This window comes from Erinaceus europaeus, chromosome 4 (genome assembly GCF_950295315.1).
Source record: "Erinaceus europaeus chromosome 4, mEriEur2.1, whole genome shotgun sequence".
In the NCBI taxonomy this organism is placed as follows: Eukaryota; Metazoa; Chordata; class Mammalia; order Eulipotyphla; family Erinaceidae; genus Erinaceus; species Erinaceus europaeus.
In genome coordinates, this window is record NC_080165.1 from 15,152,851 (window position 1) to 15,224,939 (window position 72,089).

The following is a 72,089-nucleotide window of genomic DNA, read 5'->3' on the forward strand; positions in this document are numbered from 1 at the left end:
TTTATTTAAAGGTCATCTAATGTGACCTCCTATAGCAGCCTCTACCGCAGGATCTTGAGACCAATTTTAGCTAAAATATGTATTTTAAACAGACTCAAATTGCTTAGAGAGTTAACGCATATTCGTGACAATGATTTTAACGTTTATAGTGCCAGATTGATGCCAGATCTGTTGTGGATTAATTTCCACAAGATAGTTTACAGGGCACCTTTGGGGGCCCTTCAAAGGTGTCCTGTATATAAAATTTATATAATTTAGTTTTGGGAATGAATAGTCTCATTGAACATTTAGACTTTTACCTAAATAGTAAGTTACCTTAACAAATTAATTTTTACCTTGTCTGGTAAAAGTGTAGCTGTAGGGTTACACTTTTGACCGTTAAGTTAGTGTTACCAAACTTGAGACATACCCATAAACATTTAGTTATAACAAACTGGAGGAAAAAGAACTTTTGTTATAAAAACACATTATTTAAAAACAAATTTAAATCTGTCATTAGTCACACAGTTTAAGCCTAAACACATATATACCAAAACTATATATAAAAATCAAAAGAGGGAGAAAGAAAAAAATTTTTGGAATGATTCTGGACGTCTCCAGAAACTTTGGCTGCGTCCAGCATTTTTATATAAAGCCAATTACCTTTTAGAGTACTCCGAGCAGATGGGTCATGCAAAAAAAAATTTTTTTTTGTCATTCAACACACTCACTCACAAAAACAACTGGCCAGTTATAACATAAGACACTGTGAGCCAGATTTTGTAGGTTCTGCTATGTCATATTACGGGTCCTGGGATGTATCCTGCATCTGGTCCTCTTGTAGTATTTCTTGTTCTTCAGGAATAACAGTGCCATCCTGCGGGTATTGCCGGACATGGCGGGCAGGAACCCAGACAGGTTTAGAGAAATTTTGAGGGAAAATGCATGCAAAACCCCTTCCCATGATCAATAATGGGTCAGGCCCTTTCCAAATTTTATCGAGTGGGTCTCTCCATTTGACCTTAATAGATGGGAGGGTAGATGGTGTTTGCCAGTGAAGAATAATAGGGGGTAAGGCCTAGTTATTGTAAATATTAAAGAGATTTAATGTAGTTAAGGCTTTTGCTAGCTGGATATTGGGGGGATATGTTCCTCCTTTATCTTTATTTAGTTGAGCCTTCAGAGTTTGATGGGCCCTCTCGACAATGCCTTGTCCCTGTGGATTGTAGGAAATGCCCGTGGTATGAGTAATATTCCAGAGGGAACAAAAATCTTTAAATTGTTTGCTTGTAAACATAGGTGAATTGTCTGTTTTCAAAAATAATGGGACCCCCATAACGGCAAAACAAGAGAGCAGATGGCTTACAAGCTTTTTAGCACTTTCTCCTGTCTGAGCTGTAGCCCACATAAATTTAGAAAAGGTATCAATTGAGACAAACACATATTTTTGTTTGCCAAAGTTTGGTATGTGGGTGACATCAATTTGCCAAAGAGCATTAGCTTTTAAACCTCGGGGGTTAACCCCAAGGGTCTGGATAGCAGGTGTCTTTATGATACTTGCACAAGAAGAGCATGTAGCGAGGATATGTTTTAACTGTGGTACAGGAACATCAGGGAATTGAGCTCGAAGGCCTTTAAGATTAACATGGGTTAGAGAATGAAAATTAGCAGGATCAGAGACAGAGACTGGGAAAGTTCCTGTGGAGGCAAGGCGGTCAACTGCGGCATTCCCTTTGGACAGGGAACCAGGAAGAGGGCTGTGGGAACGAAGGTGTTGAATATACAGTGGTTGGGTTCGAGAACAGAGCATAGAGGCGATTTGAATCAAGAGAGGGGAAAGTGGGTTGTCATCAATTTTCACATAAGAACGAGCAAGCCATGGAAGTAAGTTAACAGTATACACACTGTCAGAAAAAAGGTTGAAGGATTCTGGTACAGCTTTTAATGCAAGGAAAACAGCATAAAGTTCTTTGTACTGAGGGGAATTCTCAGGAAGCTCAGTAAAGAGAGATTTAGGAGATTGTCTGGGTAATATATAAGGGCAGCAGCTCCCCTTTTTCCACCATCAGTAAAGATTGTAGGAGCAGAGGGAATGGGATCCCGAGAGAAAAGTTTAGGTGCTAGTAGAGGCAAAAGAGGTAAAGAAGCTATCAATTTATTAGAAGGAAAATGGTTATCTATTTGTCCTGGAAACCCCATGAAGCTTATTGCAAAGTGGGAATGATGGCGTATAAGCCACTCTGTATCTGTGAGAGAAAAGGGCAGAATGATTAAATCCGGTTCTTTCCCTAAGACCTGCACAGATCTATTTCTCCCTTGGAGAACCATGAATGCTAACACATCTATCTCAGTGAGGAGTCTTGGAGCTCCTCCTACTGGCGTGTGAAGCCATTCGAGAACCACATGGTCTTGCCACAGTGCCCCTACTACTGTGGGAGTGGAGTTGAAGATTAGAAGGTTTACCGGAGAGGAGGGGGAGAATCGAACAAGGTGCATGTCCTGTAGGGCCTGGTTAACCCTTTCCAGTGCCAAGAAGGCCTCAGGAGTTAACTTACGTTTTGAAAAGGGCTGTTTGTTTCCTTTCAACAGGTCAAACAGTGGTTGGAGGCAGCTTGTGCGTAGATAGAGATACTGCCTAAGCCAATTTAAATTTCCTAGAAAACTTTGTAAAGAAGCAAGAGTAAGGTTAGAAGGGAAGGTAACATTAGGTTTTAAGGGACGAATTTGCGTTAGAGAAATCTCTGAACCTAGGAAGTATATTGGAGGGATTAGCTGTATCTTCTCAGGGGCTACATTAAGGCCGCTTTTCTTTAATGCAGGAATGAGAAAATCACGTAAGGCATAGAGATCTGTATCTGATTTTCCCCATATTAAAATATCATCTGTATAATGAAAAATATTAAGGCCCTTATGAATATATGGGACAAGGGCAGATTTAACAGCCTCCTGACAAATAGTAGGACTATTGGCCATACGCTGGGGCAGCACCCATTCAAATCTATCAGCAGGGCTGGCGTTATTAATAGATGGAACAGAGAAGGCAAAACGTTTACAATCTTGCGGATGCAAGGGGATAGAGAAAAAACAATCTTGTATATCAATAGCTATGATTGGAATTCCTGTGGGAATTGCAGAAGCAAGAGGCAAACCCCTTTGGCGGGAGCCCCAGACCTGCATGGTTTTATTTACTGCATGGAGATCTTGAAGGAGGCACCATTTTCCTGAGCGCTTTTTAATCACAAAGACAGGAGTATTCCATGGGCTTCGAGAATGACGAATGTATCCCAAGGACAACTGCTCTCGGACAGGCTCTTCTAAAATTTTTAGCTTATCCCTAGGTAAAGGCCACTGTTCCACCCAGACAGGCTCATTAGAAAGCCAGCTTAAGCGGCTGTTTGGCTACGAACAGTGGCATTTAGTATTGGGGGTGCTGAATAGACCTGGTATCACAGGAACGAGTTTTACGCTCTGCAGAGGCGTCTGTGAATATCCTAACATCAAGACATTCCAGAAGATCCCTGCCCAGTAAGTTGGTGCTAATATTAGCTACCAAAGGGCGGAAGTGTCCGGTAGAACCTTCTGGGTCTTCCCACATGAGCGAGTCTCGTGTGCAAAATGCTCTGGTCATCCCTCCTATTCCATGTATACTGGGTCTAGGGATAAGTTCCCAATCTTGGGGAACCTCTTCTTGCCTTAAAATCATCTTTTCTGCCCCTGTGTCAATCAAAAATTTAAAAGGAATATTGCCAATCTTTACTGTCATAGAAGGGTGGCCCCATTCTAAAACAGGAGTGGTCCACAAAATCTCAGGCCCTGAATTTGTACCATTCAGGGGTGAACCATCTTTATGAAATTGGGACCAACAATCTCTCTTCCAGTGAAACCCCTTACGACATTTTGGACAAATAGTACGTGGTCTCTGGCTCCCTGACTGAAAGCAGGGTTGCTCTGGCTGGAGGCATGGTTTCCCTGACTGGAGGTGTGGTCGCAACCAATGTCCTTGGTGACCGCACTGAAAGCAGGCCCCGTTTTGCTTACGTGGGGCAACTGCATAGACCTGTGTTGTAGCGGGTGCCCCATAATTGCCTGATGTAAGTTCCTGTGTCGCTAGAATCCAATTATCTGGGTGTAGGTGTTTAAGATTAAGGCATACCTAACGGAATTGTGGTGTCATGCCTTCCCAGACAATAGAGCGCAGGAGTAGTGTGCGGACGTCAGGATTATAAACCTTTCTCTCTAAGCTTCTCTTCACCCTTGAGATGAAGCTCGCCAATGATTCATCAGAGCCTTGGTGAAAAGAGTTAGTGGGAGCTGACGAATCGACATCGGTAGGGTCACCCTTTCCCATGCTTGTGTTGCACAGATGCGTACCTGTTCAAAATAACCAGTTGGAAACCTGGCTTCTGCCTGCTGAGCTCCAGATTCATAAACTCCTGCTTCAAACAAAGCATCAGAATTCCATTCTACCTGTTTGTTACTATTTTCCTGTGATTGTCTAGAGCATTCATCGTGGAAGCATGCCTGCCACTGAAGATAGAGTGGGTCTGGGAGTGCAGCACGAGCCAGATCTTTCCAGTCTTGTGGTGTACTGAGATGCTGGTAAAAGCTCCTTAAAACGGACTTGGTCCATGTAGAATGCATTCCGTCCTCCCTGACCGCTTGCCTGAGTGTTCCAAGAACTATAGAGGAATATGGCTGCCACAGCTGAGGGTTTTGTTTAGAAGGGGCCAAGTTTACCGGGAATGTGTGGATTTGGTCCGATGGCATGGGAGAGGGAGCTACAGAAGTGGAAAGTGCCGTAGAAACTGCTGTAGTGACCGCAGGGGAGACTAAATGCATATCTATGGGGATGGAGTTCCCGGGGTGGACTGCACATGGTTCAGGAATGCAGAAACCTCAGGCGGAGCTGAAACCGGGGCGGAAGGGGGCGGGGTCAGAGGAGGAGCATCCGAACACGTGTGGGTGTCTGTGGGAACGGAATTCTTGGGTTTAGCCGCTGATCGCTTAGGATGTCTAAGTCTTAAGCACATGTGATTTAACTCTCGTACCTAAGCCTCAAGGTCACTTATCCTTATGGCATACCACGTTTTACATATCTTGAAAGTGGCGACCACAGTTAAAAAAATCCAAGGGGCAGCAAAAATTAAGCCATTTATGACAGCGCGAATCTGTCCCAGGTCAAGAGATAATGACTGGGACACCTCCTCATAAAACGAAAAATTTCCCATGGTGGAGGGAAACGCAGGGCCACAGAAGTGGGCGGATGCCACTTACCTGTGTCTGGGCGGTTTTGGGGACCTCAGGCCGGGCGTGGTGTGGGTACGGAACACAATGTGCACCAGATGTTGTTGCGGTGGTCTGGTGTTGGGCTGCACCGCGGAGAAGAGAGTGGACATCCAGAGCAAAGGGGTACACAAATCTTTATTATAGGATGGGGGGGTTGGTTCAGACCACGTGGAGCCAGCCGGCAATGGCTGTCCCCACTACCTGACCACGGGGGGAGAGCAGGGAGCGAGATCTCAGAGAGGGAGAGCTGAGAGCCCAGAGGGGGGGGGTGAGGGGGCTTTTTATTGGGCGACAACCAGGAGTGACGTGTAGGGCCAGGATTGGTTGAAGGGGGCACTGCTAGGATTTCACGGGGCATAGTAAAACCTGGGGGCGGAGACTGCATCAGAATAACTCCTCAGCAACATATTTATGGTGGACTGACTCTTTCTAGGAGACCTTTCAGAACTTCTTTCAAGGTGGGCTTGGTGATAGTTGAGTTCTTCAACTGTTGCTTGTCTGAGAAGGTTTTTATTCCTCCATCCAGTCTGAATGACAGTCTAGCAGGATACAGTATTGTTGGCTAAAAGCCTTTTTCATTTAGTACTCTATAGATACCTTTCCATTCTCTTCGTGGCTGTAGTGTTTGTGTGGAGAAGTCTGCTGCTAATCTTATGGGTTTTCTCCTGTAGGTGACTCTTTTTCTCTTGTAATCTTCAGGATCCTGTCTTTGTCCTTATTCCTTTCCATTCTAAATATGATGTATCTTGGTGTCTTTAAGTCTGGGTTAATTCTGTTTGGGAACCTCTGGGCTTCCTTTTTGGAGATTAGAATGTAGTGATTAGAAACTGTTACTTCTTAGACTGTTACACTGAAACTGTTACTTGATAGAGACTTTTACATTGAAACCAACAGTTCCTTGTTACAGCCGTTAAAGCCATTAAACTGAAAACAAATGCTCTTGTTCTGTGTACTATAAAAACCCAAGAGCAACAATGTTGCAGGGTCCTCAGCAGCAGACTCTCCCCTTATGTGGAAGGGTGTCGGAGGCCCAACCTTAAGCTTGCTAATAAAGGCTCTTGCTATTGCATGTGATGCTGGTCTTACTTGTGTGAGATCAGGACTCAGACTTCTGGGCACAACACTTTAACCTCTATGTCTTTGATGTTGTCTAGACTAGAGAAGTTTTCAGCTATTATGACCTGAAGAATGTTTTCTTCCTCTCCCTCTATTTCTTCCTCTGGTAATCCAATAATGTGTACATTGTTTCTTTTGAAGTAATCCTGCCAGTCCCTGTTTGGGTGCCAGATGCTGGGGTAGCTTCGCAGGCAGGAGACAGACAACCAGGGACTCATGGCTGAGTTGGGAAGCAGTGCAATGTTTATTGAGAAAAGAATCTGCATTTATAGTTTCCAGGAAATAAGTGGTAGGGTGGAAAACACGATGTGACGGGGGGGGGGCGTAGTGAAAAGAGAGTGCAAACGAGTGGGGATTAAATGGTGGAAAACAGGGTGTGACTAGGAGAGGGAGTGGAGCGAACCATTGGGGATTAAACCAGTGCCCTGCAGACAGGGTGGGTCTCAGACAAAACGATGATTATGTAAATAGACCAACATCATTCCATAGGTCTCTGATGTTGTTTTAAGTATCTCTTAATCTCTTTTTGAGATCTCTTACTTCTTTTTTAGTTGTCTCTAATTTGTGCTCGATCTTGCTAATTCTGTCTTCAGCCTCATAGATTCCATTCTCTCTCCCCTCTACTGTTTTCTGGAGTTCATCTATTTTGTTACCCTATTCTGATACTGTTTTAGCTTGTTCAGCTAGTTGTGTTCTTAGCTCAGCTATTTCAGCTTTCAGCTCTCTAATAACCTTGAGATAATTAGTGTTTTCTTCTAGAGTCTCATTGGTTGCTTCTGTATTTATGATGACAATTCTTTCAGACTCTCTACTCACTCCTGTGATTATTTCCTTAGCCAGTGTTTTGATGTTGACCTCATTATTTTGTGTCTCACCCTTTGGGGGGCTTTTAGCTGGACTCTTGTCCTGATTCATTTCTCCAATATTTCTTCTTGTTGGCTTATCCATTTTATATATTATGTTATGAGTTCCCTCTCTCAGTACTTTTCAAATTACTGATCACTATTGCCTGGATTGACTTGTGTCTAAGGAAGGTAATTAAAGGGTTCACAGTTGTGGAAGTTAGCAGTTTTTTCAATAGTATTTTAGTCCCTGAGTTGGAGCTCAGTGGCTTAAAAGCCTCTTTTGTGCTTTTTCTTCCCTGTAGGCTATGGGAGCCTGAGGGCTTTTAAACTATAAGTAGGCTTCTTAGCTTAATCACTGACTGCTGCCCAAGAGATAGAGCAGGGTGTGGCAGAGATAATCCAGTGGTTATGCAAAGAGACTTTCACAGCCCCATTGCTATGCTACCGAGGTATAGGTCTTTTCCTGAGTTTCTTGGTTAGATCTCTATCCCCTGGTGTCAGCCCAAGGCCTCCCTGACCCTGCTTCCAATTCTGAGGGCAGTAGCAATGGAGACTCAGAGTTGCACTTGGTGAGTCTCAGGGGAGTCCTCACCTCCCTTCAGCCCCTTGTTGATGGAATAGACTGGAAATGGTGTCTCAACTGATAAACTGCAGGGCTGTTACCAGTCACTTAATCTCTCCCTAGGCTCTTCTCTGTCCACCAGCCACATGTGTTTGTACTCACCAGTGATTTGGTGGGTTCCTGAAGTCATTCTAGTCCTGTCTTGTTTAGGTCCCGGGTGGTCTCCTTTGGTATTCCTTGTTCATTTGGGAGACGACTTTACTAGTTTTTGGCTGATCCCTGCGTCACTAGGGAAAGAGACAGGCTGGGAGTATGGATCAACCTGCCAACGCCCATGTTCAGTGGGGAAGCAATTACAGAAGCCAGACCTTCCACCTTCTGTATGCCATAATGATCCTACATTCATACTCCCAGAGGGATAAAGAATAGGGAAGTGGGAGTCGGGTTGTAGTGCAGTGAGTTAAGCACACTTGGCTCAAAGCATGAGGACCAACACAAGGATCCTGGTTCAAGCATGAAGCTTCCCACCTGCAGGCGCTTTTCTTCACAGGCAGTGAAACAGCTGTGCAAGTGTCTATTTTTCACTCCCCCTCTCTGTCTACCCCTTCTCTCTCCATTTCTCTTTGTCCATCTAACAACAACATCAAGAACAACAACAATAATAACTACAACAGCAATAAAAAACAAGGGCACAAAAAGGAAAATAAATAAATAAATTTTATAAATTAAGAAAATAAAAATAAAGAATAGGGAATCTATCAAGGGACAGGATTCGATACAGAGCTCTGGGGATGGGAATTATGTGGAATTGTTGACTAGATTGTCCAATTTTGACTAGATTGTCCATACTTATCATGTAGAAGACCTTTCTTCTAGGGCACTGCCATATTCAGGGTGGAAATCGACTTCTTTGTGTGTTCTGCTTTTGTCAATGTTTTTATAGGCAGGTGGTTTTCTATTCCAGGTTTCACCCAGACTGGCCTCACCCATGGAAGCCTGAGGATTTTGGAGGTGCTCTCAGGGAGCATACAGGCAGTGGAATGCTGTTCAGATAGTTGTAGATGCTGTCCAATATGGTTATCTTTATCAGACCATATGAAAAGTGAGCCCAAATACATTGATTATAGTACAAGCTGTCCCTACAGGACAGGTAAGCAACCAAGTGAGTAGAAGGGCAAGAAAGATGAAATGAGTCAAATTGAGTGGAACATCTCCTAATCTTCCTCTTCAGGTGGAATATTCTGATCTCATGTCTTTGGGGCTGATACTTGCTTGATTTATGAAGCTGGACATTCTGTTGGTGGAGTCCAGTCATTCTCCATGGTGCTATATTCACGTTCTCTAGCATGATCTCTGTGTACTGGTAGTTGCTACCCAGGAAAGATATGTACAAAATTTGCTGTGGCTTTTTTGCAAAGCTAGATTGAAAAACCTTGCTGGATGTTAGGCAGTGATGCAGCTGGTTCAACGCATATGGCGCAAAGTGTAGGACTGGCTTAAGAATCCCGGTTAGAGCCCCCGGCTCTCCATCTGCAGGGGAGTCGCTTCACAGGCATGAAGCAGGGCTGCAGGTGTCTATCTTTCTCTCCCTCTCTCTGCCTTACCCTCCTCTCTCCAGTTCTCTCTGTCCTATCCAACAATGAGTACATAAATAACAACAACAATAATAACTACAATAAAACAACAAGGGCAACAAAAGGGAAAATAAATAAACAGACAAAGAAATAAATAAATAGATTGCTGCACCAAGAAAACTGGTAGAGAATGCAGGAAATGATACCAAGAGCCATTTGAGTGACCTCTCATACCCATAATTTGCACATAAAACACAATAAAGAATGACGAAGTGGTGTAAGTAGCAAAAAAAAAAAAAAAAAAAAAGAACCAAGAAAAATAAACAGAACAGGAAGGAAGAACAAATTGGGTTTGAATGTCTATAGGCTCAGCCTTTGGAATGGTCTCCATAAAATGAGTATCTTGCTTAGTTTTCTCTTTGTTTCCTCCAGTGTTTTCTTGGAATCTAATGGTTTAGTGACTTAGGCAGATTCCTTAGGATCTGAGGAAGGTTTCTTACTATGAAGCTTCACAGGATTTCTAGTTTTCTCTAGTTCTTACTACTTTTTCACAGAAGAGAGGAGAGCAGCACTGCCAAGCAACAAGACAATCTTTGGAGCCAATTGAATGGCTTCTCAATGACAGCAGCAAAAACTGAGAACCACATGTGACTTTTGCACATCTTATAAGTCACATCTATGAGAAAAAAAGTCAAGTTTGCTCACAGGCTGGTCTGGGTGAGAAGCATACAAAGAGGTGTACACCTCTTTGTACACCTCTCCTGTACAAAGAGGTGTCAATGGAAAGCCATTCCCAACACATGAACAGCCAGATTTTCCTGCTGAAGAGATTTTCCACTTTGATTCTACTCAAGTACCAACTGGGTGAGCTGCCTTCATTGTTGTGACACAAATGAATGTAGTGGATGTCCCCCAAGTCATCTCTGGTTGTTAGGAGGAACGTGTTGGTGATTCCTCGCTAGGGACTTGAAAAATGGGCATGGCTCAAGCAATGGACATCGCTGGTACTTTGTGTCCCCAGAAGTTGGACAAAGACATTGGCTCTGGCCCCGGAGCCATAGCGGCTTCCTTTAAATACAGTAACCAGGTAGCATGTCTTGTCATAGGGGTCATTATCAGTGAGGATTTATCACATGTTGCCAAAGAAATTCATCTGATTTATCTCGGTGCAGAGCCCAGACAACTAGTCCTATGTATGTGATCATAATAAAGAGTATGGCATACAGTGTCTTCAGGTTTCCTGCAATGTTCTTGACCTCTAAGAGGAGATCCACAGAGTTCAAGGCACTACTGGCCTTAGCCTCTGAGTAGCATGAGTACTGCCTGAGGTTAGACAACATGGGGGTGCCGTTTTGGCTGCTCAGTGTCTTTGGTTTTGCAGATGCAGTGCACTCTCTGCCAGCTGGTCGTCTCCCCAAGGGTGCAGCTGTGCTCATTCCACTCACTCTGGATCCCATACATGTCCAAGCACTGAACTCTGAACACAGAAATTCTCACCAGCTTGTCATTAGGGCTCTAAACAAACTGGGGAGCCTGCAGAACCACAAATATCACACAGTCTGTTGACTGCACCCTCTCTGCTATGACCTGTAGCAGGGATGGTGACAGGCAAACCACTCGGGCTGCCTTCACGGTACAGTTTGGGTCAAACAAGTCACTCTGGTTCTGCCATGGGAGGGATGTCGTGGGGGACCAAATAGGCGGCAACAAGATTAGCTGCTGAGACCTTGTCACCAGCATACACAGAGACCCTGAACAGCAGTTTCACTTCTGTGATGATATGCAACAGCACCTCCTTCTGCTCACTGCAGTCCATTTCAAACTTAAAGGCCCCTGTGCCTGTCTTCAAGGTATCATCATCCCACTCTGACTCACTGATGAGTGATATTCATATCACCACACAGTGATATTAAAAACTTCAGAGCTTAGGATTTCCTAGCCAGGAAAACTTCTACAACTTACAGTGTGATCTCTACTTTATCACCATTAACTAATTCATCTGATGTTCAGAACCCCACCACTTCTATGGAAGTGTGTTCTAGATAACTTAATCAAGGAAAAGGGTCTTCTGCAAACTCAGTGAGTGTCATAGAGATGGAAGCATTTACAGGAAGACCAGGAGCCCTGCCCATGTGCACCACAGCATGGAAATCATTCCAGTCATACTCCTCCTGGTAACCTGCATCTAACTGGTCTTGTTTTTGAAGCAAATTAGAGAGTGTGTAATTTGGTCCCATGATGAGATTGTGAAACTGCTGCAGCACAGTCTCTGTGGCAACATGGGCAGTAGGAGCCTGCACTATGGTGTTCAAAGTCACCTGAGAAAAAGCTCCAAAAGAGTCATAGACCTGAAAATACATCTTCAAAGAATAATTTTTAGACATATTTCCAGTAGGAATAAAGAGGTAGATGTAAGTTCAGTCCCAAAATATGAAATCCCCCCCATTGTGTTTTCTTTTAAAGAACTAATATTAGGTAACCCATGGGAATCTGAAACTATCACTTTGTATGTAAGGGGCATATTGTTATCCTGAATATCACCACACTTGACAACAAATTCAGTACCAAGTACAGTTCCTGCAGCTGAATTAATTTTGCATTCTCTAACTCTAGATGCTTCATTGATGATAAAGGAGTATTTCACACTATCGACCATTCTGGGGCAGAGCCAAGATTGTGACTCGGAAACAACACCAGGCTTGAGCTCCAAAAAGAAGTGGCTTCCAACCTGGGATTCTCTGGAGAGGGTAGGATATCTGGCACATCCATGAAAGGGTGAATAAGGATGGTCAGGGTGACACAAAAAAGAGTCTTATAACCCCGTCTTGGGCTGGCAAAAAGAGGCCACACAGACAAAGAAAAGAAAACCTTTGGCCTTACTATTTTTGAACTCACCCTTCCATCCCATATCCAGCACCACAGGCTGGCCAGCTGTTCCTAGCAGTCTTACTGCACAACTATTTTTTTTACCAAGATTCCTGGCTTAGCAGTGGTGTCATTCCAAACCTTTTTCTTTTCTTCTCTTCTCTTCTCTTCTCTTCTCTTCTCTTCTCTTCTCTTCTCTTCTCTTCTCTTCTCTTCTCTTCTCTTCCCTTCCCTTCCCTTCCCTTCCCTTCCCTTCCCTTCCTTTTCCTTCCCTTCCCTTCCCTTCCCTTCCCTTCCCTTCTCTCTCTCTCTCTGTCTCTGTCTCTCTCTCTTTTTTAGGTGACTGGAGCTCTATTTAAGTGAAAGAAAACCTGCCCAGTCAGAGCCTCAGCCCTGCCTGGGAGAGACTACCTGGATATATATATTTCTTATAACTGGTTGTCTTTGCTCAGGCTTTGAGTGCAGCCAATCTGGAGCAGTCCAAGCTGCAGACTGACTGTTAGGGTTTTTTACTCTATTTTATTTTATTATTACTATTATTATATACATGTGTCCCTTTACCCTCCTTTTCAGGTTGACCAAAATTAACTGCTATTGCACTTTTACGTAGAGAGTTGACTGAGTGTTCTATCATTGTGAAAGGAACTTTCTTCTCTCTCCCTCTTCCCTCCATGCTCCTTTTTCTCTCCTCCTAGCAAATTTAAAAAAAAAACTCTTTCCTTTCACTGCTCTTTTTTTTTTTTCATTTTTTCTTCTTCTTTTGCTTTCTGAATTCACTGACACTCATTTGTGAATTATTTTCTGGAAGAAATAATGAACTCTGTGTGTGTGTGTGTGTGTGTGTGTGTGTGTGTGTGTGTGTGTGTGTGTGTCTTTTCTACTTTACTTTCTCCTCTTACTATGATTAGAATTTATAGTGGACAGTATATTTGCATAATTGTCTACTCTTGCTTTCCTTTTTTTCCTTTCTCTTTCTTTCTCTTTTGTTTGATTTTTTTTTTCTGGACTGGAGGTGTTGTTTGACTAACTGGTATTGCTTGAACTACATCAATCATTGCTTCAGTTGCAAAACCAAGCAAAACCAAAACCACAGGATTATCTCAATAGATGCAAAGAAAGCCTTTGACAAAATCTAGTACCCATTCATGCTCAAAACACTGCAAAAAATGGGAATAGATGGGAAATTCCTCAAGATAGTGAATTCCATATATCGCAACACTACAGGTAACATCATACTCAATGGACAGAAGCTGAAAACATTCTCCTTCAGATCCGGGACTAGACTGGGCTCTCCATTATCACCATTACACTTCAATGTAGCATTGGAAGTTCTTGCCATAGCAATCAGGCAAGAGAAAGAAATCAAAGGAATACAGATTGGAAGGGAAGAAGTCAAGCTCTCACTATTTGTAGATGATATGATAGTATACATAGAAAAACCTAAATAATCCAGCAGAAATCTAATGGAAGTTATTAGGCAGTATAGTAAGGTGTCAGGGTACAAATCAGTGTACAAAAATCAGTGGCATTTCTTTATGTAAACACTAAATCCAAAGAAGAGGATATCCAGAAATCACTCCCATTCACTGTTGTAGCAAAATCATTAAAATATCTAGGAATAAAGCTGACCAAAGAAGTGAAAGACTTGTATACTGAAAACTATGAATCACTATTCAAGGAAATAGAAAATATCAAACATTCCACCAAGATGTTATTTGAACAGCAGTGTAGTAAGTATCTTCCAGAAAATGCCTGAAAACAAAGGCTTTTACAGTAAAATAATCACTATTCTTGCCTATTGCGGTCAGTTTACTCCAATCAAATATTATCTCTTCACCATTTGAAGACAGGAGGGACCACTCATAGATATCTCAGCCCACTATGCAGGTAGAGCAAGTCATAAACAAGGAAAATCTATCTGATGTAGTCAAAACTGTACTATAATTTTCAATACAGAACATGATGGTGAGTGGCTTTGGTCCTCAGAGCACATGCACAACTTTGTCAGCAAATGCTGACCTGCCAATTTTCTCAACCACCATTCTGAAAAAGTATACTCGGCCACCTTGCAAAAATTTTGGGAAAATTTCCAGCTTAGAACCAGGGTCACTTGTCCACCTCAGAGATTTCTGCTCTGGGATACAGACATCTTTGCTCATCACTGTTATATTCTTTCCCTGGTAGTATTTTTGGGCTTGTGGTACAGTGCCAAGTGAATTTGAATCCCTGTAAAGAATTGCCCTCTTCTGGATCATTTGATCTTTATCCATCTAGTACCACACTGTGATGTTCTTTTTTAAAAAAAAATTTTTTTCTTTTAATATGTATTCATTTATTTTTCCTTTTGTTGCTCTTGTTTTATTGTTGTAGTTATTATTGCTGTTCTTATTGATGTCGTTGTTGTTGGATAGGACAAAGAGAAATGGAAAGAGGAGGGGAAGACAGAGAGGGGAGAGAAAGACACCCGCAGACCTGCTTCACTGCCTGTGAAGCGAACCCCCCTTCCACAATGATCATGTAGAAGATTTGTGAGCTTTTAACAGGAGACACATTTCCACCTCTTTTTATAAACACTGAAAAATTATACACACACACACACACTGAATTGAAAGTTTTTGAGGGACAGTTGGGATGTGTTGTTCAGAGTCTTTATGAACCTTGTGGCACTTGGATGTTTGTTCCAATCAGGCACATACCCTACATATGGATCTTTAAGTGATTGCCATCGGGAGTACACTTCCTTGTTGCTGTAAGGGCAGTCATCATAAACAGTGCCATATAGTATGACATAATCAGTCTTGTGCATAATTGTGGGGTTCGGGTTTGTGCTGGAATGTATCTTCGCCTGCTTAATGACACATTGAGGGTTCTTCTGGCGGGACACACCACACTTCTTCACTTTGTCATGATCTAAGTCCACAGCTGTCGGGCTAGCTTCGTGCGAGAGAGAGAGGACCCAGGAACCAAGATTGATGTGGCAAGGCAAATCACATCTTTATTCATGCGAACACCCCAGAGTTAGATGAGAGCACATCTGGTTAAGCCACGTGGAACTAACTGCAAAGGATTGCGGGAGCCTCTCAGTCTTCAGGCCCGCCCTCCAGGTGGGGACACAGAAGAGCCAAGGCAGAAATGGAAGTGGCTTGACAATACCATACACACATGGCTAGGAGAAGGGTGGAGAAAGGTGGGACGGGCTGGAAATTGTAGGCACACCCCCAGCAACTGTTCCTAGGGTCAAGATGGAAGAAAGAAGATAGATCTAAGGAATGGAATGGGTGGGGATCTCCCAAGGAAAACAGTGATTATGCAGATAGGCCATAGCATCAGGAATGCAGAGTGGAGCAGGGGGAGCTGGTTTAATTCTTTGTGAGGCTCTTCAAAATTTTCCCACATCTCCTCCTTTCTTTTTATCTAATGGCCATAGTATCAGGAATGTAGGGTGCTTTGTGAGAGAGGGAGTCTGATAGATGGAGAAAACCTTTGGGGTTACTCCTGTCCCTCCTTGCTCAACCTCTCAGTAGAGAGAGACAAACAGGATAGACGTACTCCTCAGGTTAAGCCCTGAAAGCTCAACCACATCCTCATAATTTCTGGACACACAGCATCTAAGTGAAGAAGCCCAAGAGGACAGTTGGTTTGGGCCATGGGGGTCCCCTTGATTCTGGGTGGTTGGCTGCGGGTGGTTCAAGGCAGGTGGCTGAGTGAGTGAGGCAGGCACAGGTGGACTTTCATGGGATGGTGCACTGTGTGACAGGGACCTGAGGCAGCAGATGAGCTTTGAGGAAGGTAGATAGTGGGCTTGATGAGGAGGAGGAGGGGGCAGTCAGTAGAGACAGAATTCAACTTGACCTTCTGTCCTGAGACTGGTGGTGGCCCGGGGGCAGTGGCACCAGGCTGAGAGCTAGCAGCACAGAGAGATGGCCTCAGGCCAGGCCCAGAAGGAGCAGCACAGGGATCCTCAGCATGCATGCTGCCAGAAATCCAAAAGGAGGCTCTTATCAAATTGTAGGCATTTGTCCCTCACACTCACTTAATCTGATCTCAAGTAAGTCCAACTATACTTAACTATCTAAATATTTCTAAATCAACTCACAAACTTTCTTAAATATTTTTTTTCTTTATTTGTTATAGAATAGAGTGCTGGTCTTGCTTCGTGGGTGGGAGACAGATGACCAGGGACTCATGGCTGAGCTGGGAAGCAGTAACTCTCTATTCATGTGGAACACAGTGCAATCTAAGCTATCTCTAATCACAATCCTGTCTGTATATATCCTCAGGCAGGAGTGTCAGGTCCAAAGAGGATGTACGTAGGATAGGGGGTGGGGAGAAGGAAAAACATGCAGAACAGTGAGGATTTAACCAATGCTCTGGAGGCAGGGTGATGCTTAGTTATCAGTGGTTATGTAAATAGAATACAGTGTTAAGCAGCGGTGATTAAACCAATGAAACAGAAGGGGTCTTAGAAGCAGAATTTAAAAGCAGACCAACATTTCCCCCTTTCTTTTTAACTAATGGCCATAGTACCTGGAGTGTGGGTTGAATAGAAACCTACATCATACAAGCATTTTCAAAAGAACTGGCAGAAGACATGGAGGAACAAGTGAGAGAGCAGCAAGAACCACTGTGATGCCAAGGGGAGACCTGAAAGGGGGTTTCCTGTCTCAAAGGGCAGTGTCTAGCAGGCAAAAGGGCATTTCTTGCCTCTGGGGCATATATTGCCTCAAAGGGCATTTCCTGCCTCTGTGGGCAGGACCTAGTAAGGAGGGGGGGGTTACTGCCTCTGGGGACAGGGCCTGCAGGTGAGGGTCTGTGGCCTATAGAGTCCCAGGGCTCTGGCTGCAAAGTCCATGGACTGATGGAGTCAGTCTTTGAGAAACCCAGCAGCATAAAGTGAAACTGCTGTAAAGTTGTGTAAAGTATCCCAGAGTTGTACCAGTAAGTCCAATAGAAGCGTCAGTCCAGTGCAGATGACCATGGATGAAATGCCAGGGGATGAAAGGCTGCACGTGTGCCTCGATGGGAAAGGTCAACCACTATAATTCCACTTTTCTGTAGAGAGTGAGCTTTGGAGTCTGTAAATCAGTTTCTTCAGTTCGTGCCAGGTCACATCATTGGTTTTGGGAGGTGCGTTGTAGTCATGCCATTTTGTGGGTGATGTCAGAGAACTGGTCCAAATGGATTTCCGGGGATTTCATTTGACCAGATGCTTTTTCATATGAAGACTTGACAGCTGTAATTCACTTACTTGTGAAACAAAACTTGTAACAGATTAGAGGTTTACTATAATTGATAACTCCATTATAATTGGAAGTCCTTATTAGTATGATTTTAAGGTTGTTTAAACAGTTTAAACTCAATAAAATGTGGAATGGTAAACAGAAGAACCATGGTTAGAAGCCTCAGGCATGAGAATCATTAACATAACCATTGTGCTATCTACCCCACCCATACACATAGAGTTTTCAGGATTAAACATTTCATGTTTATGCCAAGACGTAAAAAAATCAAAAGAGAAAAAAACAATTTTTGGATTGTTTCTGGATGTCTCTAGAAATCAAGGCTGAGTCCAGTATTTTTTTAAGTCAATTAAATTTCAGAATACTCACAGCAAAATGGGTCATACAAAAATTCAGTCATTCAAATCACTTTCTTATGAAACAAAACTGAAAGCAGACAGCAAACCTAAGATATTCAGAGAGAACAATGAGGGGGGAGTGAGAGAAAAGCGGTAGGCAGTTTTTGCGTCTTTCACCTTGAACCAGATTATCCAGATCTCACCATGTAGCATCATGAGTCCCCAAAGGGCGTCCTAGTCCAAAAAGCGCATCAAAATTGCAGCTAGATTGGTTTTGACTGTTCCTGTGGAATTGCTGTAGAAACCCATTTTTAAAAATATCTTCCCATCGAAGAAAGAATCGAATCAGGAGAGTAGAACTAACCACGTGTCTCCATTCTTGGGGACTTCCAGGGTACTGGAGAATGCTTTTCAGGTTAGAGTAGTCCTTCTCCACAGGAAACATGCGAGAGGAAGTCCAGAAAGTCCAAGGAGAAATCTCTGGGCATCTCCCAAGCTCTACAATCACAGTGAACCAAAGTTCCCAGTCAGGAAACCAAAGTGTGGCCCAGAGCAAAATGTTCCAGAGACAGAGAAACTGTCTTATGAAGAAAGAGTAGAGGCTTTGGGAAACCTCTTCATAAGTAGAAAGGCAGTCCATAGTGGATAGGTAGCCAAGTTTACTTATCTGGGGGATTGGCAGGTTAGGTCCCATGTTGGTTGGGTGCCATATGACAGTCCCTGTTCAGGGCACCATTTGCTGGGCTGGGCTAGCTTCATGGGCAGTAGAGAGACAACCAGGGACTCATGGCTGAGATGGGAAGCAGTATCTCGTTTATTAATCAGATACATAGCCTTTTATGCATCTCTTCACTGGAAGTGGTAAGGAAAAGGAAATGACTAGGAGATGGGGCAGAGCAAAAAAAAAAAAAAAAAAAAAAGCTCGAACAGAACATAAGAAAGCTTCCATCTAACCAGTGGGGATTAAACCAATACCCTGCAGGCAGGTCGGGACCCAGGTAAAACAGTGATTATGTAAATAGACCACAGCCTCAAGCAATGTAATGAACAGGGATCATGGCTGAGCTGGGAAGCAGTATCTCTTTATTCCTGTGGAAAACAGCACAATCTAAGTTATCTCTAATCACAATTCTGTCCTTATACCCTGAGGCGGAAGTGTCAAGTCCTAAGAGGATGTATGTAGGATAGGGGGTGGGGAGAAGGAAAAAGCATGCAAAACAGTGAGGATTCAGTGAATGCCCTGGAGGCAGGGTGGTGCTTAGTTAATAGTGGTTATGTAAATAGAATACAGTGTTAAGCAGGGGGGATTAAACCAATGAAACAGAAGGGGTCTTAGAAGCAGAATTTAGAAGCAGGCCAACAATAGAGACAGAGAGAAATTGAGAGCTGATTAAATAGCGGTAAAGAGATGAAGAGACACATGCAGAGGAGAGCAGGGAGTGAACCTGGCTCTTTGTGCACTGTAATATATGTGCTTAATCAGGTGTGCCACTACCTGGCACCCATCTTTTTTTTTTTTTTTTTTTTTGGCCTCCAAGGTTATTGCTGGGTCTCTGTTCCTGTACTTGGAATCCACTTGCTCCTGGAGGCCATTTTTTCCATTTTCATTGCCCTTGTTGTTGAATAGAACAGAGAGAAACAGAGGGAGAGGGAGACAAAGGGGGAGAAAAAGACACCTGCATACCTGCTTCACCGCATACAAAGTGACCCTCCTGCAGGTGGGGAGCTGGGGGCTCGAACCAGGATCCTTATGTTGGTCCTTACACTTCAAGCCATGTGCACTTAACCTGCTGTGCTACTGCATGGCCCCTTAATATCTTTATTAACTTATTTTGGTGGGCCCCAGGGCTTTCTGACTAAGGTCTGACTTTCATATAGAAAGAGATAGCAAAGACTTTTGGAGGCGTGCTAGGAGAAGCAGCAGCTACAGTTTGTTCTTCCCCATCAACTAGGAAAAGCATCAAAAATCACCTGGACAACAATATACAACCAGGATCTCTTCAAAACCTTACCAAGCCACAGGACAGTACAAGCATGTGTGGCTCATGGACAGAAAGTGATTGCTGGGTGAGCGTGAGATTCCTGGGACCAAAAGGTCACACTCAGGGATGGCTGGAGCAAACTGGACATTTAGCAGTGAGGCTCACTACTCCTGATCCGAGCTAGAGAAACAAGAGTTTAAGAAAAAAAAGAAAAGAAGGAAATTGCCTAAGTCACAGTTGAGTACAAGCACATTATTTACATGAATTTGCTAAAAAAAAAAATCTAAATAAAACAGAAGCAAATAAACTGCATGTAATAATTATGAGACCTTGGGAGCCGGGCGATAGCACAGTGGGTTAAGCACAGGTGGAGCAAATTGCAAGGACCAGAGTATGGAGACCAGTTCAAGCCCCCAGCTCCCCACCTGCAGAGGAGTCAATTCACAGGCAGTGAAGCAGGTCTGCAGGTGTCTGTCTTTCTCTCCTCCACTCTGTCTTCCCCTCCCCTCTCCATTTCTCTCTGTCCTATCCAACAACAACAACATCAGTAACAACAACAATGAAAAACAATAAGGGCATCAAAAGGGAAAATAAATAAATATAATTTTTTTAAACATAATAATTATGAGAACTCTGGTGGTTATCTTTGTGAGCTGGGAGAAAAAGGATACAGAACTTTGGTGGTGGTTGTGGTGAGCAACTGCATATTGTAATCCTACAATCTAGTAACAAGCTGTTAATAACAATAAAATGAAAAAAGAAGAGAGATAGCAATAGATTGGGAGGGACAAAAGCAATGAAGGTAAACTATCTGACATTAACTTTGGCTCATTTATGATTGTGACCTTTACCACTGCATTTTATTTTCTTTTTTCCCATTATTTATATATCACAAAGTTTGTTAAAGGTGGGCTGTCTTCTATACACCTATAACAAACAGAATACCACTCTCTCTTCTGGGCCTTTAACATGGTGGACCTAATGGACATAAATTTCATTGAGGAGAATCTGGGTTTTGTGGTTACAGTGGTGGCCTCAGGGAACCCACTGCTACAGCCTTCTCTAGAATTACCTGGAGCTTAGGAGGAGGGTTCATTTGCCCGTGGGTGCTTCTCAGTCTGCCCCTTTCTTCAGGTTCAGTGCCTTCCCTCTTGTGCCTCACAGGTCTCTCCTGTCCCTCTCCCAGGGGCACACTGCAGTGCTGTCACTCAGTGCCAGTCTGCCTGGTGGCTGTGGGGCCCCTAGTCTGGAGGATCCAGCAGCAGCCTTAGGTGAGTCCTGTATCCTGGACCCCAGGCCCTCTCAAAAATCCTTACCCTCCCTCCACACTTACTTCCTATTATACTTCCCTCACTCACCCCAAGGGTAACCTTATCATATTAATACCTACAAAATCTGAATAAGGGCAAGAGACTGGCATACTTTAATGACTCTTTAGTCAATACCAGGCCACCCCATCAGCTGGGGACCTAGTCAGGGAGTCCTGAGATTCCCAAACAGACATGACAGTCCTAAACCTCTAATAGATCCCTCTATTCATTGTAACTGGTTGTCTCTATCAAGAACAATACAATAGATCCCTATGTAGGCCCCATAGGACATTACCCTCAATGTGGATCAACAACAGAGAATGTTCCATCTGAAGGGAGGCAGGACAACATACTCTATCTCCAACCTAAGGAAGATGGGTCCTGAAATTGGGGCAGCTTAGAATGTTCCTACTCATGACTACAGAATGAGCTCAGATCTATAGAGATGCAGAGGTCACATAGGCTGCAAAGGTGAATATGGGCCCCAGATCATATCAAATCAGTGAGGTTTATAGTCAACCATATTTATACAACTTTCCCATATTTGGGAGCTACTCATTTCCCTGATCCAGCTTTCTGGTCCATTTTCTAGCCATGACATCATCTCCCCAGACAATAACTTAGATCCACCTGCATATCAGATGTCAGGCTCAGAAAAAAATAAACTAGTATAGTCTTGGGCTCTTTGGAATGTAACTAAAATAGGACAACTAACTATCTACAAAATGGAGATTCCTAACTCTTAATCTACACTATTCTAGCCTTTAGGTTTATGATTAGTCAATAATTTGTTTGGCTCTGTATGTTAACTCTTTTTTCAGCCACCATGTTCCAGATGCTACCATGATGCCAACGGGATTTCCCTGGGCAGACAACCCCACCAATGTGTGCTGGAGCCCCGCTTACCCAGAACCCCGCCCCACTAGGGAAAGAGAGAGGCAGGCTGGGAGTATGGGTCATCCTGTCAATTCCCATGTTCGGTGGGAAGCAATTACAGAAGCCAGACCTTCTGTTGGTCTATATACATAATCATTGTTTTGTGTGAGACCCGCCCTGTCTGCAGGACACTGGTTTTATCCCCACTGGTTCGAACTCTCTTTTCGCTCCACCCCCTCTCCTAGTCACACCCTGTTTTACACTCTACCACTTCCTTCCTGGATAGTATAAATGCAGATGAATAAAACCAGCATGGTATTGCATTGCATCCCAACTTAGCCATGAGTCCCTGGTCGTCTGTCTCCCACCCGCGAAGCTAGCCCGGCATCTGGCGCCTGAACAAGGACCGGGATATGGCACGCTAACGTGGGACCTAACCTGCCCATCCCCCAGATAAGTAAATGCTGCTTGGGTACCCATCTGCCATGGGCTGCCTTCCTGCCTATGAAGAGGTTTCCCAAACCTTCTACTATTTTTTCCTGAGACAGTTTCTCTGTCTCTGGAACAGTTTGTTCTGGGCCACACTTTGGTTCCTTATGACCATGATCGTAGAACTTGGGGGATGCGCTGAGACTTCCCCTGGGACTTTCTGGACTCCCTCTCCAGTTTCCTGTGGAGACTGACTACTCTAACTTGAATTCTCCAGTTCCCTGGCAGTCCCCAAGAATGGAGACACATGGTTAGTTCTACCCTCCTGATTTGATTCTTTCTTCAATGGGAAGATGTTTTTAAAAATGGGTGCCTGCAGCACTCCCACAGGAACAGTCAGAAGCATCATAGCTGGAATTTTGAGTGCTTTTTTGAAGTAGGATGTTCTCCGGAGATTCATAATCAGACATAGTGGGATCTAAATAATCTGGTTCAAGGTTAAAAAGAAAAGAAACTACCCTACCACTTTTCTCTCACTTCCCCCCTCGTTCTCTCTGAATATCTTAAAGTTTTCTGTTTGCTTTCAGTTGCATTTTTATAAGAGAGTGATTTGAATGACTGAATTTTTTTATGACTTTGACTTTACAAAAAAAAATGCTGGACGCAGCCATGCTTTCTAGAGATATCCAGAAACAATCCAAAAATTATTTTTTCCTCTTTTGATTTTTTAATGTCTTGGTATAATTGAGAAACTTTTAATCCTGAAAACTGTATGAGCATGGCCAGGATAAATAGCACAATGGTTATGCTAATGATTCTCATGCCTGAGGCCTCTAACCATGGTTCTTCTGATACCTTTCCATATCTTATTGAGCTTAAACTGTTTAAACAACTTTAAAATCATATTAGAAAGGACTTCCAAAATTATAAAGGTACTTAAACCAATTATAATTGAGTTATCAATTATAGTAAACTTCTAATCTGCTACAAGTTGTGTTTCACAAGTAAGTGAATTACAGCCGTCACCTTCACATGAAAAAGCATCTGCTCAAAAATAATCCCTGGAAATCCATTTGGACCCATGTCCTCTGACATTGCCCACAAGATGGCACGACTACAGCAGCCTCCTCCAAAACCAATGATGTGACCTGGCACGAACTAAATAAATTGATTCACAGACTCCAAAGCTCACTCTCTACAGAAAAGCAGAATTACGGTGGCTGACCTTCCCCATCAAGACAGACGTGCACTGTTTCAGCCCCTGGCATTTCTTCCGTGGTCATCTGTTTTGGACTGACACTTCTGTTGGACTTACTGGTACACCTATTGGACACTTTACACAACTTTATAGCAGCTTCCCTTTACACTGCTGGGTTTCTCAAAGACAGACCCCAGCATTCCATGGACTTTCCAGCCAACAGCCTTGGGACTCTATAGGCAATTCCCCCTGGCTGCAGGCCCTGCTCCCACAGGCAGGAAACTCCTCCTCCTTACTAGGTACTGCACGAGAGGCAGAAAATGCCCTTAGAGGCATGAAATGCCTCCAGATGCAAGAGATGCCCCCAGAGGCTGGAAATGCCCTTTCACCTGCTAGGCCTTGCCCTTTGAGAGAGGAAACACCCTCTCAGGCTGCCCCTTGGCATCACACTGGCTTTTGCTGCTCTCCTACTTGTCACTTCATGTATTGTGCCAGTTCTTTTGAAAATGCCTACACGATATAGGTTTCTGTTTCCCCCACACTCCTGATACTATGGCCACTAGTTAAAAAGAAAGGGGGAGATGTTGGTCTATTTACATAATCATTGTTTTGTCTGAGACTTGCCCTGTCTCCAGGGCAATGGTTTAATCCCCACTGGTTCGAACTCTTTTTGCTCCGCCCCCACTCCTAGTCACACCCTGTTTTTACACTCTACCACTTCCATCCTGGAGAGTATAAATGCAGATGAATAAAACCAGCATGGCATTGCATTGCATCCCAGCTCAGCCGTGAGTCCCTGGTTGTCTGTCTCACAATCGTGAAGCTAGCCTGGCATCTGGTGCCTAAACAGGGACTGGCAACCTTCTACCTGCTGCAACCCACAATGACCTTGGGTCTATACTCCCAGAGAGATAAAGAATAGGAAAGGTATCAGGGGAGGGGATAGGATGAGGACTTCCACTGGACTTCCTGGAGTGTGAGCTAGTGTGCCTGTCCAGGCCAGAGTGCCATGGCCACCCCAGTGCCCCTCTCAATCCCAGAACACACACTCAGGTGACCCCATGAGGTGGCTTACTGCCATAACTGTCCTAGGTCACCCTCCATGTTGCATAGCATCCTATGCAATATAAACAAAGGAGGAGTCCTATGTTCCTCATACAGAAAACACAAGACTCACTGAAGAAATCTCATTTAATATTACAAAGCTAAAAGTGACATCTACATATATGAACCTGCTTCTCTGGGTGTCAAGTTAACAGCAGCTAATCTGTGTTTCTCTTCAACATAAGCCGTGCTTTCTTTAATATTCCTAAAACAGAAGGAAGCTGAAATAGTCAAAAGCCCAAACCCTGATATTGCAGATATATGCAATATCCACTGACAAATTCATTTCCAGCACACTTACAGAGTTCTATGAATGTTCCGTCTGATCTTGCAGCAGTGTTGAAGATCAGCAGAGTTTCAGACCTTTGGAGTGTCAGGGCCCCCACCCAGATTCTGGGTTCCCAGGCTTGAGAGCCAGTCCTGGATCTCCCCACAATGCCTCACTAGCTCTTTTCTGAATAGAATGTGAAAGGAGGAGCTGAGTACTGTAGGGAGGTTCAAGCACATGATCAGGACACACCCATAAGAATGGTGGTTGAGCTAGCACCTGGCCACAGGTATTGAACATTCCACACTCAGGGGGAAAGAGGGCACAGTACACTCACTTTGCTTGGACTTGGGAGAGGCAGAGCTCTTTAGCTCTGTCACCCACAACTGGGTCTCTATCTCTAAACTGCCTCTGTCTCTCGAGAAACAGCTTTACTGTAGCACTGGCTTCTGTCACACTCTTTTCCCTGCCAATGCACTACATACTGACAGCATCAGGAATCCTTCCACAGTAAGGGGACCTAAGTGCAGAGACAGCTAAATGCAGGGTAAGGGTGAGTAGCAACAATGGTGCATTGAACAATCTCTAAACCAATAACTGAACATTGAAACAAAGCTCCTCTCTCAAACTCTTACATGTGTTACTACTAAACTACAAGATAAACCTTGTTTTCTCCATGAAAGTTTCTGGTTTTCAGTCCAAGATACCTGTGGCTATTCCTCTCTGGCTGTCCATACACCATGTCCACAAAGAATTCGGGTTCCTCTCTGGTCTCTGAATGGAAGCCCACAGAGGTAAGCACGGTTCTTAGCTTGTGATACAGATAGGCCATGGCTTCTGCTTCCTCAGATGGCTCCTCATACACAGGCTGCTTCATTTCCTCATAGGAAGACAAAATCACTGCCTTGAATAAGTTGATCAAGATGCAGACCATAAGCAGAATAAAGGACGAGAGAAGCAGGATCCCCAGAGCCCTGTTATTGCAAAATTCCGTGTTGTGAAAAGCTGAGACACAATAGGAGAATATTGTCAGAGTGGAATGCATCAAGTGACTGTAGTTCCATTCATGCTGGCCAAATACCAGGTAGCCAAAGGCCATGTACAGAAAGATATACACTGACACCACAAATGCCATGTGGCAGATGCCAGGGAGGGCTGCCCTGATGGCCCTCTGAGCAAGCCGCACATTGAAGAAGACTCTGGAATACTTGAGGGTCTTCAAAAATGCCAGGAATAGCAGGAATCCCAGAATCATCCTCATAAATTGATCTACCTGGGAAACTGCATGGAAGGGGAGAAAGGCTACAGGATTGGACAAGTAAAACTGGATCACCCCCATGGCCAAGGCATGCTTCCTGATAAAGAGCACAGCCAGCACCAGAAATAGACTTTTGAAAACAAAGTTGACCAAATTGATCACACTCCTCACATACAGGGTCCCTTCCTGAGAAATGACATAGACCTCACCAATAATGTAGGCTAGGAGAAAGAGGAGAATGGCCACATACAAGTAGATTTCTGAGGAAGTGTCCCTGTTGAAATCAGCAAGTGAGAAGGAGTGTGCAGACAGGCTCGTGTTTACCACTCCCACCTGGGAAACCTCAAAAATGACTGAGAGACTACAGAAGAGACTGCTGTCTGCATTAAAGGTTGTTAGTTCCAAGATCACAGCCCATGTCTTCTCATCAAGCCAGTGGCTGCTCTGGAGGTCCTTGATCCTCAAAGTTGAATTAAACTGCTGCTCTTCTGGGAAAAACTGGAATGTGTACCCTCCTGATCCATAGGTATGTGAGAGTCCATAGGACCTGTATGCCCAGCTCCTTTCTATAGGCTTGTAGGTAAAGCCACTGTCAGTCTCCTCGGGGGCTTGACTAGCAACTGTATCCCAAGAAGCAGAGTAGTTTCTTGTGTCTTCTGGGTCACTGCCATATTGAGGGTGGCAGTGGATTTCCCTGGAGACTCTGCTTTTGCCAAAGTGTTTTGCAGGCAGACATGTTTTCCCACCAGGTTTCGCCCTGACCTGCCTCATCCGTGGGAGCCCGAGGATTTTGGAGGAGCTGTCAGGGAGGAATGTTGGCTTCACGTCATTGTGGAACAAAGGCAGAGGCACCTTATCCAGCCAGCTGTAGATGTCGTCCAGCTTGGTCACTGTTACAAGGTCCACAGAGAACTGGTCTGAGATAAATTGATTATAGTGAAAAGTGTCCTTATGGCGCAGGACAGCGACAAGGGTGAGCAGAAGGGCAAGAAAGATGAAATGAGTGACGATGTAACAGAGAAACAGGAATGCTCTTTTCTTGACCGTCTTCTTCCTATGGAATATTCTGATTTCATCTTCTGTGAGGGGCTGGTACATCCGTGATTTCTGAAGCTGGACAATGTTCTGGTGGATGATAGCCATTCTTGATGGATTCAAATTCAGATCCTCCAGTGAGATTTCTGTGTACTGGTAGGTGCTGATCCAGGAGAGATTTTTACAGTACTTGCTGCGGTTTGATTGCAAGCCTGTGACGAGAATAATTTTCACTGGCTGCACCAGGAAAACTGACTGAATGAATGCAAAAAAGGAAGAAAAGAGCCATTTGAGTGACTTCTCATAGCCATAAGTTAGCCCATACAACACAATGAAGAATGAGGAGATGCTGCAAGTGGCAAACACCAAGACCCAGGCAAGGTAAACAAAAGAGTGAGGAAGAACAAACCGGGTCTTTATTTGAACATGTCCAGACGTAGCCTGTGAGGTGGGCTCCTCAGCATGAGCATCGGGGTTGGCATTAGTGTTAGTGTTGATGACTTCTTCGACGGTGCCTGCAGGTTTGGTGTCCAGAACTGACGTTGCAGCCATTCTTTGCTGTTCCACCTCTCTAGTTTTCTCAGGCTCAGAAGTCTCCTTCTTATACCACTTCTGCAAAATGCTTCCCCAGTTGTCACCAGAGTCTATTACTTCCGGAATCATTCGAGGAGCCACATGCTTCGCAGGTACTTCAGGATTCCTCTGGGAGAGGTTGAACAGAGCAGTGATGATCACCTGTACAGGCAGAGTTATTAATGTGCTCTCCATTCCGATGATCATTGACCGGAAGTATTTATCCTGTGGTGACTCCATTTCTTCACTGGGGTTTAAGTTTAAGAACATGATATTACACAGAAGAGAGGAGAGCAGCACTGCCAGGCAACAGGACAGTCTTTGGAGTCGATTGAACTTTTTACTAATGACAGCAGCAAAAACTGAGAACCATATGTGACTTATCCCCATTTTATAAGTCATGTCTATGAGAAAAAAGTCAAGTCTGCTCACAGGCTGGTCTGGCTGAGAAGCATAAAACGACCTGTACAAAGAGGTGTCAATGGAAAGCCATTCCCGACACATGAACAGCCAGATTTTCCTGCTGAAGAGATTTTCCACTTTGATTCTACTCAAGTACCAACTGGGTGAGCTGCCCTCATTGTTGTGCCACACACGAATGGAGTGGATGTCCCCCAAATCATTTCTGGTTGTTAGGAGGAAGGTGTTGATGCTTCCTCGGTAGAGACTTGAAAAATGGGGGTGGCTCAAGCAATGCACATCGCTGGTACTTTCTGTCCCCAGAAGTTGGACAAAGACATTGGCTCTGGTCCCAGAGTCACAGCGGCTTCCTGTAAAAACAGTAAGCAGGTAGCATGTCTTGTCATAGGGGTCATTATCAGGGAGGATTATCACATGTTGCCGAATAAATTGGTCAGTTTCATCTCGGTGTAGAGCCCAGACAGCTAGAATTATGTACAAGATCAAAATAAAAATCACAGCAATGAGAGTCACAGGATTTTGGGTAATTTTCTTGACAACATCTAAGTGGAGATCCACAGGGTTAGGGACAACAATTACCTTGGCCACAAAGTATCGTGAGTACTGCCTGAGGTTAGACAACATAGGGGGTCGTTTTGGCTGCTCATTGTCTTTGATTTTGCAGACGCAGTGCACTCTCTGCCAACTGGTCTTCTCCCCAAGTGCGCAGCTGTGCTCATTCCACTCACTCTGGATCCCATACATGTCCAAGCACTGAGCTCTAAACATAGAAATCTTCACCAACTTGTCATTGGGGCTCTGAACAAACTGGGGTGCCTGCAGAACCACAGCTATCACACAGTCTGTTGACTGCAGCCTCTCTGCTATGACCTGTAGCAGGGATGGTGACAGGCAAACCACTCGGGCTGCCTTCACGGTACAGTTTGGGTCAAACAAGTCACTCTGGTTGGCCATGGGAGGGATGTCGCGGGGCACCAAATAGGTGGCAATAAGAGTATTGTGTGTGAAACTGCCACCAGCATACACAGAGACCCTGAACATCAGTGTCACTTCTGTGATGATATGCAGCAGCACCTCCTTCTGCTCACTGCAGTCCACTTCAAACCTAAAGGCCCCCGTGGCTGTCTTGGAGGACTCACCAGCCCTGTCGAACTCTGTGCTGGGGCTCATGGTGATATTAAACACTTCAGAGCTCAGTGTTTTCCTGGTCAGGTAGACCTCTGCTACTTCTGGTGTGATTTCTACTTCTTCACTGTTAGCTATAGTTGCTGACATTCTGAATCCCACCACATCAGTTGAAATGTTTTCTGGATAACCTATCCAAGGAAAAGGGTCTTCTGTAAACTCAATGAATGTTGTAGACATGGGAGCATTCTCAGCCAGACCAGGAACACTGCTGATATTCACCTTAGCATAGAGATCATTGTGGCTGTGCTCCCCCTGGACACTCACGTTGGCAGCATTCCACTCTCCAGTCTTCCTGACATACATGTTGATGTCCGGGCTCTGCAGCACCTTGGTTTCATTCTCTGGCACGACACTAGCCAGGACTGTGTCTGCTAGAGAGTCTAACACATAGATAGGTTCCTCAAAAGCTTTATGATGAGCAGAGAGCTTAAGGAGATTGGACAAACTTCTGAATATGCCAGTGCACACAGTGTCTATCTGCTCAGAGTGAAACTGCTTGTTTCTCTTCCGGTACTCTTGCAGGGCTTGATTTGCTTGGGAGATCCTCTCTGTGGACCGCTTCTGAGACATTTCTGTGATATCAGACACCCTCTGTGTTAACTTAGCAAGAGCTGCAACTACTTGGGTGATCTCCTCCAAAGTGTTTAAGGGAAGCTGGAAAGTCTGATTGACCAGGTGTTCTCGAAGTTGGACCATGTCCTCTTGCATACTTGAGTTATATCTCATGCTATTCAAGACAGAAGCCCCATTATAAATTAAGTAGCCTGCACCCAAGAAATCTTTCTTTTTAAGCAAATCAGAGAGTGTGGAATCTGGTCCCATGGTGAGATTGTGTAACTTCTGCAGCACAGTCTCTGGGGAGAGACGGTTAGTGGGAGGCAACACAGTGGTGGCCAAAGTCACCTGAGTAAAGGTTCCTAGAGAGTCATACACCTGAACATAGATCTTCAAGGAGTAACGATTCGCCAGTAAGCCAACAGGGAGAAAGAAAGAGGAAGTGGACTGAGTCCCAAAGTATGGACTCACCCCCATGATGTTTTCTCTTAAGGAATGTCTATCCCTTGAATCATATGAATCTGACAGTATTACCTTGTACTTAAGAGGTTTGTTATAATCTTTAAAATCTCTACACCTGACAACAAATTTTGTAGCAAGTGAAGTTCCCCTGCGTGGCTTAATTTTGCATTCTCCTGGTCTAGGTGCATGGTTGATGACAAAGGACTGCTTGAAATCCCTAACCTTTCCAGCCCAAGCTTTTATACGGCCAGAAATAGAATACTGATCTTCTGGAAAATCTGATAAGGCAAAGGCTTTTACAGACAGATAGTTCCTATTCCTTCCTGTTGTGGTCAGCCCTTTCCAGTCAAATGGTATCTCACCACCAGTACGAGCGTGAAGGGACCATCTATACACATCACGGCTTAATGTGCAACTTGAGCAATTCAGAAACAAAGATAATCTATCTGATATAATGAAAACTGCTTCACAGTTTTCAATACACAAAAGTCTGGCTTCTGGTGCTGGACCTGGCAGCACATGTACTGTTTTGTCAGCAAATGCTGATCTGGTGTCTTTTTTTACTACCAATCTGAAATAGTACATACGGCCACCTGCCAGTGTTTCTGGCTTTATTTCTTGCACTGAAAGACTTTCACTTCCCCACCTCAGAGATGTTTGTTCTGGGCCACACACTTTTTTGCTCATCACTGTTATTTTGTGTCTCTTGTAGTTTTTTGGGTTTGTGGTACAGTACCAAGAATAGAAGAGTCCCTGTACAGCCATGCCCACATCTGGATCATTGGATGTGGATCCATTCAGCACCACTGAGTCTGTGAATTTCACTGTGATTTTTTGTGGTCCAAGGAGAACTGCCTTCAGTGGCCTTCTCTCAATGACCACATAGAGGATATCTGAGCCTTCCACAGGAGGCAATTGTGGACTTGCTTTGATGGTTACTATATATTTTAACAAATACACACCAAGCTTGATATCTGAATTGATGATGTTCATTTTCCATGTGTAGGGAGCACTCAGAAATTCTTTCTGGCTTGGTCTTATTCTCCATGTAGGCACATGGCCCACGTTTGGCACTGCAACATAGTACCACCTTCCTTGTACTGTCTTGGTCTTTGAAGGACAGTCAAAGTTAACCATGCCATAGAGTGTGAGATCATCACCCATATAGACCCTCAGGGGTCTCTGATTAGTGTCTGTATGTATCTTCACCTCCTTGATGACACATGGGGAATTCACCTGAGGCAACACACTACGCTGCTTGCATTGGTCATGGTCAGAGTCCACAGCTTCAAAGATGAGCCCTCTAGAGACACAGGCAGTTTGTGCCATGGGGGTCCCCTTGGCGCTGGATGTTTGGCCCATCCCTGGCCTGTGCAGGGATCTGCGGGTGGTCCGAGATAGGTGGCTTGGTGAGCGATGCAGTCTTGGGCGACCTCTCTTGGGCTGGGTATGCTGTGTGACAGGGACCTCAGGTGAAAGGTGAGTGTGGAGGAGGGCCGGCTCTGGGCTTGGCTCGGAGGAGGGGTAAACGCCCCTGAAGGACCTGGATTCAGTCTCCTTGTCCTGGGATTGGTGGTGGCCCAAGTCCTGGGGCTCCAGGCTGGGAGGCAGAATCAGAGAGGGGTGGCCCCAGGCCAGGCCCAGGCCCAGCAGGAGCAGCACAGGGACCCACAGCATAGCTCTGCTGCGGACTGGGAGCCAGGAGGAGGCGCTCAGCGACCAACGGCAGCAGGGGCGCGAGGGCAGTGTGCTCCTGCTCTGCTCCTGCTCTTCTTCAGGCACCAGCTCACGTTCCAGATTGCGGGGGTAAGGGGACATGCTGCGGTTGCGGGGTCTGCTGGGGTTATCAGCGCAGCTGTGGGCGGGGTTCTGGCGCTGCTGGATTTGCGGGCTCTGCCTTGTCTGGAACTTGAGGGCTCAGAGGGTGTCAGGAGGTGCTGCTGGGGTCACGAAGAGGGGCCTCTGGCTCTTTGGGCCAGCACATAGGTAAGGCAGAAGCTAGCCCAGTCTCTTGCTGAGCCTACCTGGGTCTGGGGTCAGCGATCCCGGATGGGATTAATCCCGCCCTCTTTGATGTTTGCTGAGATGGTTCCTTGGTAGGAGGCAGATTCCAGGGGAAACTTGCCACAAATGGGGGAGGTGTTCATGGCTGTATCACAGTGGACAATGCCTTGGGGGTCTCAATTATAGATCCCCAGTGTGATACCAGCACTATAGGTACCTGACTTATGTTCTACTTTGCTCCCAAAATATATTTTTCTTAAAAAGGGATGAGAAAGGGGGCTGGGCGGTTGGGTAGCAGGTTAATCGCATATGGCACCAAGCACGAGGATCTGCGTAAAGATCCTGGTTGGAGTCCTGGGCTTCCCTACCTGCAGGGAGTTGCTTCACAAGCCCTGAAGCAAGTCTGCAGGAGTCTTTCTCTCCCCCTCTCTGTCTTCCCCTCCTCTCTCGATTTCTCTCTGTCGTGTCCAACAACTTGGACATGGGTAACAATAACAACAACAACAAGGGCATCAAAAGGGGAAAAATGGCCTCCAGGAGCAGTGGATATGTGATGCAGCACCAGCAATAACCCTGGAGGCAAAGAAAAAAATAATAAAATTTCATGAAGAGGACTTCAGAGGCGTGGCTATGCAATAGCAGCTGCTGGGTTTTTGCTTGCCCCATCAACTGAAAACTCAACAAAAGATGAATAGCATCTCTTCAAGCTCAGCAGGACACAGGTGAATACAGACTCTTGTGGCTAGTGGACAGAAAGGGTGTTGAGGGAACAACGAGTCTGTTAAAAAAAAAACAAACATAAAAACTCACCAATTTTCAACTCTGACTTCTCAAGTCTCCATTGCTGTTATTCCACAGATGCTGGAACAACAGTACAGGAAGTCTACATTGACATCAAATCAAGGTCACAGAACTTGCCCGGTGACTGAGGATAAAAATCTCCCCTCCCCAACCAAGATACACAAGCAAGGAGATCATACACTTTAGCCACAGCACCTCGGGCTAGCACAACAAAATCCATGCTAAATGAGGAAATAGAGAAATACATAGACAGCAATGGCAGAAACCCCAAATGACCAGACAGGCACAGATCTGGAAGAATGATGGAGATAAGAGTTCAGAAAACTCATTATGAAGTCATCTCAAGAACTAAGAGATCATTTCACCTAAGAATTACAAAGTACAGGGGCCAGGCAATGGCACACCTGGTTAAGTGCACACCTTATAGTGTGCACAGATCCAGGTTCTATTCCATGGTCGCCACCTGCAGGGGAAAAGCTTCACAAGTGATGAAGCAGGGCTGCAGGCATCTCTCTGTCTCTGTCTCTGTCTGTCCCTGTCTCTCTCTCTGTCTCCCATTCCTTCTCAATTTCTCTGTCTATCCAATAATTTTTTTAAAAGTTTAAAAAAAGGAGAATTACAAAGTACAAGAGTGCAGGGCCTACAGGACACTTTGAATGCAATTCAGGTTGAGGTCAGAGGCCTCAGAAGTAGACTTATCAGGTGGAGGAGATTACATCAATACTAAAAGACCAACCACCACACTCTGTGAATTTAAAAGGCCTAGAGAAATGAAGCACTTCTCAGTGAACTAGCAGACTCCATCAGAAAGCTGAACATCAGAGTTATTGCGATCCCTGAGGAAGAAGACAAAGAAATGAGTACAGAACACATTTAAAGAAATTTTAACAGAGAATTTTCCAAACATGAGCAAAGATCAAAATATAGAAGTCCAATCATGTGAATGCACACCTGAATGTCTTAATCAAAAATGACACTAACAAGACAGGCTTTTGTAAAACTGTCTAAAGCTAAGGAGAAGAAAAAATATTGCAGGATTGCAAGGAAAGGAAAAAGTCACATAGAAAGATAGAACCACTAGGCTTTCATCAGATTTCTCAACACAAAACCTAGAGGCAAGGATGGAGTGGAATAATATTTGCAAAGTATTAAAAGATAAGAACTGGGACTTTCAAAGGCGGGGCTACCAAGCAGCAGCAGCAGCTGTGTTTCTCTCCTCTCCCTTGTCAACTAGGAATACCAAAGGAGACTATCTGGGACGTCAACAAGACAGAACTAGACACTACTTCAGGAACTCACCAAATCACCATTGAGTGCAAACACGTGTGGCTCGTGGACAGAGAGGAGCCTAGGGAGAGTTTAGGTGGCCTGTGACAGTCCGGCAATTTACCAGTTGAGACACCACCTCCAGTCCGTTCCAAAAACAGAAGGATGGCTGAAGGGAGGTGCGGACTTCCCAAAGACTCACAAATTCAACTGTGAGTCTCCATTGCTACTGCCCTCAGAATCTGGAACAGGGGCAGGGAGGCCCTGTGCTAATACCAGGGGACAGAGAACTAAGGGGGAAACTCAGGAGAAGATCTATATCTCCGTGGCCTAGTGGTGGGGCTGTGACAGACTCTTTGGATAACCACTTGAATCGCTTCTCGGCCTTTTGGCTAAGATCAAGTGTGGATAACCACTTGATTATCTCTGCCCCACCATGCTTTATCTCTTGGGCTGGAGTCATTGATTAAGCTAAGAAGCCTACTTATAGTTTAAAATGCCTCAGGCTCCCATACCCTACAGGGAAGAAAAAGAACAAAAGATGCTTTTAAGCCACTAAGCTCCACCTCAGGGATTAAACTAATATTGAAACAACTGTCAGTTTCCACAACTTTGAACCCTTTAATTACCTTACGTAAACACAAGTCAATCCAGGCAATAGTGATCAGTAATTTGAAAAGTACTGAGAGAGGGAACTCATAACACAATATATAAAATGATTAAGCCAATAAGAAGAAATATTGGAGACTCCAGCTAAAAGCCCCCCAAAGGTTGAAGCACAAAATAATGAGGTCAACATGCAAACAATAGTTAAGGAAATAATCACAGGAGTGAGTAAAGAGTTTGAAAGAATTGTCATCAGAAACACAGAAACAACAAATGACACTCTGGAAGAAAACACTGATTATTTCAAGGTCATTAGAGAGCTTAAAGCTGAAATAGCTGTGCTAAGAACACAACTGGCTGAACAAGCCAAACAGTATCAGAACAGGTAACAAAATAGATGAACTTCAGAAAATAGTAGAGGGAGAGAGAATAGAATCAATGAGGCTGAAGACAGAATTAGCAAGATCAAGGACAAATTAGAGACAACTAAAAAAAAGATCTCAAAAAGGATTAAGAGATACTGAAAACTACAACAGGGACCTATGGGATGACTTTAAAAGAAACAATGTATGCATTATTGGCTTACCAGAGGAAGAAAGAGAGGGAGAGGAAGAAAGCATTCTTCAGGCCATAATAGCTGAAAACTTCTCTAGTCTAGACAACATCAAAGACATAAAGATTCAAGAAGCCCAGAGGGTCCCAAACAGAATTAACCCAGACCTAAAGACACCAAGACATAGCATACTTACAATGGAAAGGAATAAGGATAAAGAACGGATCCTGAAGGCTGAAAGAGAAAAAGAGTCACCTACAGAGGAAAACCCAGAAGATTAGCAGCAGATTTCTCCACACAGACACTACAGGCCAGAAGAGAATGGCAAGAAATCTATCAAGTGCTCAATGAGAAAGGTTTTCAACCAAGAATACTATATCCTGCTAGACTGTCATTCAGACTAGATGGAGACATCAAAACCTTCTCATACAAGCAACAGTTGAAAGAATCAACTATCACCAGGCCTGCCCTGAAAGAAGTTCTGAAAGGTCTTCTATAAACAGTCAGACCATCATAAATAGGACATATATCAGAACACTCTAAAACGCTATAAGAATGGCATTAAAATATCTTCAATCTTTGATATCAATAAATGTCAATGGCCTGAATTCACCTATTAAAAGACACAGAGTAAGAAGATGGATCAGAACACACTATCCAACAATTTGCTATCTACAGGAAACCCACCTAACTCAACAAGACAAACACAGACTTAAAGTGAAAGGATGGAAAACTATCAGACAAGCCAATGGCCTGCAAAAAAGGGCAGGAAGAGCTATTCTCATATCTGACGTGATAGACTTTAAAATCAATAAAATTAAAAAAGATAGGAATGGACACTACTTAATGCTCAGCGGATCAGTCAATCAAGAGGACTTAACAATTATTAACATCTATGCACCCAATGAGAAGCCATCTAAATACATCAAACTTCTACTGAAAGAGCTACAGCAATATATTAACAGCAACAAAATCATAGTAGGGGTCTTCAACACCCCACTCTCTCGACAGATCATCCAGGCAGAAAATCAATAAAGACATAAGGGAGCTAAATGAAGAGATAGATATACTGAAACTATAGGACATTTTCAGAGTCATTCATCCCAAGAAACTGGAATACACATTTTACTCAGGTCCACATGGGTCATTCTCAAGGATAGACCATATGTTAGGCCACAAAGACAAAATCAGCAAATTCGAGAGCAATGAAATCATCCCAAGCATCTTCTCAGACCACAGTGGAATTAAACTAACACTTAACAATCAACAAAAGATTAGTAATAGTCCCAAACTGTGGAAGCTCAACAGTACACTTCTTAACAACTTCTGGATCAAAGAGGAAATCAAGGAAGAAATCAAAATGTTTCGAAACTTCAATGAAAATGAAGACACAAGCTTTCAAAATATTTGGGACACAGCTAAGACAGTACTGAGAGGGAAGTACATATCTATATAAGCACACATTAGGAAACAAGAAAAAGCACAAATAAACAGCCTGACTGCACATCTTAAAGACCTAGAAGAAGAAGAACAAAGGAACCCTAAAGCAACCAGAAGGACAGAAATCACTAAAGTTAGGGCAGAAATAAATAACATTGAGAATAAGAAAACCATACAAAAGATCAACAAAAGTAAATGTTGGTTCTTCGAAAGAGTAAACAAAATCGACAAACCTTTAGCCAGACTCACAAAACAAAAAAGGGAGAAGACCCAAATAAATCCGATCATAAATGAAAGAGGAGATATCACAACAGACACCACAGAAATTCAACATATCATGTGAGGCTTCTATGAACAACTATATGCCACCAAGCTAGAGAACCTAGAAGAAACGGACGATTTCCTAGATACCTACCAACTTCCAAAACTAAGTAAAGAGGAAGTGGATAACATGAACAGGCCCATCACAGCCAATGAAATTGAGACAATTATCAAAAACCTCCACAAAAATAAAAGTCCTGGACCAGATGGTTTTACAAATGAATTCTACAAAACCTCCAAAGAAGAACTAATATTTCTACTTTTAAGTCTTCCATAAGATTGAAGACACTGGAATACTCCCTTCCAGCTTCTATGAAGCCACCATCACTCAGCTACCAAAAGCAGACAGGGACACAACCAAAAAAGTGAACTACAGACCAACATCTCTGATGAACATAGATGCAAAAATATTGAACAAAATTCTAGCTAACCGGATAAAACAGTATATTAAAAAGATTGTTCATCATGACCAAGTGGGGTTTATCCCAGGCATGCAAGTTTGGTTTAATATACGTAAATCAATCAATGTGATCCACCACATCAACAATAGCAAGACCAAAAACTACATGGTCATATCATTAGTTGCAGAGAAAATCTTTGACAAAATACAACATCCCTTTATGATCAAAACACTACAAAAAATGGGAACAGATGGAAAATTTCTCAAGACAGTGGAGTCTATATAGCAAACCTACAGCCAACATCAAACTCAGTGGTGAAAAACTGGAAGCATCTCCCCTCAGATCAGGTACTAGACAGGGCTGCCCACTATCACCATTACTATTCAACATAGTGTTGGAAGTTCTTGCCAAAGCAATTAGGCTGGAGCAAGGAATTAAAGGGATACAGATTGGAAGAGAAGAAATCAAACTCTCCCCATTTGCAGGTGACATAATGTACATAGAAAAACCAAAGGAATCCAGCAAGAAGCTTTTGGAAATCATCAGGCAATACAGTAAGGTGTCAGGCTATAAAATTAACATTCAAAAGTCAGTGGCATTCCTCTATGCAAACACTAAGTTAGAAGAAATTGAAATCCAGAAATCAATTCCTTTTACGATACAACAAAAACAATAAAATATCTAGGAGTAAATCTAACCAAAGAAGTGAAAGACTTGTATACTGAAAATTATGAGTCACTACTCAAAGAAATTGAAAAAGACACAAAGAAGTGGAAAGATATTCCATGTTCATGGGTTGGAAGAATTAACATCATCAAAATGAATATATTACCCAGAGCCATCTACAAATTTAATGCTATCCCCATCAAGATCCCAAACACATTTTTTAGGAGAATAGAACAAATGCTACAAATGTTGATCTGGAACCAGAAAATACCTAGAATTGCCAAAACAATCTTAAAAAAAAAGAACAGAACCGGAGGCATTACACTCCCATATTTCAAACTGTATTATAGGGCCATTGTCATCAAAACTGCTTGGTACTGAAACATGAATAGACACATTGAACAGTGGAATAGAATTGAGAGCCCAGAAATGAGGCCCCACACCTATGGACATCTAATCTTTGACAAAGGTGCCCAGACTATTAAATGGGGAAGGCAGAGTCTCTTCAACAAATGGTGTTGGAAACAATGGGTTGAAACATGCAGAAGAATGAAACTGAATCACTGTATTTCACCAAATACAAAAGTAAATTCCAAGTGGATCAAGGACTTGGATGTTAGACCAGAAACTATCAGATACTTAGAGGAAAATATTGGCAGAACTCTTTTCTGCATAAATTTTAAAGACATTTTCAATGAAACGAATCCAATTACAAAGAAGACTAAGGCAAGTATAAACCTATGGGACTACATCAAATTAAAAAGCTTCTTCACAGCAAAAGAAACCATTACCCAAACCAAGAGACCCCTCACAGAATGGGAGATCTTTACATGCCATACATCAGATAAGAGTTTAGTAACCAACATATATAAAGAGCTTGCCAGACTCAACAACAAGACAACAAATAACACCATCCAAAAATGGGGGGAGTACATGGACAGAATATTCACCACAGAAGAGATCCAAAAGGCTGAGAAACATATGAAAAAATGCTCCAAGTCTCTGATTGTCAGAGAAATGCAAATAAAGACAACAATGAGATATCACTTCACTCCTGTGAGAATGTCATACATCAGAAAGGGTAACAGTAGCAAATGCTGGAGAAGGTGTGATGTCAAAGGAACCCTCCTGCACTGCTGGTGGGAATGTAAATTGGTCCGATCTCTGTGGAGAACAGTCTGGAGAACTCTCAGAAGGCTAGAAATGGACCTACCCTATGATCCTGCAATTCCTCTCCTGGGAATATATCCTAAGGAACCCAACACATCCATCCAAAAAGATCTGTGTACACATATGTTCTTGGCAGCACAATTTGTAATAGCCAAAACCTGGAAGCAACCCAGTTGTCCAACAACAGATGAGTGGCTCAGCAAGTTGTGGTATATATACATAATGGAATACAATTCAGCTGTATAAAATGGTCACTTCACCATTTTCAGCCGATCTTGGATGGACCTTGAAAAAATCATGTTGAGTGAAATAAGTCAGAAACAGAAGGATGAATATGGGATGATCTCACTCTCAGGCAGAAGTTGAAAAACAAGATCAGAAACGAAAACACAAAGAGAACCTGAAATGTAATTGGTATATCGCACCAAAGTAAAAGACTCTGGGGTGTGTGGGTGGGGAAATACAGGTCCATGAAAGATGATGAATGACATAGTGGGGGTTGTATTGTTAAATGGGAAACTGGGGAATGCTATGCAGGTACAAACTATTGTATTTACTGTAGAATGTAAAACATTAATTCCCCAATAAAGAAATTAAAAACAAATGGGGGGAGGACATGGACAGAATATTCACCACAGAAGAGACCCAAAAGTTCATGAAACACATGAAAAAATGCTCCAAGTCTTTGATTGTCAGAGAAATGCAAATAAAGACAACAATGAGATATCACTTCACTCCTGTGAGAATGTCATACATCAGAAAAGGTAACAGCAGCAAATGCTGGAGAAGGTGTGGGGTCAAAGGAACCCTCCTACACTGCTGGTGGGAATGCCAATTGGTCCAACCTCTGTGGAGAACAGTCTGCAGAACTCTCAGAAGGCTAGAAATGGACCTACCCTATGATCATACAATTCCTCTCCTGGGGATACATCCTAAGGAACAAAACATACCCATCCAAAAAGATCTGTGTACACATATGTTCTTGGCAGCACAATTTGTAAACCTGGTAGCCACCCAGGTGTCCAACATGAGATGAGTGGCTGAGCAAGTTGTGGTATACCACTCAGCTGTAAAAAATGGTGACTTCAGATGTTTTTAGCCAATCTTGGATGTACCTTGAAAAATTCTTGTTAAGTGATATAAGTCAGAAACAGAATGATGAATATGGGATGATCTCACTCTCAGGCAGAAGTTGAAAAACAAGATGAGAAGAGAAAACACGAGTAGAACCTGAACTGGAATTGGCGTATTGCACCAAAGTAAGTCTATGGGTGGGTGGAGAATACAGGTTCAAGAAGGATGACAGAAGACCTAGTGGAGATTGTATTGTTATATGGAAAACTGATAAATGTTATGCATGTACAAACTAGTCCAATATGTAAAGAAGAGGCAAAAGGAGAGTCCGGTGGTAGCACAGCAGGGTAAGTGCAAGTGGCACAAAGTGCAAGCACTGGCTTAAGGATCCCTGTTCAAACCCCGGCTCCCCACCTGCAGGGTAGTCACTTCACAGACAGTGAAGCAGGTCTGCAGGTATCTATCTTTCTCTCGCCCTCTCTGCCTTCCCCTCCTCTCTCAATTTCTCTCTGTCCTATCAACGATGACATCAATAACAACAACAATAACTACAACAACAATAAAAAAACCAACAAGGGCAAAAAAAGGAAAAATAAATAAATAAAATATTTTAAAAATCAAAAAAAAGAAGCAAAGGAATCCCAATTTTTATTGTGATGATAAGTATTAGAATAGAAACTGGGATACAACAACATCAAGGAAGGCCAGACGTCAGAAACAGGAGAGCAAAATAGAGCGACACAGTCCAATGTTGGTGAACCAAAGCCAACTTGAAAAGACTCTTGTAGATATTGTAAGTTAGATACAACATTGATGATAACCACAAAACAAAACATAGCACAAAGACAAATAGGAAACATATATACTGTAGGCAAGACAATTAGAGAATGCCATCCACATAAAATAACAAGCAGAAGCAAACAGGAAAAGCATCAACAAGAATGCAGAGCAACCTCTAAACAAAATTCAGAATGGCTATTTGCAAGCAACATTTATCAACTTACCAGGGAGGGGTGGCCCCAGGCCAGGTCCACACCCAGCAGGAGCAGCACCAAGACCCACAGCATGGCTCCACTGCAGCCTGGAAGCCAGGATGAGGTATGCAGGGACCAACAGGTATAAATGTGAATGACTGAAGTTCACCAGTCAAAAGGTTCAGAGTGACTGCATGGATTAAAAACAAAGACCCATCTGTTCTGTGTCTCCAGGAAACATACGTCCAAAAGAAAGACAAACAGAGACACCTGGTTAAGCACATGTGTTACGGTGCGCAAGGACCCACGTTCAAACCCCTGGAGCCCACCTGTAGGGGAAAAGTTTCACAAGTAGTGAAGCAGGGCTACGGGTATCTCTCTGTTCCTCTGTCTGTCTGTCTGTCTGTCTGTCTGTCTGTCTGTCTGTCTCTATCTATGTGTGTGTCTTCCCCTTCCACTCTTAATTTCTCTCTGTCTCTCTCCAATAAAAAAATAAAATAATTTTTTAAAAGAGACTATTCAGAAAGACAAACAGAAGCTCTGGTAACAGGCTAGAACAAGGTATTCAAGACAATAATGCAAACAAAAGGGCAAGAAAAGCCATTCCAATATCAGATAAACTAGACTTTCATGCAAAAAAAAAAAAAGATGAGAAGTTTGAGTAATGCCTCGGTAATTGAAGAAATCAAAAGAGAACTTAAAAATTACTTGGAGAACAATAAAAATGAAGAGACCACAGACTGGCTACGTAGTGTAGTGGCTCTGCAGAAAGGCCTTCATGCCTGAGGCAGCAATGGTTTGGGTTCAAACCCCAGTCCCACCAGACTTTGCTCTGGTAAAAAATAAAAACTAAATAAAAACTGTTGAAGGGGACAGGCATTGGTGTACCGGGTTAAGTGCCCATAGTACAAAGTGCAAGGACCCATGCAAGGATTCTAGTTCAAGCATCCAATTTCCCTACCTGTGGCAGGGTCACTTCACAAGCAGTAAAGCAGATAAGCAGATGTCTCTCTTTCTCTCCCCCTCTCTATCTTAACCTCCCCTCTCAATTTCTCTCTGCCCTATCCAATAAAATGGATAAAATGGCCATGAGGAGCAGTGGATTCATAGTGCCAGCACTTCTTCTTCTTCTTCTAGCGTTTGCCCTTCTTCCGTAGCCAATCAACAGCGTCAGGTTGAGCCTGATGTAAAGTTTCGAGACCTCCTTTGAATCTGGAGAGGTGGCAGTCATTGACTATGTGGGTCATAGCACTGAGCCCCAGCAATAACCCTGGAAGCAAAATAAAATAAAATAAAATAAAGTGAAGAGGCCTGAGGCTGGATGGTGGCACACCTGGTTGAGTGCACATATTATAATGCACGAGGGCCTGGGCTTGAGCCTCTAGCCCCCACCTGCCTGAGGAAGCTTCATGAGTGGTGAAGCAGGTCTGCAGGTGGCTCTCTGTCTCTCTCCCTATCTCCCCCTTCCTTTGAGACTCCTAACTGTCTCTATACAATAAATAAAGATAATTATTTAAAATATGTTTTACAAAAAGGAAGAAAGAGATTGAGGAGACCAACTCTTAGGCCCTGTGAGATGCAGCAAAAGTTATTCTCATAGGGAAGATTATAGCAATACAGGCACATATTAGCAAACAGCAAAAATCTCTAGTGAGTTGCCTAACATCACAATTAAGCCAGCTAGAAAAATAGCAAGAAAGAAACCCAAAAGTCAGCAGGAGGAAGGAAATAGTCAACACCAGAGCAGAAATTAATGAAATGGAATCCAGAGAGATGATCCAGAATATTAGTGAAACCAAGAGCCGATTCTCTGAAAGGATCAATAAAATAGATAAACCACGGGAGTCGGGCTGTAGCGCAGCGGGTTAAGCGCAGGTGGCGCAAAGCACAAGGACCGGCATAAGGATCCCGGTTCGAACCCTGGCTCCCCACCTGCAGGGGAGTCACTTCACAGGCGGTGAAGCAGGTCTGCAGGTGTCTGTCTTTCTCTCCTCCTCTCTGTCTTCCCCTCCTCTCTCCATTTCCCTCTGTCCTATCCAACAACGAAAACAACAATAATAACTACAACAATAAAACAACAAGGGCATCAAAAGGGAATAAATAAAATAAATATTTTTAAAAAATAGATAAACCATTAACTGGACTCACCTTTAGACTCATGATTAGTCAACAATTTGTTTGGCTTTATATGTTAACTCTTCCTTCAGCCACCAGGTTCCAGATGCTAGCGTGATGCCAACCAGACTTCCTTGGGCAGATGACCCCACCAATGTGTCCTGGAGCCCCACTTCCTCAGAACCCCACCCCACTAGGGAAAGAGAGAGAGAGAGAGGCTGGGAGTATGGACTGACATACTGCCAATGCCCACATTCAGCTGGGAAACTATTACAGAAGCCAGACCTTCCACCTTCTGCACCCTATAATGACCGTGGATCCATACTCCCAGAGGGATAAAAAGTAGGAAAGCTAACAGGGGAGGGGATGGGATACAGAGTTCTTTCTGGTGGTGGGAATTGTGTGGAGTTGTACCCCTCTTATCCTATGGTTTTGTCAGTTTTTCCTTTTTATAAATAAAAAAAAATTTAAGTTAAAATAAAATTTTAAAAAAGCAATCAAGATTGAGAGAGAGGTGAAATTACAACTGTATATGGGCAGATAAGACAGTCATATGTGGATACTCTGAACATCTCTATGTAAGTATACTGGACAACCTAGAGAGATGGGTATATTTCTAGAATCAGACCTCCTGCCAAGCCTATCCCAAGAGGAATTAGACAGCTTAGACATGTCAATCGCTGATTTAAAAACTGAATTGGTCATAAAAAAAAAAAATCTAGCCAAGAATAAAAGCCCAGCTTTCCTAATGGATTTTATAAGACTTTTTTTTAAAAAGAACTAACACCTATTCTCCTCAAGCAATTCCAGAAAATTGAGGAAGGGTAAACACTACCAAACATATTCTATGAGGCAAGCATCACTTTGGTCCCTAAAGCAGGAAAGGACTCTACCAGAATACTATAGACCTATATTTCTGATGAACATAGATAAAAAGATCCTGAACAAGATCTTGGAATATCAAATCTAACAACATACTGAGAAAATAATTCACCAAGACCAAGTGGGATTTATGCCTGGGAAACAGGTATGGTTGAACATCCACAAATCAGTCAATGTAATTCATCATGTCAACAAAAAGAAAGATAAAAAATCACATGGTTATATCAATTGATAGCAAAAAGTCATTTGACAAGATCCAGCACCCATTAATGATAAAGACCCTCCAAGAACGGAATAGAGGAACCATTCCTGAGGGGCCAGGCGGTGGTGCACCCAGTAAAACATACACAATAGAAAGCACAAGGACCTTAGCAAGAATCTGGGTCCAAACCCCACCTCTCCACCTGCAGGAGTGGAGGGACACTTTACAAGTAGTAAAGTAGGTCTGTAGGTATCTGTCTTTCTCTCTCCCTCTCAGTCTCCCCTCTCTCTCAGTCCTATACAATAAAATGGAAAAAAAATGGCTACCAGGAGCAGTAGATTATAGTGCCAGCACAAAATTCCAAAGATAACCTGGGGGGGGGGGGAAGGGACCATTCCTCAACATAATAAAGACCAGTTATAACAAACCCACAGCTATCATCATTTTCAACAGTGAAATGAAAGCCTTACCCCTAAAAATCAGGAACCAGACAAGGATGTCCACTATCTCCACTGTTACTCAACATAGTTCTCAAGGTTCTCACCACTGCAGACAAGAAGGAGATATCAAAGGCATACAGATTGGAAAAAAAGTAATTAAACTATCACTATTTGCTGTTGACATGATATTATACTTAGGGAACTCTAAACATTCTACCAACAAACTACTGGAAATAATAAATTCAGTAGAGTAGCTGGATACAAAATCAATACACATAAATCTATGGCATTTCTATATGTGAACAAACAGTCTGAGGAAAGAGAAATAAAAGACACACTCTCGGAGGGCCAGGCGGTATCACAGTGGGATAAGCACACATGCCACGAAGCGCAAGGACCAGTGTAAGGGTCCTGGTTCGAGCCTCCAGCTCCCCACCTGCAGGGGAGTCACTTCACAAGAGATGAAGCAGGTCTGCAAGTGTCTATCTTTCTCTCCCCCTCTCAGTCTTCCTCATCTCTCTCGAGTTCTCTCTGTCCTACCCAACAACAATGATAGCAATAACAACAACAATAATAACAACAACAATGACAAACAACAAGGGGGGAAAAAATAGCCTCCGTGAGCAGTGGATTCACCGAGCCCCAGCAATAACCCTGGAGGCAAAAATAAATAAATATTAACATTAAAAAAGATACACTCCCATTTAAAATTGAACTTAAAAAGATAAAATACCTCCAGGTGAATCTCACAAAGGAGGAGAAGGACTTTTACAATGAAAACTATGACACTGCTAGAAGAAATAGAGAAGGACACACAGAAGTTTAAGAACACTCCTTGCTTCTAAGTTGGAAGAATAAGCATTATTAAAATGGCCATTCTACCAATCAATCTATAATTTCAATGCAATTCCTATCAAATTCCAATGGCATTTTTCAAGCAATTTGAACAACTTGTCCAAAAAAAAAAAAAATCTGTGTGGAACCTCAAAAGGCCACAAATTGCCAAAGTGTTTTTGAGAAAAAAGGAAAAATATGAAAGTATCACACTTTCCAACTTCAGTTTATACTAAAGAGCAATAGTAATCAAGATAACATGATACTGGAATAATAATGGACACTTGGATAAATGGAGCAGAATCGAAAGTCCAGAAATGAGCCCAAACATATACAAACACCTAATATGTGCCAAAGAAGCCAAAACCATTCAGTGGGGTAAGGAAGTTCTCTTCAATAGATGGTGCTAGGAAAATTGGACAGCCACATGTAGAAAAGTGAAAAATATATCACCTAACACCATACATCAAGGTCAAATCAAAATGGATCAAAGATTTAAATATTAGACCAGAAACTCTAAATATATAGAAGAAAACATTGGTGAAACTTTGCAGGACCTTCATATCAAAGATGTATTTGGAGACCCAACCCCCTGGGCATGGGAAATGAAAACAAGAGTGAATGAATAGGAATACATGAAACTAAAAAGATTCTGCACATCAAAAGCAAACTAGACAAAAATAACAAGGAAATCCTGTAAATCGGAGAAGATATTTGCACATCACACATCAGACAAGCAGCTGATGTCAAATATCTATATAGAATTGATACAGATCTACAAAAGTTGCAAAAATAAGGCTATAAAAAAGTGGGTTAGGGAGTCAGGCGGTAGTGCAGCATGTTAAGCGCACGTGGTGCAAAGCGCAAGGACTGGCATAAGGATCCTGGTTCAAGCCCCCACCTCCCCACTTGCAGGGGAGTTGCTTCACAGGCGTTGAAGCAGGTCTGCAGGTGTCTATCTTTCTCTCCCCTTCTCTGTCTTCCCCTCCTCTCTCCATTTCTATCTGTCCTATCCAACGACGATGGCATCAGTAACAACAATAATAATAACTACAACAATAAAACAACAAGGGCAACAAAGGGGAATAAATAAATATTTTTAAAGTGAGCCAAAGAATTAAACAGATAGTTTCCTTAAAAAGAGATACACATGGCCCACCAACACATGAAGAAATGTTTCACTTCACTTATCATTAGAGAATTGCAAATTAAAACTACACTGAGGTATCATCTCACACCCGAGAGAATGGCTTACATCATCAGACCAGAACAGGTCAGGTGTTGGAGAGGCTGTGGGAAAAAGGGAAATCTGCTTCACTGCTGGTGGGAATACAAACTGATACAGCTCCTCTGGCAGACTGTATGAAGAGTCCTTAAACAAATCAAAGTGGAATTGCCTTATGATTCAGTAATGCCACTCTTGGACACTTATCCCATGGACAATCAAGCACTAATTCAGAGAGGCCTATGCAGCCCAAAGCTCATAGCTGCATTATTTACAATAGCCAAACAGTGGGAGCAGCCTAGATGCACATCATCAGATGACTGGCTAAAGAAGTTATAGGATATATGTTCCATGGAATACTACTCTGCAATAAACAAAGAGGATACTGTGTCCTTTGGGACAAAATGGATGGAGCTGGAGATAATGATGCTTAGAAAAATAAGTAAAGAGAAGAGAAACAACTACCAGATGGTTTCACTCAGGTGGAATGTAGATTTATAAAAAAACAAACAAAAAAAATGGAAACAAAATAGATGGAAACAAACTGTTGATAAGACTTATAAGACCTATGATGGTTATCTTTGGGAGATGGGAGGGTGGGTATACAGAGCTTTACTGCTGGCTGTAGTGTGGAAATATACATTGTAAACATACTATCTTGTAACAAACTATTAGTAATCATCTCCAGCTCCATCCACTTTGTCCCAAAGGACACAGTATCATCTTTGTTGATTGCAGAGTAGTATTCTATGGAATATATCTCCCATAAGTTCTTTAGCAAGTCATGATGGGCATCTAGGCTGCACCCACTCCTTGGCTAGTATAAATAATGCAACTATGAGCATTAAAAAAAGGAAGAGTGAACAAGAAAAAAATTGATGAAAATAAATTTTCTGATGCAACATCTAGACCCTGTGATTCAGGCTCATTTTAGTGCTTTGATCATTACCATTAATTTTGTTCTATTTCATTGCTTACTTTATATCTCATTTAATTGAAAAGAGCTTGTACCACTGGTGAGAGATAACGCAATAAACACTTGCACCTGAATATAGCATACCGTTGTGTCTGCTGGACATTTAACAGAGGATGGGGCCAACAACAACTGGAAATGAGAGGCTAGGTGTTGTAGTTACCTAAGGGCACCCCAGTACTCCAGCTTTCTCTAGCATTACCTGGAGCTTGGGAGGAGGATTCTTTTGCCCAGTGGGTGCTTCTCAGTCTCTGGCCCCTCTGGCTTTAGTTCCGTCCATCCTGTGCCTCATGGGTCTCTCCTGCCCCTCTCCCAGGGACACACTGCAGTGCCATCACTCAGTGCCAGTCTGCCTGGTGGCTCTGGGGCCCCTAGTCTGGAGGATCCAGCAGCAGCCTTAGGTGAAGCCCTGTGTCCTGGACCCCAGGCCCTCTGAAGAATCCTGCCCCTTCAAAACCCAGCAGAAAGGCACCTGCAAGCCTCTCTTCTCAGGACTTGCCTGTCCCTCCAACAAGGATGCAGATACTTTTTTAATTTTCCTGTTCTATGTCAGCAACTGAGGTGGGATTTCACAGGTGCCCAGAGGGTGACACCATCTGTCATCCACTGCCCAGTGGTTTCAGCTTCTGTTCCTCTGGGAGAAAGGTGCAGGGTGCATGTGGAGTAGCAGCCATCTCCCGCTCCAGGCCTGAGCCACGGGAAGGCCTCTTCAGCCCCCTGCTTTGCCCCTGTCCTGTAGCAGCCCCTGTGCTGTGGAGAGGAGGCACAGCGGGTGCAGACTACAGTTTGTGCTCCCACGGGGATAGAGCAGGGAGGGGCGGCTACACCCTCTCACACAGGCCCTCTCAGTATATGGCATTTCACTAAAACTTGTAGCTGGATTCTTTTTTGCTGATATGAGGCCTCTTACATATCCATGTTCTGCTTCTGAGGTCGATCACCACTAGATTTCATTCTAACTGGTAGATAGATGTTGGGATCAAGAAAATCATGATTCAGAGGAGTTTTTTTTTTTTTTCCTGTCTATTAGTTCTGAGTCATCTCTCAAAGTCTATTCCAGTTGCAACCAGCCCTCTAATCCCAGCTGCCATCCTCATCTCATCCCTCTTCCAAACAGGGCAGGCCATCACACAGGTCATGGTCCCACTGCACTACCAGATGCACAGGTTACATAGGACTCACAAGTCCACCAGCCTCTTTGGGGTTACCAGAAACCCCACCAGAGCACAGCAATGTCCAGCTGTCTCACTCAGACCTGCTCCTTCATCAAGCTACCAGCACCATCTCTTCACCCAGGTGCACAGAGCCCCAGAGCAGAGCTGAGAACATGGGCTCAGAGCCCAAAGGCCATCTGCTCGGTATCTCCGGCAGGGTCTCTTTCTACTCGCATGGGAAACAGACATTAAAATCATCAAGGTCTCCTTAGGACCATGAGAACAGAGATGGTGCTGAGTGTTCTTCCCACCAGGAGCCTCCCACAGCACCTGGACAGAGACAGAGACTTAGCTGGTTGGTGCACTTAGGAAGAGAATGGCAAAGCCTCATATCTCCCTGCTAGCCACCCAACAGCCCTGGACAGCACCCAGGGGAGGCTTGCTCTGCTTGGACTGAAGCCAGGACTGCATCGAGTCCTCTTTCTGAGGTTCCATGAGCAGGAGAGCTGGCCAGAACACAACTGGTCCCCATGATGAATGCCTGGTGCCCAATCCCTTCTGCTCTACCACATGGGGCAGTCAGGAGAGGGGCTGTCTATGTCTGTGCACCCCAGCTGGCAGCAGCAGGCCAGGCAGAACAGGCCATGCCTGTGCCCTGCTGCCTGGGAAGGGAGCCACTGAGGACTCACCTCTGACACTCACTGTGACTGTGGCCATGAGCACATTGCTCTCTCACCTGGTGCAGAAGATTTCTCCCTCCCTGGGAGCTCAGGTTTCTGGAGAGTAGAAGGTGAGCTAGTGTGCCTGCCCAGGCCAGAGTGCCATGGCCACCCCAGTGCCCCTCTCAATCCCAGAACACACACCCAGGTGACCCCATGAGGCGCCTCGCTGACATGACTGTCCTCGGTCACCCTCCACGTTGCACCGCATCCTATGCAATATAAACAAAGGAGGAGTCCTATGTTCCTCATACAGAAAACACAAGACTCACTGAAGAAATCTCATTTAATAAGACAAAGCTGAAAGTGACATCTACATACATGAACCTGCTTCTTCTGGGTGTCAAGTTAACAGCAGCTAATCTGTGTTTCTCTTCAACATAAGCCGTGCTTTCTTTAATATTCCTAAATCAGAAGGAAGCTGAAATAGTCAAAAGCCCAAACCCTGGATATGGCAGATATACACAATATCCACTGACAAATTCATTTCCAGCACATTTATAGCCAGAGAGTGCTATGAATGTTCCGTCTGATCTTCCAGCAGTCTTAAAGATCAGCAGAGTTTCAGACCTTTGGAGTGTCAGGGCCCCTGCCCAGACTCTGGGTTCCCAGGCCTGAGAGCCAGTCCTGGATCTCCACACAATGCCTCACCAGCTCGTTTCTGAATAGAATGTGAAAGGTGGAGCTGAGCACTGTTGGGAGGTTCAAGCACATGATCAGGACACACCCTCAAGACTGGTGGTTGGGCTAGCACCTGGCCACAGGTACTGAACACTCCACACTCAGGGGGAAAGAGGGCACAGTACACCCACCAGGCTTGGACATGGGGGAGGAAGGGCTCTTTAGCTCTGTCACCCACAACTGGGTCTCTATCTCTAAACTGCCTCTGTCTCTCGAGAAACAGCTTTACTGTAGCACTGGCTTCTGTCACACTCTTTCCCCAGCCACTGCACGACATTCTGACAGCATCAGGAATCCTTCCACAATAAGGGGACCTAAGTGCAGAGACAGCTAAATGCAGGGTAAGGGTGAGTAGCAACAATGGTGCATTGAACAATCTCTAAACCAATAACTGAACATTGAAACAAAGCTCCTCTCTCAAACTCTTACATGTGTTACTACTAAACTACAAGATAAACCTTGTTTTCTCCATGAAAGTTTCTGGTTTTCAGTCCAAGATACCTGTGGCTATTCCTCTCTGGATGTCCATACACCATGTCCACAAAGAATTCGGGTTCCTCTCTGGTCTCTGAATGGAAGCCCACAGAGGTAAGCATGGCTCTGAGCTTGTGATACAGATAGGCCATGGCTTCTGCTTCCTCAGATGGCTCCTCATACACAGGCTGCTTCATTTCCTCATAGGAAGACAAAATCACTGCCTTGAATAGGTTGATCAAGATGCAGACCATAAGCAGAATAAAGGACGAGAGAAGCAGGATCCCCAGAGCCCTGTTATTGCAAAATTCCGTGTTGTGAAAAGCTGAGACACAATAGGAGAATATTGTCAGAGTGGAATGCATCAAGTGACTGTAGTTCCATTCATGCTGGCCAAATACCAGGTAGCCAAAGGCCATGTACAGAAAGATATACACTGACACCACAAATGCCATGTGGCAGATGCCAGGGAGGGCTGCCCTGATGGCCCTCTGAGCAAGCCGCACATTGTAGAAGACTCTGGAATACTTGAGGGTCTTCAAAAATGCCAGGAATAGCAGGAATCCCAGAATCATCCTCATAAATTGATCTACCTGGGAAACTGCATGGAAGGGGAGAAAGGCTACAGGATTGAACAAGTATAACTGGATCATCCCCATGGCCAAGGTATGCTTCCTGATAAAGAGCACAGCCAGCACCAGAAATAGGCTTTTGAAAACAAAGTTGACAAGATTGCACACACTCCTCACATACAGGGCCCCTTCCTGAGAAATGACATAGACCTCATCAATAATGTAGGCTAGGAGAAAGAGGAGAATGGCCACATACAAGTAGATTTCTGAGGAAGTGTCCCTGTTGAAATCAGCAAGTGAGAAGGAGTGTGCAGACAGGCTCGTGTTTACCACTCCCACCTGAGAAACCTCAAAAATGACTGAGAGACTACAGAAGAGACTGCTGTCTGCATTAAAGGTTGTTAGTTCCAAGATCACAGCCCATGTCTTCTCATCAAGCCAGTGGCTGCTCTGGAGGTCCTTGATCCTCAAAGTTGAATTAAACTGCTGCTCTTCTGGGAAAAACTGGAATGTGTACCCTCCTGATCCATAGGTATGTGAGAGTCCATAGGACCTGTATGCCCAGCTCCTTTCTGTAGGGTTGTAGGTAAAGCCACTGTCAGTCTCCTCGGGGGTTTGATTAGCAACTGTATCCCAAGAAGCAAAGTAGTTTCTTGTGTCTTCTGGGTCACTGCCATATTGAGGGTGACAGTGGATTTCCCCGGAGACTCTGCTTTTGCCAAAGTGTTTTGCAGGCAGACATGTTTTCCCACCAGGTTTCGCCCTGACCTGCCTCATCCGTGGGAGCCCGAGGATTTTGGAGGAGCTGTCAGGGAGGAATGTTGGCTTCACGTCATTGTGGAACAAAGGCAGAGGCACCTTATCCAGCCAGCTGTAGATGTCGTCCAGCTTGGTCACTGTTACAAGGTCCACAGAGAACTGGTCTGAGATAAATTGATTATAGTGAAAGGTGTCCTTGTGGCGCAGGATAGCGACAAGGGTAAGCAGAAGGGCAAGAAAGATGAAATGAGTGAGGATGTAACAGAGAAACAGGAATGCTCTTTTCTTGACCGTCTTCTTCCTATGGAATATTCTGATTTCATCTTCTGTGAGGGGCTGGTACATCCGTGATTTCTGAAGCTGGACAATGTGTTTGTGTACCATAGCCATTCTCGATGGCCTCAAATTCAAATCCTCCAGGGAGATTTCTGTGTACCGGTAGGTGCTGATCCAGGAGAGATTTTTACAGTACCTGCTGCAGTTTGATTGCAAGCCTGTGAAGAGAATAATTTTCACTGGCTGCACCAGGAAAACTGACTGAATGAATGCAAAAAAGGAAGAAAAGAGCCATTTGAGTGACCTCTCATAGCCATAAGTTAGCCCATACAACACAATGAAGAATGAGGAGATGCTGCAAGTGGCAAACACCAAGACCCAGGCAAGGTAAACAAAACAGTGAGGAAGAACAAACCGGGTCTTTGTTTGAACATGTCCAGACCTAGCCTTTGAGGTAGGCTCCTCAGCATGAGCATCGGGGTTGGCATTAGTGTGAGTGTTGATGACTTCTTCGACGGTGCCTGCAGGTTTGGTGTCCAGAACTGACGTTGCAGCCATTCTTTGCTGTTCCACCTCTCTAGTTTTCTCAGGCTCAGAAGTCTCCTTCTTATACCACTTCTGCAAAATGGTTCCCCAGTTGTCACCAGAGTCTACTACTTCCGGAATCATTCGAGGAGCCACACGTTTCACAAGTACTAGGGGATTCCTCTGGGAGAAGTTGAACAGAGCAGTGATGATCACCTGTACAGGCAGAGTTATTAATGTGCTCTCCATTCCGATGATCATTGACCGGAAGTATTTATCCTGTGGTGACTCCATTTCGTCACTGGGATTTAAGTTTAAGAACATGATATTACACAGAAGAGAGGAGAGCAGCACTGACAGGCAACAGGACAGTCTTTGGAGTCGATTGAATTGTTTACTAATGACAGCAGCAAAAACTGAGAACCACATGTGACTTTTCCCCATTTTATAAGTCATGTCTATGAGAAAAAAGTCAAGTTTGCTCACAGGCTGGTCTGGCTGAGAAGCATAAAACGACCTGTACAAAGAGGTGTCAATGGAAAGCCATTCCCGACACATGAACAGCCAGATTTTCCTGCTGAAGAGATTTTCCACTTTGATTCTACTTAAGTACCAACTGGGTGAGCTGCCCTCATTGTTGTGCCACACATGAATGGAGTGGATGTCCCCCAAGTTGTTTCTAGTTGTTATAAGGAAGGTGTTGATGCTTCCTCGGTAGAGAATTGAAAAATGGGGGTGGTTCAAGCAATGGACGTTGCTGGTGCTTTCTGTCCCCAGAAGTTTGACAAAGACATTGGCTCTGGTCCCAGAGCCACAGCGGCTTCCTGTAAAAACAGTAAGCAGGTAGCATGTCTTGTCATAGGGGTCATTATCAGGGAGGATTATCACATGTTGACGAAGAAACTGGTCAGTTTCATCTCGGTGCAGAGCCCAGACAGCTAGAATTGTGTATAAGATCAAAATAAAAATCACAGCGATGAGAGTCACAGGGTTTTGGGTAATTTTCTTGACAATATCTAAGCGGAGATTCACACGGTTGGGGGCAACAATTACCTTGGCTGCCACGTAGTGTGAGTACTGCCTGAGTTTCAATAACATAAGGGGGTGTTTTGGCTGCTCAATGTCTTTGGTTTTGCAGACGCAGTGCACTCTCTGCCAGCTGGTCTTCTCCCCAAGGGTGCAGCTGTGCTCATTCCACTCATTCTGGATCCCATACATGTCCAAGCACTGAGCTCTGAACACAGAAATCCTCACCAGCTTGTCATTGGGGCTCTGAACAAACTGGGGTGCCTGCAGAACCACAGCTATCACACAGTCTGTTGACTGCAGCCTCTCTGCTATGACCTGTAGCAGGGATGGTGACAGGCAAACCACTCGGGCTGCCTTCACGGTACAGTTTGGGTCAAACAAGTCACTCTGGTTGGCCAAGGGAGAGATGTCGTGGGGCACCAAATAGGTGGCAATGAGAGCATTGTGTGTGAGATTGCCACCAGCATACACAGAGACCCTGAACAGCAGTGTTACTTCTGTGATGATATGCAGCAGCAACTCCTTCTGCTCACTGCAGTCCACTTCAAACCTAAAGGCCCCCGTGGCTGTCTTGGAGGACTCATCAGCCCTGTCGAACTCTGTGCTGGGGCTCATGGTGATATTAAACACTTCAGAGCTCAGTGTTTTCCTGGTCAGGTAAACCTCTGCTACTTCCGGTGTGATTTCTACTTCTTCACCATTAGCTGTAGTTGCTGACATTCTGAATCCCACCACATCAGTTGAAATGTTTTCTGGATAACCTATCCAAGGAAAAGGGTCTTCAATAAACTCAATGAATGTTGTAGACATGGGAGCGTTCTCAGCCAGACCAGGAACACTGCTGATATTCACCTTAGCATAGAGATCATTGTGGCTGGGCTCCCCCTGGACACTCACGTTGGCAGCATTCCACTCTCCAGTCTTCCTGACATACATGGTGATGCCCGGGCTCTGCAGCACCTTGGTTTCATTCTCTGGCATGACACTAGCCAGGACTGTGTCTGCTAGAGAGTCTAACACATAGATAGGTTCCTCAAAAGCTTTATGATGAGCAGAGAGCTTAAGGAGATTGGACAAACTTCTGAATATGCCAATGCACACAGTGCCTATCTGCTCAGAGTGAAACTGCTTGTTTCTCTTCCGGTACTCTTGCAGGGCTTCATTTGCTTGGGAGATCCTCTCTGTGAATCGCTCCTGGGAGATTTCTGTGATATCAGACACCCTCTGTGTTAACTTAGCAAGAGCTGCAACTACTTGGGTGATCTCCTCCAAAGTGTTTAAGGGAAGCTGGAAAGTCTGATTAACCAGGTGTTCTCGAAGTTGGACCATGTTCTCTTGCACATTTGAGTTATTTCTCATGCTATTCAAGACAGAAGCCCCATTATAAATTAAGTAGCCTGCACCCAAGAAATCATTCTTTTTAAGCAAATCAGAGAGTGTGGAATCTGGTCCCATGGTGAGATTGTGTAACTTCTGCAGCACAGTCTCTGGGGAGAGACGGTTAGTGGGAGGCAACACAGTGCTGGCCAAAGTCACCTGAGTAAAAGTTCCTAGAGAGTCATACACCTGAACATAGATCTTCAAGGAGTAACGATTCACCAGTAAGCCAACAGGGAGAAAGAAAGAAGAAGTGGACTGAGTCCCAAAGTATGGACTCACCCCCATGGTGTTTTCTCTTAAGAAATGCCTATCCCCTGAGTCATATGAATCTGAGAGTATTACCTTATACTTAAGAGGTTTGTTATAATCTTTAAAATCTCTACACCTGACAACAAATTTTGTAGCAAGTGAAGTTCCCTTGCGTGGCTTAATTTTACATTCTCCTGGTCTAGGTGCATGGTTGATGACAAAGGACTGCTGGAAATCCCTAACCTTTCCAGCCCAAGCTTTTATACGGCCAGAAATAGAATACTGATCTTCTGGAAAATCTGATAACGCAAAGGCTTTTACAGATAGATAGCTCCTATTCCTTCCTGTTGTGGTCAGCCCTTTCCAGTCAAATGGTATCTCACCGCCAGCACGAGTGTGAAGAGACCATCTATACACATCACGGCTTAATGTGCAACTTGAGCAATTCAGAAACAAAGATAATCTATCTGATATACTGAAAACTGCTTCACAATTTTCAATACACAAAAGTCTGGCTTCTGGTGCTGGACCTGGCAGCACATGTACTGTTTTGTCAGCAAATGCTGATCTGGTGTCTTTTTTTACTACCAATCTGAAATAGTACATACGGCCACCTGCCAGTGTTTCTGGCTTTATTTCTTGCACTGAAAGACTTTCACTTCCCCACCTCAGAGATGTTTGTTCTGGGCCACACACTTTTTTGCTCATCACTGTTATTTTGTGTCTCTTGTAGTTTTTTGGGTTTGTGGTACAGTACCAAGAATAGAAGAGTCCCTGTACAGCCATGCCCACATCTGGATCATTGGATGTGGATCCATTCAGCACCACTGAGTCTGTGAATTTCACTGTGATTTTTTGTGGTCCAAGGAGAACTGCCTTCAGTGGCCTTCTCTCAATGACCACATAGAGGATATCTGAGCCTTCCACAGGAGGCAATTGTGGACTTGCTTTGATGGTTACTATATATTTTAACAAATACACACCAAGCTTGATATCTGAATTGATGATGTTCATTTTCCATGTGTAGGGAGCACTCAGAAATTCTTTCTGGCTTGGTCTTATTCTCCATGTAGGCACATGGCCCACGTTTGGCACTGCAACATAGTACCACCTTCCTTGTACTGTCTTGGTCTTTGAAGGACAGTCAAAGTTAACCATGCCATACAGTGTGAGATCATCACCCATATAGACCCTCAGGGGTCTCTGATTAGTGTCTGTATGTATCTTCACCTCCTTGATGACACATGGGGAATTCACCTGAGGCAACACACTACGCTGCTTGCATTGGTCATGGTCAGAGTCCACAGCTTCAAAGATGAGCCCTCTAGAGACACAGGCAGTTTGTGCCATGGGGGTCCCCTTGGCGCTGGATGTTTGGCCCCTCCCTGGCCTGTGCAGGGATCTGCGGGTGGTCCGAGATAGGTGGCTTGGTGAGCGATGCAGTCTTGGGCGACCTCTCTTGGGCTGGGTATGCTGTGTGACAGGGACCTCAGGTGAAAGGTGAGTGTGGAGGAGGGCCGGCTCTGGGCTTGGCTCGGAGGAGGGGCAAACGCCCCTGAAGGACCTGGATTCAATCTCCTTGTCCTGGGATTGGTGGTGGCCCAAGTCCTGGGGCTCCAGGCTGGGAGGCAGAATCAGAGAGGGGTGGCCCCAGGCCAGGCCCAGGCCCAGCAGGAGCAGCACAGGGACCCACAGCATAGCTCCGCTGCGGACTGGGAGCCAGGAGGAGGCGCTCAGCGACCAACTGCAGCAGGGGCGCGAGGGCAGTGCGCTCCTGCTCTGCTCCTGCTCTTCTTCAGGCACCAGCTCACGTTCCAGATTGCGGGAGTGAGGGGACATGCTGCGGTTGCGGGGTCTGCTGGGGTTATCAGCGCAGCTGTGGGCGGGATTCGGGCGCTGCTGGATTTGTGGGCTCTGCCTTGTCTGGAACTTGAGGGCTCAGAGGGTGTCAGGAGGTGCTGCTGGGGTCACGAAGAGGGGCCTCTGGCTCTTTGGGCCAGCACATAGGTAAGGCAGAAGCTAGCCCAGTCTCTTGCTGAGCCTACCTGGGTCTGGGGTCAGCGATCCCAGATGGGATTAATCCCGCCCTCTTTGATGTTTGCTGAGATGGTTCCTTGGTAGGAGGCAGATTCCAGGGGAAACTTGCCACAAATGGGGGAGGTGTTCATGGCTGTATCACAGTGGACAATGCCTTGGGGGTCTCAATTATAGATCCCTGGTGTGATACCAGCACAATAGGTACCTGACTTATGTTCTACTTTGCTCCCAAAATATATTTTTCTTAGAAAGTGATGAGAAAGGGGGCTGGGCGGTTGGGTAGCGGGTTAATCGCATATGGCACCAAGCACGAGGATCTGTGTAAAGATCCTGGTTGGAGTCCTGGGCTTCCCTACCTGCAGGGAGGTTGCTTCACAAGCCCTGAAGCAAGTCTGCAGGAGTCTTTCTCTCCCCCTCTCTGTCTTCCCCTCCTCTCTCGATTTCTCTCTGTCGTGTCCAACAACTTGGACATGGGTAACAATAACAACAACAACAAGGGCATCAAAAGGGGAAAAATGGCCTCCAGGAGCAGTGGATATGCGATGCATCACCAGCGATAACCCTGGAGGCAAAAAAAAAAATAATAAAATCTCATGAAGAGGACTTGAGAGGCGTGGCTATGCAATAGCAGCTGCTGGGTTTTTGCTTGCCCCATCAACTAGAAAAAGCAATGAAAATCACCTGAAAACTCAACAAAAGGTGAATAGCATCTCTTCAAACTCAGCAGGCCACAGGTGAATACAGACTCTTGTGGCTAGTGGACAGAAAGGGTGTTGAGGGAACAACGAGTCTGTTAAAAACAAACAACAACAACACCGGGGATCAGGCGGTGGCGCAAGGGTTTAAGCGCTTGTGGCACAAAGCGCAGGGACCTTCGTTTGGATCCTGGTTGGAGTCCCTGGCTCCCCACCTGCAGGGGAGTCGCTTCACAGGCGGTGAAGTGGGTCTGCAGGTGTCTGTCTTTCTCTCCTCCTCACTGTCTTCCCCTCCTCTCTCCATTTCTCTCTGTCCTATCCAACAACGAACAACATCGACAATGGCAATAATAATAACCACAATGAGGCTACAACAACAAGGGCAACAAAAAGGGGGGGGGGGAATGGCCTCCAGGAACGGTGGATTCATGGTGCAGGCACTGAGCCCAGCAATAACGCTGGAGGGGGAAAAAAAAAAAACCACCTAAAAACTCACCAGTTTTCAACTCTTACTTCTCAAATCTCCATTGCTGTTATTCCACAGACGCTGGAACAACAGTACAGGAAGTCTACATTGGCATCAAATCAAGGTCACAGAACTGGCCTAGTGACTGAAGATAAAAGTCTCCCCTCCCCGACCAAGATACACAAGCAAGGAGATCATACACCTTAGCCACAGCACCTCCTGCTAGCACAACAAAATCCATGCTAAGTGAGGAAATAGAGAAATACACAGACAGCAATGGCAGAAACCCCAAATGACCAGACAGGCACAGATCTAGAAGAATGATGGAGATAAGAGTTCAGAAAACTCATTATGAAGTCATCTCAAGAACTAAGAGATCATTTCACCTAAGAATTACAAAGTACAGGGGCCAGGCAATGGCACACCTGGTTAAGTGCACACCTTATAGTGTGCACAGATCCAGGTTCTATCCCATGGTCCCCACCTGCAGGGGGAAAGCTTCACAAGTGATGAAGCAGGGCTGCAGGCATCTCTCTGTCTCTGTCTCTCTGTCTCCCATTCCCTCTCAATTTCTCTGTCTATCCAATAATTTTTTTAAAAGTTTAAAAAAAAAAGAAGAAGAATTACAAAGTACAAGAGTGCAGGGCCTACAGGACACTTTGAATGCAATTCAGGTTGAGGTCAGAGGCCTCAGATGTAGACTTATCAGGTGAAGGAGATTAAATCAACACTAAAAGACACAACCACCACACTCTGTGAATTTAAAAGGCCTAGAGAAATGAAGCACTTCTCAGTGAACTAGCAGACTCCATCAGAAAGCTGAACATCAGAGTTATTGCGATCCCTGAGGAAGAAGACAAAGAAATGAGTACAGAACATATTTAAAGAAATTTTAACAGAGAATTTTCCAAACATGAGCAAAGATCAAAATATAGAAGTCCAATCATGTGAATGCACACCTGAATGTCTTAATCAAAAATGACACTAACAAGACACGCTTTTGTAAAACTGTCTAAAGCTAAGGAGAAGAAAAAATATTGCAGGATTGCAAGGATAGGAAAAAGTCACATAGAAAGGTAGAACCACTAGGATTTCATCAGATTTCTCAACACAAAACCTAGAGGCAAGGATGGAATAGTGTTTTCAAAGTATTAAAGTAAAAGAACTGGGACTTCCAGAAATGGGGCAACAGGGCAGCAGCAGCAGCAGCAGCAGCTGTTTCTCTCCTCTCCCTTGTCAACTAGGAATACCAAAGGAGACTATCTGGGATGTCAACAAGACAGAACTAGACTGACTTCAGGAACCCACCAAATCACCGTTGAGTGCAAACACGTGTGGCTTGTGGACAGAGAGGAGCCTAATGAGAGATTAGGTGGCTGGTGACAGTCTGGCAGTTGACCAGTTGAGACACCACCTCCAGTCTGTTCCACCAACAAAAGGACAGCTGAAGGGAGGTGCAGACTTCCCAAAGACTCACAAATTCAACTGTGAGTCTCCATTGCTACTGCCCTCAGAATCTGGAGCAGGGGCAGGAAGGCCCTGTGCTGACACCAGGGGATAGAGAACTAAGGAGGAAACTCAGGAGAAGATCTATATCTCCATGGCCTAGCAGTGGGGCTGTGAGAGACTCTTTGGATAACCACTTGATTATCTCTGCCCCACCCTGCTCTCTCTCTTGGGCAGGAGTCAGTGATTAAGCTAAGAAGCCTACTTATATTTTTAAAGCCCTCAGGATCCCATAGCCTACAGAGAAGAAAAAGAACAAAAGATGCTTTTAAGCCACTAAGCTCCACCTCAGGGATTAAAATACTATTGAAAAAACTGTCAATTTCCACAACTGTGAACCCTTTAATTACCTTATGTAAACACAAGTCAATCCAGGCAATAGTGATCAGTAATTTGAAAAGTACTGAGAGAGGGAACTCATAACACAATATATAAAATGGTTAAACCAATAAGAAGAAATATTGGAGAAATGAAACAGGACAAGACTCCAGCTAAAAGCCCCCCAAAGGTTGAAGCACAAAATAATGAGGTCAACATCCAAACAATAGTTAAGGAAATAATCACAGGAGTGAGTAAAGAGTTTGAAAGAATTGTCATCAGAAATACAGAAACAATAAATGAGACTCTAGAAGACAACACTAATGATCTCAAAGTTATCAGAGAGCTGAAAGCTGAAATAGCTGAGCTAAGAACACAACAAGCTGAATAAGCTAAAACAGTATCTGAACAGGGTAACAAAATTGATGAACTTCAGAAAATAGTAGAGGGGAGAGATAATAGAATCAATGAGGCTTAAGACAAAATTAGCAAGATTGAGGACAAATTAGAAACAACTAAAGAAGTAAGAGATATCAAAAAGAGATTAAGAGATGCTGAAAACAACAACAGAGACCTATGGGATGACTTCAAAAGTAACAATGTACACATTATTGGCTTACCAGAAAAGAAAGTGTGTTGTTAAAATTCGGTGGCTCCAGCTGGCCAGGCTAGCTTCACGGGCGGGTAACAGAGATGACCAGAGACGTACGGCTGGGCAGGGAAGCTGTATTTCTTTATTCAGGAACAACGATTCATAAACTAAACCAAACTAATCACCAAACAGAACTCTGCTGCCTCTTCCCCGTGGCGGCGCCAAGAACTCTCTCTAACTCTGCCACTCTGGAACTCTGTCGGGGTTCCTAGGGTCGGGGCCAAGCAGGCCCACGAAACTAGCAGGACTGATCCAATTCTCTTGGCGGGGGAGAACTAGAACAACCCAATGTAAAGCATACAACAATTTCCCCTTTTCTTTTTAACCAAATGACTATAGTATCAAGGGTGTGGGGTGAACAGAAACATATATCATACAGGCATTTTTAAAAAAGAAACTGGCTCAAACATGGAGAAACATGTAAGCAAGTAACAAGAACCAGTGTGCTGCCAAGGGAAGGCCTGAGGGGGCCTTTTTTGCCTCTGTGGGCAAAACTTTATCAGCTTAAAAAAAAACATTTCTTGCCTCTGGGGGGCGTACTTGTCTCGACGGACATTTGCATGGGGGTGGGGATCGGCCTAGAGTCTCAAAGGCAGCTGGCTGCAATTTACTTACTATGAAACAAAACTTGTTATTAGCATAACCAAAGCACAATCTAACGTTTTTAATAGAGAAGGAATTTGAGACTTTTATATATCAACAACGTCTTTTAACCTTTTGTTACACCCATTCAAGATGGAGTCACACCCTAGGTGTGCTCAGGAAAGGAAACCTCAGGCATGAGACTAATTAGCATAGCCATTGTGCAATCTACCATTTCTAACAGAGAAGGTAATGGAGAGTTTTACATATCAACAAGTCTATTTAACCTTTTGTTTAGGCCAACTTAGTTAAAATATATTGCTTGTTAACTAATTTTTACCTCAGACTTTAAATGTAAGTTAATTTTATCTTTATGAGAATTACATTGAAAACCTTTTTCATTTAACTTTGTCTAGTAAGAATTTAGCCTTAAAGTTACTGTTTACCAGACTTTAAACATACACATAAACATGGTCATTAATACACAAGGAGAGAAACCTTTGTTACGAAGACATGTCATTTTAAACACGAATTTAAATCTGTACTGTCTTAGTTGTTGGGGGGGGGTTCACCATCCGGAGATGGCTTCCCGCACAGTTTCACTTCTAGGAATTGCAGGTTGCAATCTCTGCACAAATCTCTGCGTACTCCAGCTTGTCTGCCTTCAGACCAGACCGGCAGCTGGAGATCTCGTGTGCCCAGTTTCGGCAGGGAGCCCGGGGGTCCGGGAGGTCCAGGATCGTTCCAGAACTCATAGCACGAGGGTGGGCGGGCCAGCTTTGTAGAAGGCGTGGCCTATGTGCCCAGGGGTGGCGGCCATGATAGGCCGCCGGGGCCCCGCCCCATGGCCCTGTCATGTCTGCTGCCCTGCTCACAGTGGCCGAGCAGCGTGAAGGGATCACGCGTCCAGTGCCCTGCACCATGCGGTGGAGAGCCGGCTCCTGTGGGCTGGCCTGCGTGCTGGATTGGGCTCCTGCGTGGTGGCATCGGGCTCCAGCGTGATGGCATCGGGCTCTTGCGTGTTGGTGTCGGGCTCCTGTGTGGTGGTATCGGGCTTCTGCATGCTGGCGTCAGGCTCCTGTGTGGTGGCATCGGGCTTCTGCGTGCTGGCGTCAGCCTCCTGCAGGCTGTGGGGCTGCGGGGCTGTGGGAGCGGTGCGCAGGGTTGTTGGGGCGCAGCTGGCTGGCTGGCTGTTCCACCAGGTGGAAAAGGCAGCTCTGCGCCTTGCCTCCCGCCCACTGGCTCTTCCTGCTGGCTGTTCTGAGTTCGCCCGAGCGAGTAGAAACCACAGAGTGGTCCAGAGATAAATGTTCCAGAAACAGCAAAACAGTCTCGTGAAGAAAGAGCAGAGGCCTTTGGAGATCTCTTCACAAGCAGAAGAGAAGGCCATAGTGCATAGGTAGCCAAATTGTCTTATCTAAGAGATGCGCAGGTCAGCCCCACGTTGGGCGCCATTTGTTGTTAAAAATTCGGAGGCTGGGGGTCGGGCGGTGTGGCGCAGTGGGTTAAGCGCATGTGGCGCAAAGCGCAGGGACCAGCGTAAGGATCCCGGTTCGAGCCCCTGGCTCCCCACCTGCAGGGGAGTTGCTTCACAGGCGGTGAAGCAGGTCTGCAGGTGTCTATCTTTCTCTCCCCTTCTCTGTCTTCCCCTCCTCTCTCCATTTCTCTCTGTCCTATCCAACAACGAATTGCGTCAACAAGGGCAATAATAATAACTACAACAAGGGCAACAAAAGGGGGAAAAAATGGCCTCCAGGAGCGGTGGATTCATGGTGCAGGCACCGAGCCCAGCAATAACCCTGGAAGAGGAAAAAAAAAATTCGGAGGCTCCAGCTGGCCGGGCTAGCTTCAGGGGTGGGTAACAGAGACGACCAGAGATGTACGGCTGGGCAGGGAAGCTGTATTTCTTTATTCAGGAACAACGATTTATAAACTAAGATAAACTAATCACCAAACAGAACTCTGCTGTCTCTTTGCGGTGGCGCAAGCACTCTCTCTAACTCTGCCACTCTGGAACTGTTGGGGTTCCTAGGGGTGGGGCCAAGTGGGCCCGCAAAACTAGCAGGACTGATCCAATTCTCTTGGCGGGGGACAACTAGAACAACCCAATGTAAAACATACAACAAAAGTGAGGGAGGAGAGAAAGCATTCTTCAGGCCATAATAGCTGAAAACTTCTCTAGTCTAGACAACATCAAAGACATAAAGGCTCAAGAAGCACATACAGTCCTAAACAGAACTAACCCAGACTTAAAGACACCAAGACACACCATATTTAAAATGGAAAGGAATAAGGATAAAGAAAGGATCCTGAAGGCTGCAAGAGAAAAACAAAGAGTCACCTACAGAGGAAACCCGTAAGATTAGCAGCGGACTTCTCCACACAAACACTACTAGCCAGAAGAGAATGGAAAGATATCTAGTGAGTACTCAATGAAAACGGCTTTCAACCAAGACTACTGTATCCTGTCATACTGTCATTCAGACTAGATGGAGGCATAAAAACCTTCACAGACAAGCAACAGTTGAAAGAATCAACTAACATCAAGCCTGCTATAAAAGAAGTTCTGAAAGGTCTTCTATAAACAGTCAGACCACAATAAATAGGCCATATATCAGAACACTCTAAAATGCTACAAGAATTGCGTTAAAATATCTTCAATATTTGATATCAATAAATGTCAATGGCCTTAATTTACCTATTAAAAGGCAGAGAGTAGGAAGATGGATCAGAAAACACAACCCAACAATATGCTGTCTACAAAAAAACACCTAATTCAACAAGGCAAACACAGACTCAAAGTCAAAGAATGGAAAACTATCATACAGGCCAATGACCCACAAAAAAGGGTAGGAACTGCTATTCTCATATCTGACATGATAGACTTTAAAATCAATAAAATTAAAAAATATAGGAATTGACACTACTTAATGCTTAGTGGATCACTTACTCAAGAGAACTTAACAATTATTAACATCTATGCACCCAATGAGAAGCCATCTAAATACATCAAACTTCTACTGAAAGAGCTACAACAATATATTAACAGCACACAGTCATAGTAGGGGACTTCAACATGCCACTCTCTCAACTTGACAGATCATCCAGGCAGATAATGAATAAAGACATGAGGGAGCTAAGTAAGGAGATAGATAAACTAGAACTATTAGACTTTTTCAGTCATTAATCCCATGAAACTGGAATACACATTTTACTCAAGTCCACAAGGGTCATTCTCAAGGATAGACCATATGTTAGGTCACAAAGACAGCATCAGCAAATTCAAGAGCATTGAAATCATCCCAAGCATCTTCTCAGACCACAGTGGAATTAAACTAACACTTCACAATCAATAAAAGATGAGTAATAGTCCTAAAATGTGGAAGCTCAAGAGTACACTACGTAACAACCACTGGGTCAAAGAAGAAATCAAGGTAGAAATCAAAATATTTCGAGAGTTCAATGAAAATGGGGATACCCCACACCTATGGACATCTAATCTTTGATAAGGGGGCCCAAAGGATTAAATGGAAAAAGGAGGTTCTCTTCAATAAATGGCGCTGGGAAAACTGGATTGTAACATGCAGAAGAAAGAAATTGAACCACCTTATCTCACCAGAAACAAAAATCAACTCCAAATGGATCAAAGACCTATATGTCAGACCAGAAACAATAAAATACTTAGAGGAAAACACTGGTAAAACAGTTTCCCACCTACACTGCAAGGACATCTTTGATGAATCAAACCCAATTGCAAGGAAGACTAAAGCAGAAACAAACCAATGGGACTACATCAAATTGAAAAGCTTCTGCACATCCAAAGAAACTATCACACAAACAAAGAGACCCCTCACAGAATGGGAGAAGATCTTCACATGCCATACATCAGACAAGAAACTAATCAGCAAAATATATAAAGAGCTCAGCAAACTTAGCACCAAAAAAGCAAATGACCCCATCCCAAAATGGGCAGAGGATATGAACAAAACATTCACCTCAGAGGAGATCCAAAAGGCTAACAAACATATGAAAAACTGCTCTAGGTCACTGATTGTCATAGAAATGCAAATTAAGACAACACTAAGATACCACCTCACTCCTGTAAGAATGGCATACATCAAAAAGGACAGCAGCAACAAATGCTGGAGAGGTTGTGGGGACAGAGGAACCCTTTTACATTGCTGGTGGGAATGTAAATTGGTACAGCCTCTGTGGAGAGCAGTCTGGAAAACTCTCAGAAGGCTAGACATGGACCTTCCATATGATCCAGTAATTGCTCTCCTGGGGTTATACCCCAAGGACTACATAACACCCAACCAAAAAGAGGTGTGTACTCCTATGTTCATAACAGCACAATTCATAATAGCTAAAACCTGGAAGCAAACCACGTGCCCAACAACAGATGAGTGGCTGAGAAAGCTGTGGTATATATACACAATGGAATACTATGCAGCTATCAAGAACAATGAACCCACCTTCTCTGACCCATCATGGACAGAGCTAAAAGGAATTATGTTAAGTGAGCTAAGTCAGAAAGATAAAGATGAGTATGGGATGATCCCACTCATCAACAGAAGTTGAGTAAGAAGATCTGAAAGGGAAACTAAAAGCAGGACCTAACCAAATTGTAAGTAGGCACCAAATTAAAATCCCTGTGGTGAGGGGTAGACATGCAGCTTCCTGGGCCAGTGGGGGGTGGGAGTGGGCGGGTGGGATGAGTCACAGTCTTTTGGTGGTGGGAATGGTGTTTATGTACACTCCTAGTAAAATGTAGTCATATAAATCACTAGTTAATTAATATGAGAGGGGGAAAATTAATTGTATGACTCGAGGTTTTTCAAAACACAAACTGAATCTTTTTAATATATAGGCTGTGTAATTGATATGCAGACTCTCTCAAAAGCCTAGACCAAGTACATCAGAAGCAACCAATAGCACAGCTATATACAAGATACTGGGTACTGTACAGCAAACCTTAACAAAAGGTCTTTTCAAAGTTAACCTAATTACCAATTAATATGATGATAACATTAACTATCTATTATCTTTTTGAATCCTAAGACAGCAGGAACCTCACATCTCCACTATAGAGCCTCTACTTCCCCCAGTCCTGGAACCCTTGGATAGGGCCCACTTTCCCGTATGCCTCTCCCAATCCATATCAAATAATATTGCATCTGCCGATCACAACCTAACCAACGCAACGATTGCCACCTCAACATGCTTCACTTCAGACTCTGTCCAGAGACTTCATGTGTGGAATGACAACCCTTCAGCTTCATTACTCAGGTGAGACCTTTCCTTTCATAGTATACTCTAATTCCATCTCAGGTGGTTCACTTTCTAACAAAGTCCCAAAACCTAGATATACACCAGTTTCTGTGAGAGAGAGCATATGTTCACACATATCCGTAAACTACTGCAAAATATATACCTGAAAGCAGAAGTACACTAGAGTTTGCAATGAGTACCCCCCTAACACTTCCTCTCCACCATTCCAAGCTTTGGGTCCATGATTGTTCAACAATTTGTTTAGCTTCGTATATTAATTCTCTTTTCAGTCATCAGGTTCCAGATGTCATCAGGATGCCAGCCAGGCTTCCCTGGACTGAAGAACCCACCAATGTGTCCTGGAGCTCCGCTTCCCCAGAGACACACCCTACTAGGGAAAGAGAAAGGCAGACTGGGAGTATGGACCGACCAGTCAACGCCCATGTTCAGCGGGGAAGCAATTACAGAAGCCAGACCTTCTACCTTCTGCAACCCACAATGACCCTGGGTCCATGCTCCCAGAGGGATAGAGAATGGGAAAGCTATCAGGGGAGGGGATGGGATATGGAGATTGGGTGGTGGGAATTGTGTGGAGTTGTACCCCTCCTACCCTATGGTTTTGTTAATTAATCCTTTCTTAAATAAAAAAAGAAAAAGAAAAAAGAAAATGAGGACACAAGCTATCAAAATATTTGGGACACAGCTAAGGTAGTACTGAGAGGGAAGTTCATAGCTATACAATACACATTAGGAAACTATAGAAAGCACAAATAAACAGCCTGATTGCACATCTTAAAGACCTAGAATAAGAAGAAGAACAAAGGAACCCTAAAGCAAACAGAAGGACGGAAACCAGTAAAATTAGAGCAGAAATCATTAATACTGAAAATAAGAAAAACATACAAAAGATCGACGAAAGTAAATGTTGGTTCTTCGAAAGAGTAAACAAAATGGACAAACCTTTAGCCAGACTCACAAAACAAAAAAGGGAGAAGACCCAAATAAATCCGATCATAAATGAAAGAGGAGATATCACAACAGACACCACAGAAATTCAACATATCATGTGAGGCTTCTATGAACAACTATATGCCACCAAGCTAGAGAACCTGGAAGAAATGAATGATTTCCTAGATACCTACCAACTTCCAAAACTAAGTCAAGAGGAAGTAGATAATATGAACAGGCCCATCACAGGTAATGAAATTGAAACAGTTATCAAAAATCTTCCCAAAAATAAAAGCCCTGGACCAGATGGTTTTACAAATGAATTCTACAAAACCTCCAAAGAAGAACTAATACTTCTACTTTTAAAAGTCTTCCAGAAGATTGAAGACACTGGAATACTCCCTTCCAGCTTCTATGAAGCCAACATCACTTTGATACCAAAAGCAGACAGGGACACAACCAAAAAAGAAAACTACAGACCAATATCTCTGATGAACATAGATGCAAAAATATTGAACAAAATTCTAGCCAACTGGATACAACAGTATATTAAAAAGATTGTTCATCATGACCAAGTGGGGTTTATCCCAGGCATGCAAGGTTGGTTTAATATACGTAAATCAATCAACGTGATCCACCACATCAACAACAGCAAAACAGAAAACCACATGGTAATATCAATAGATGCAGAGAAAGCCTTTGACAAAATACAACAACCCTTTATGATCAAAACACTACAAAAAATGGGAACAGATGGAAAATTCCTCAAGACAGTGGAGTCTATATATAGAAAACCTACAGCCAACATCATACTCAATGTTGAAAAACTGGAAGCATTTCCACTCAGATCAGGTACTAGAAAGGACTGCCCACTATCACCATTACTATTCAACATAGTGTTGGAAGTTCTTGCCATAGGAATCAGGCTGTAGCAAGGAATTAAAGGGATACAGATTGGAAGAGAAGAAGTCAAACTCTCCCTATATGCAGATGACATGATAGTATACACAGAAAAAACCTAAGTAATCCAGCAAGAAGCTTTTGGAAATCATCAGGCAATACAGTAAGGTGTCAGGCTCCAAAATTAACATTCAAAAGTCAGTGACATGTCTCTATGCAAACACTAAGTTAGAAGAAATTGAAATCCATAAATCAATTCCTATTACTATAGCAACAAAAACAATAAAATATCTAGGAGTAAACCTAACCAAAGAAGTGTATTGCAGCACCCCATCAAGAATGCCAGGGAGCCGGACAGGGTCATCTCCTCTGGACCTGCATTCAGACTTCAAGGAAGCTGGGCAGGAGGATGAGAATGGGTCGATGCATTCTCCCCCCGTTATTGCTACAAATAATTATACTGTCACAATTGATTAATAGTGCTTTGGCAGTGCCTGGTCGGAATGGAGAGTCAGAAGCACCCCCTCTCCCTTACACAGGGGCATATTTGAAAGTTACATTATTAAAGTAGGGAAGATGAGTCAACATAGACGGACAAAAGAAGTCATGTTATGACCTGCCCCTCAGAGAAAGAATACAGATATTGAGGCCTCCCAGGTATAAGTTGACGTATTGAAACAAAGAAAGATTAATAGTTAAACTTTACCCGATCTAGATAAGCAGTGGTCCACGACTAGGCAAAGATTTGTTTGTCCCCCATAGAAGATTAATGATAGAAATAGCCCTCAGCAAAAGTCAAAAACAATTCTGGGTATAACCTCCCCTGAGAACAGGTCGATACTAAGTATTGTACCATTCTTTACAGTAAAAGGGGAGTAACATGTAGCAAACCAAAGCTACAAGACTATGATGCTTATTGCTACTTCCTTATGAGCTAGTTGTTTAGGCAATCTGAATGTAACCTGAAAAAAGTATAAAAGCTAATGCAGTTTCACTATTAAAATGAGTCCCAATTAACCCTCCAATAGAGTGTGGTGTCTGTCTGTTCTCCCTTGCACTGACTCCTGACCCACCGGGGAGGTTGCCTTCGAGAACCCTGACTCTCCTGCTGCTCATCCACTGTGGTGGTCCGTGGCAGTGTATACTGAAAATTAGGAGTCACTTACTCAAGGAAATTGAAAAAGACACAAAGAAGTGGAAAGATATTCCACATTCATGGGTTGGACGAATTAACATCATCAAAATAAATTAACTACCCAGAGCTATTTACAAATTTAGTGCAATCCCCATCAAGATCCCAAACACATTTTTTAGGAGAATAGAACAAATACTACAAATGTTGATCTGGAACCAGAAAAGACCTAGAATTGCCAAAACAATCTGGAGACAAAAGAACAGAACTGGAGGAATCACACTCCCAGATCTCAAATTGTATTATAGGGCTGTTTTCATCAAAACTGATGGTTCTGGAACATGAATAGACACACTGACCAGTGGAACAGAATTGAGAACCCAGAAGTAAGCCCCCAAACCTATGGACATCTAATCTTTGACAAAGGGGCCCAGACTATTTAATGGGGAAAGCAGAGTCTCTTCAACAAATGGTGTTGGAAAAAATGGGTTGAAACATGCAGAAGAATGATACTATAGTAGTGTAATGATAGTGAATACTATATTTCACCAAATACAAAAGTAAATGCCAAGTAGAATAAGGACTTGGATGTTAGACCAGAAACTATCAGAAACTTAGAGGAAAATATTGGCAGAACTCTTTTCCACATAAATTTTAAAGACATCTTCAATGAAATAAATTCAATTAAAAGAAGACTAAGGCAAGCATAAACCTATGGGACTACATCAAATTACAAAGCTTCTGCACAGCAAAAGAAAACACTACCCAAACCAAGAGACCCCCCTCACAGAATGGGAGAAGATCTTTACATATCATACATCAGACAAGAGGCTAATAACCAAAATATATAAAGTGCTTGCCAAACTCAACAACAAGACAACAAATAACCCCATCCTGAAATGGGGGGAGGACATGGACAGAATATTCACCACAGAAGAGACTCAAAAGGCCATGAAACACATGAAAAAATGCTCCAAGTTGTTGATTGTCAGAGAAATGTAAATAAAGACAACAATGAGATACCACTTCACTCCTGTGAGAATGTCATACATCAGAAAAGGTAACAACAGCAAATGCTGGAGAGGTTGTGGGGTCAAAGGAACCCTCCTACACTGCTGGTGGGAATGCCAATTGGTCCAGCCTCTGGGAAGAACAGTATGGAGAACGCTCCGAAGGCTAGAAATGGGCCTACCCTATGATTCTGCAATTCCTCTCCTGGGGATACATCCTAAGGAACAAAACACACCCATCCAAAAAGATCTGTGTACACATATGTACTTGGCAGCACAATTTGTAATAGCCAAATCCTGGAAGCCACCCAGGTGTCCAACAAGAGATGAGTGGCTGAGCAAGT

General features: G+C 43.8%; 2 protein-coding genes across 2 annotated transcripts; both read right to left on the bottom strand.

The window, feature by feature from the left end:
- Positions 1-24,751: 24,751 nt before the first annotated feature.
- LOC132537991 (polycystin family receptor for egg jelly-like) lies at positions 24,752-31,783 on the bottom strand. Its single transcript, XM_060188782.1, has one exon. The coding sequence runs from the start codon at positions 31,625-31,627 to the stop codon at positions 25,619-25,621; it is 6,009 nt and encodes a 2,002-aa protein (XP_060044765.1). The 5' UTR covers positions 31,628-31,783; the 3' UTR covers positions 24,752-25,618.
- A 19,064-nt stretch (positions 31,784-50,847) lies between these two features.
- On the bottom strand, positions 50,848-58,011 carry LOC132537993 (polycystin family receptor for egg jelly-like). Its single transcript, XM_060188783.1, has one exon. The coding sequence runs from the start codon at positions 57,924-57,926 to the stop codon at positions 51,405-51,407; it is 6,522 nt and encodes a 2,173-aa protein (XP_060044766.1). The 5' UTR covers positions 57,927-58,011; the 3' UTR covers positions 50,848-51,404.
- Between the last annotated feature and the right edge of the window lie 14,078 nt (positions 58,012-72,089).

Bases quoted from the DNA above. Each gene is read 5' to 3' on its own strand.
- LOC132537991 (XM_060188782.1), bottom strand. From the start codon at position 31,627: ATGGGTGATGATCTCACACTCTATGGCATGGTTAACTTTGACTGTCCT.
- LOC132537993 (XM_060188783.1), bottom strand. From the start codon at position 57,926: ATGCTGTGGGTCCCTGTGCTGCTCCTGCTGGGCCTGGGCCTGGCCTGG.